Consider the following 60,948-nt stretch of genomic DNA (forward strand, 5'->3'; position numbering starts at 1 on the left):
AAAGGTCACAGGTTCTATGCCCGGTCAGGGCACATGCCCGGGTTGTGGGCTCGGTCCCCAGTCGAGCCCAGTCGAGCTGCAGGAGGCAGCAGATCAATGTTTCTCTTTCACTGATGTTTCCATTTCTCTATCCCTCTCTCTTCCCCTCTCTCTAAAATTAATTTTTTTAAAAAATGAAGGATTTGGGGTGGGTGGTGAAGAGAAGAAGAGAAAATAAAAGAAAGAGAGAGAGAGAGGGAGGGGACAAAAGGGGAGGGAAGAGAGAGGGGGGAAGAAAAAGGCAGAGGAAAGAGTTTGGTTTCATATATAATTCCTTTTGAAATTTACTCCACATAAGTAGTATAAGAATCCACAGATTGCCAGAAAACTCTGAACAACTTAATAGTTTCTATGACTGAACACAAGTTTTCTTAAAGTTAATGCAAACTTTGGGCCAATATGTAAAAGATGTAGTTATAGGAGGCTCCCTTTCAGCTAATCGATTAACCAGGGCTCTCTAGACCCTTTAGACACCACTGAACACGCGCCACCCTGGGAGCAAACTCCAGGGTTGGCTCCCCTCTCAGGGCCTTCCCTGATCTGGTTCTGAGCTCTCAGACTTGCTCGCTTGACTGGGGAAAATAAGAGACTAATTTTACCAGGTTGTTGGTGTCACTAACAACCCAGAATATTCAGACATATGCTCCGAGACCACTGATTCCTCTAGACAATAAGAGTTTACACAAAAATGATGTACTGTGGAAAACACCTGCTGAATAAATAAATAAATGTAAACAACTATATTTCCTTGAGAACATCCTAAATCTTAACTGTGCCAATTTACATTGTCAGTGTCTGATTGGTGATACTTAATTCTGTGCCTCTCAGGCATTTGTTTCAAGAACATTTGGAGAGCTAGGATTACAGAAAATGCATTTGAGAATCCCTGACTTGATCAGCTCCCCTTTCTAGACAATTTTGCATTTTACTGGAACCACCCTTGGGGGAGTCTCTTACAGTAGAAGTTTCAGGCAACAAGGCAAGAGAATGATGAAGGAGAAGGGATGATTCCCCGAAAAAGGCCAGATCCTCTCAACTCCCACCATTCCCTGCTGTTGGGCCGCAGGGGGGGAGCCAATCCCTCCAGCTCCATGTGGACTCTTCCTTGGGCTGCGTGTTCCTTTTTCCAAAGACATCCACAGAGAAGCCTTCATCTCCATCATCAGCAGGAAGTCCACAGTCTTCATATTATTAACAAGAAATAAGGACAGTAGGAAACCTGGGTCTTAAACATACTCCTAAATCATAAGCATGCAATAAAATCTCTGTCAGCAGTGTGTTCTGGGGGGAAACAAAAGGAATTCAAAGCCACATATGCAGTTGTAACCCACCCCACCGTTCTCTTAACATTGTTTCTATAAATGATGAATTGTAAATTCACATGTAGCTAAGGATAAGCAGCCTGTTTGCTTCAAGGATTCTAGGAACCAACCTCAAAGGAAGCAGATTCCAGCCTTCAGGCATTTCCACTCCAGGAGATTTGCTCACCTTTGACTGTAAAACTAGAAAAAAGGAAAACCGGACCATCACTTGACCAGCTCCGAGATGGTTACACAGCAGACTGTGCTGATTCACACGCAGCACCGTCAACGGAAACCCCACAGCCCCTCCCCGCTCTCTGTGTTCGGCCTTCCCCTTCAATGCTCGTGAAACCCCTGCCTGCACTGAGACGTTAAGATGGTCTTTGTGACATTAGCCCCCAGCTTCTCAGGCTGCAGCTCTTGAGTAAAGCGTCTTGCCTTGCACAGGCCCCTCATCTGTAGGTTACTGGCTTTCCAGTGCTAGGCAGCTGAACCTGGGCTTGGTATCACCATCATCCCGGAAAGCTCAAAAGGGGAATGATTTTGTAAAACAACAAAATGTGGGTAAAGGAGAGAACTAAAGTATCTTGTCCCACACGAGCAAGTGGTTTTGTTCTTTTTTATGTGTGTGTGGTTTTTTTACTGATTGATTTTGAGAGACAGAGAGGAACATCAATTTGTCATTCCACTTATTTATGCCTTTATTAGTTGATTCTTGTATGTGCCCTGACCAGGGATCAAACCACAACCTTGACGTATCAGGACGATCCTCTAACCAACTTGTTATTGGTGGGGTGCTCTCCCTGGCCCCACCTGGTGCCAGTGGAAATGGGGCTCTTGGAGTCCCACGGGAATAAGAACTTCCTGAGGCCCCACAGGAGGGTGAGGTATCATGGAAAGCTTTATTTCTGTGGAATTAAACCCCTGAGTTCCCAAGGTCCTGTCTCCCTCCATCCTGCCAAGTAAAAAGTCCCACTTTGTCTTCAGCAGGACTAAGATCAAAGCCAGTGGCCAGAGTTTCCATTCCATGTTTACGCACAGTCCTGTCCAGCATCTGGCCAGCCTAGCTTGTGTTCCCAGCTACAGTCCATTGTGTGAAGGGTTCTCATAGCCACGGGCCATGTGGCTTCTTGGGTCCCATGGTGGCCTGGCATGGGTCACGGAGCAAGTGAGTGCAAGGAAGCAGGAGGGAAGCCAGAACAAGAGAGAATTCCTTTGTCTGGGAATGTTTTCCCAGATTTTCATGGGCTTGCATTGGGGTCCTCCTAGCCAATTATTTTTGTTTCCAGGTTAGTCTGACAGGCACACACCTTCCATGTGTCACCCCAACCTCACTGTGCATGCGCCCTCTTTCCCTTTGTTGAATCTCTTCCCCTAGTGATTTGCAGAGAATGGTCTGGTGGTTCCCTGGAGAGTGTGAAGTTGCAGCCTCCTGGTGAAGCTACCCTTTGCTTTCTTCCTACTATTAATATTAACTAGTTATGACAGCAACAAACTGAGCTACCAGGCCAAGGGCCAAGAATCTTCTAACTTGAAAGTCTCTCCTCTCTCGCAGGAGGAGGCAGCTGCCCTGCTCTTCCCTGAAGCCACTGTGGCCAACTTGTCCCAGAGGAGCTGGCCTTTTCTGTAGATCCAAACAAATCTGCGGGCACTGTGGTCTCTTCCTGCTGTTTGCTCTCAGGCAAACTGCCATTGATTTACAAATGCCCACTTCCCACACAAAGAACAGCTTCTGGAGGAGAACAGCCAGGGGAAAATTAAACCTTGGGATGTGCCAAGAACTGAAAACATTCCTCTTTGTGTTAATAGATTAGAATGTAAATGACAAAGAGTGCCAGCAAATACGAGGCTACCACTTCCACCCTAGGGAAACAGTCAACCCTGCAGGCAGAATTGTGTGGGACTGGAGGGGGTCTGGAGGGGTTCTCTGAACAGAAGTTTCTGGGGGCTTTCAGATCAGAGGCACAGCTCCCAGGGACCGGAAGCAAAAGAACAGTAGGAGACTCCAACTGGGTGTTCAACCTTGAAAAACCCAAGACCAAGACTAAAGCCAGAGCCACAAAGCCAGGATCCAAAATACAGGAGCAGGAGGAGCCTGGCACTTTTCATAAATTATCAAACATAATTATCTTATCAACCATCCAAGGTTACTGTCACTGGGCTCCGGGAGATAAGTGACTTGCTAAATTAACACAGCTACGAGGGACAGCGCCTGCATTTGAGGGGGCCTCGGCCTTTCCCCTGTTAAAAAACAAACTGAGGCATATTAAAATTTTTAAGAGTTTATTTGAGCAAAAATCAATTCTAATCAGGCAGTGCCAAACTGGAAGTGGTTAGGGGCGCTCCTTAGACAGGAGTCAAGAGAAAGATTTATATAGAAAAGGTGCAGAAACAAAGAAATAATTCGATTGGCTACAGTGTAAAGCCTAGTTGGCTGTTTGTGCTTGTTTTTCCTTAGTGCTTGGTTGGCTTACGTAGTAGACCACCACAGCATTAGGCCTCCTTGTTGAATTAATTTAACACCCCTGTGGAACTGTCTCTCTGTGGTCCAGAACCATTGCTAGAACAGTCACTTCTACCTCCTACCCTTTGGCACCTTTCCTTCCAGAGCTTCTTGCATGTACATTCATAGATGTGTATCTGTGAAAACATACTGTACTGTATATGGAAGTAACTCTCACCTAAATGGTGTCCTATATTCCTCTGTAGCTCTCTTTTTTCATTCAACAATACATTTTAGAGATTGTTCTCTGATAGATCACCCAGGGCTACCTCATTCGTTCTAACCCAGGGATGCATTCAACAGACTGGCTGTGCCACAACTATGTTGACATTGTCAGGTTTAAGTTGTGACTGGCTTTTTTTGTGTATCAGTCTTGCCATGACATGTGGTGATAGACCCAGAAGCATTTAAGCATCCAAGATAGGACAGCCTCTGAGAATTATCTGAGGAAGTGTCTCTGGAGAGACAGATGCAAAGCCTGTGACTAAAGCTGAGGCTCTGGAAGTTCTGTCTGAAGATCCCTGATCCTGCTTTTCCACAGTGGCCACAAATCAAATTTGTTGGAAACTGAGAAGTTACTGCTAAAGCAAGACGCAGCCCATCTTCCAGTTTAAGGAGGAGATTGTAAATACAAACACATTTAAAAGTGGAGTAAAACCTTTCCTTTAATAACCAAAAAAATTAGCCTTAAAAGATTATTTCATGCACCCAAAATCCAAACCAGGTTGAAATGAAAAGTTAATATTGATAAAGAATGTGGATTTCAGCTCTACGAACCATACAAAGAGGATTTGAAATGCAGTCACTGCTACTCATTTTATGTATTTATAACATTTTTCTTCTTTTGAAGCAAATGAGAAAATAGATTAGTTCTATATCTGACCCATAAAGATACAGGGAGACATTGGGTAAGGAAATCCATTGATGTGGACAAATGGAATCTTCCACACCAGAAGGAGAGAAAATTAATTTTATTCACCATCCTTACAACGCAGTTAATCCTGAATTGCATGAAGCTTCAAAATACTACATTTTATTCTGCCCAGTTTGCCACCAGCTGTGCCTGGGGAGCTTCTACACATCCTTCCTGACTCTGCCCAGCATCTTCTGCAGGGCTGCCCCTTCCTCCCAAACCAATTTCAACATCGGCATCGCATTACATGCATATTTATATATCATAACATTTCTTGAGTAGGCTTTTTAAGAGGAAATACTATAGTGTGTGCATTTTGCTCCCCCAACACATAACAGTTTCTGGCACCTAGCAGGTTCTCAATAAAAATGTATTGACCTGAAGATCTTTAAGGGAAGAGAGTACTCTCGTCATTCAGTAATCTCCAAAGGTTTATAAAAAATGGACAGGAGGGGAAAGCAATAATTCACTAACTCAATTCATCAGTTCACTTGGTCCTACTTAAGGCATTAACTCCATGAGGTAAAGATTTTCTTTCCTTCTTAAATTCGAGTATACTTCCTAGAACCTTCAGTATCTGAGAGTTTGTATTAAGGATTCTTGGTTAATTAAATGGTAGATTTTAGAATCAAAGAACTCAGCAAGGGGGTCTGCAATTAATTACAGCCATAGAATCCAATACAGCATTTTTCACCTTTTCTAATACATGTTTCCTTTTGATAAATAAAAGCTCTCAGGTCTCACTCTTGGAGACCATTGTGCCTCCAGGGGCTGGGGTAAGGAAATGCCCAGGCCTGGTAAGGAGCTCTTGGCTGTCTCAAGAGCTGAGCTGAGGTTCAGAAGACTAGAAACTATTTCCAGCATTTCCATTATGAAAGTTCATGACCTTAGGTGTACTTACCAACCCTTTTGTGCCTCAGTTTCCCTATATACAAAATGAGAATAATAAACATATCCTACTTATCTAGACTGTCAACTCCTACCAATCTTTTAACAATGCCAAGCATCACCTCAGCAGCGGCGGCTCCCTGACACTCCCTCAGCACATGATTCCGTTGAGAGCAACACTGGACACTGCTGTGGTGGACTGCACATTCTAAAACTGACCACAGCAATATCTCTGTTTCTACATGCTCCCCCATCAGGAAGTGAAGTCTATTTCTCCTCCCCTTGACCTTGAGCAAGTCTTTGTGACAGCTTCCACAAACAGAATGCATGAAAGCCGTGCTGCAGAAGATCTGAGGCTAGGTTATAAAAGTGACAATGGCTTATGCTTTGTGCCCTCTTCAAAGTCCTGCACTCTCTGAGCCTTGAGCCACCATGTAAGAATCCATCTACCTTGAAGCCACCAGCAGGAGAGGCTATGTGGAGAAATCAAACAGACACAGAGAAATCCTGAAGGTCCTCCACTGCTCCAGACGCTCCAGCCTCCAACCTTCTCAGCACAGGGGCCACACATATGACTGAATAAGCTTTTTCGATGACCACAGCCTGAGCCACCACCTGATTGCACCTCACAGAGACTCTGACCCAGAACTGACCCACAGAATGTTCCTGAACTTCTGATGGGCGGAAACTATGAGATAATAAACTATTCTTATTCTAAGCCACTAACTTTTGAGCTGCATTGTTATATAACAGCAAATAACCAGAACAATTCCGTCCCCCAGAAAACCTGTATGTCTACAGCACACCTATCATTATAAGCAATTGAGCTTATATTCTGTCATCCCATGTTTGGTAGCAAGGTTCTCTAGGTCTAGAACCATATATTATTATACCCAGTAGCTTGGGTGAAGGCCTAGATAGAATATATGAGTTGCTTAATATGTTTGGAAGGATGGATGGATGAATGATGGAAGGAGAGATAGGGAGATAAGTGAATACTTCTCAGAGGTGCTGTCAGATCATAAAATTGATGAATATAAAATATTTTTAACAATGCCTTAAGTAAAGATTTCCTGTTCTTAAATGGTATCTGTTATTCATCTTAAAGCATGTATATGTTTAGAGAGGTTTAAGATCACAGACATTTTCTGGATGACAAATTCAGTAACTTTCGCTCATTTCACTCTGATTCAGCTAAGCTTTACTTTCATTGTCTGCCTCTCCATTAGTTATAAGGCCTGTGGGAGCCAGGGCCATGCTTATTTTGTTTACCACTTTATAGTCAGAGCCTAGCACGATGCCTGCCATATACGTTTCTTTATTCAAAGTGGAGGAAGAAAAGGAGACAGGAAAGTATATCAAAATTCAACAAAGGTCTCTTTAACTTTGTAACTCTTTATACAGTTAGGGAGACTAGGTATACTAGTCCCCCTAACGGTATAATTGTCACCTTTTTTAAATATTCAAACGTTTTAGTTCATAATTTTAGGTTGAATCCAGAGTACATTTGGTAAAAAAGAGAAATCTGAGCCCAATACTTTGTCAGCATCATTCTCAAAGCTTCGTCAAGCAGCTACTGCCTCAACTGTGAGCTGTGCAGTTACGAAGAGAACCCCTGCCTTCTAGGGGTTTTCATCTGAACAGAATCTCAAAAAAGTGTATGGATCACTGAGCTCTCCCCACAGTGCCATGAGCAGAAAAAAATGGTCACGAAGCAGTCGTTTGATGCAGTGGCTGACGTCCTCGAGAGACTGCTTCACAGGTGGAAAAATAATACAGTTCTGAAGGGTTAAGCAGTCTGCCTAAGGTTCCTTACTGCTGGTAATAACAATAGCTGCCACTTATTGAGCCCTTAGAAACTTGAGCACTTTGATGAATTAAATCATTTTATTCGCATAGCAACTCTAAGAGGTAATATTATTAACATCCCCCCTTTTAAAGATGAGGATTCTGATGAGCAGAGAAGCAATTTGCCCAAGTCTCAGAGCCAGCAAAGTGAGGGAGCTGGAGCTTAAACCGGCTGTTCTTAACCAATCATGCCAAACCTGTGGCCACCATCACATGTGACAGAGGCAGAGTGCAAGCCACCTTCTCCCAGCTGCAGACACCACGGTCAGGCGGGGAGACAAGGGAGGTGGTGGTTACTCTCAGAGTAACCCTAAAATTCCTCTCAGGGAAGATTAGGTTTGTAAAACAAGCTTCATGGGTAGATTTGTTGAGGACTTGAAGCCCTGTAGGCGAAGTCTATACAAGAAATCAACAAGAAAGTAAGAAGTGTGATAGGCAGGGGAAGAGAAAGGAAAGGGGGCCCAACAACATAGCAAGAAGCTGAAACTGGAACAGAAAATATTGCCCATTCACCCAGAGGTGGAAGCAACTAATGGGCTCCAAAAAACAGGACTTCTAACCATTCATAAAAACGCCATTAGTGATGATCATTCAACATCTCCAGCGTTTCCATTCTGGGTACACGGTTGAGGTGGACTTCCCAGGCCCCTGTAATTGAGTGGAGCCACATGACTAGTTCTCCCTAAAAAACAACAAAAACGACAGGATTCATTTCCCATACAACACATTTAATTGCCTGCAGAGTTTCTTCCCCTCTGCCACGGTGATCCAAAATATTTTAAAGGTTCAGACCTCCAGCCTGACTCACGATGATGCATAAAGTGTTGAGCTATAGTTATGGCTTTTCCAACATTCTATTATGAAAATTCTCAAACATTTAGAAATTGAAAGAAGTTTACAGTGAACATCTTTGTACCCGACACCTAGATCCTACACTTAACATCTTGCTGTACTTGCTTTATCACATATCTCTCTGCCCTTTCATCCCTCTACCCACTCATCAATCCATTTCACTTTTGGATTCACTTCAGTAAGCTGCAGACATCAGTATACATCAGCCCTGAATACTACAGCATGCATATCTCTAAGTGAGCCCAATAGTTGCGGCTTTTTGGCAAAATGTGCAAACGGTGAAGTTTACAAATCTTCCACGCCCGTTGGAGGAGTTACATTTGTTGGTTGCAGCCACTGATATTTGGGGCTGTTTGTTACCGCAGCACAGCCTAGCCTTCTTGGCTAATTCATTTCATTGTATGTTGTGCTGCCCTGCGATGTCACAGCCCAGGTGCCCCTAAATCTCTCAGTCAGTCTAACACACATGCGGCTTGGAGTTGGTAGACTGTGGGGAAAGGTCAGGGAGGTCGGCAGGACAGTGAGGTGGCGGTAAAATGGGGAGGTACACAGAGGAACCAAATGCAGAGTGGAGATTAAGAACGCTAAACAAGCAGACCCGAAGTGAGACGCAGTTTGGAGTCATGCAGCATCTCTCCCTGTGCAAGGCCACCGGGGAGTACCGGAAAGAGACCCTGGCTGTCCCATTCTACCTACGAAGGGGATGTGAGCCCCTTTGACTTGACCCCATGGGCACAGTGGATTAACCCTCCCTGCTTGAACCCTTTCTCCATTTGGCCTCCAGGGCCACCTTCTCTCCTGATTTTCCCCTTTCTTTCCTGGTGGCTCGTTCTGCGTCTCTGGTCTCCCCTCATCTCTGAAGGCTGGAGTGCCCCACAGTTCAGCCTCTGAGTCTCTTCTCTTTTTCTTAATACTCACCTAGGATATTTTTCCCATTGCTTTTCAGAGAGAGTGGAAGGGAGGGAGGGACAGAGACAGAGACACGTCGATGTAAGAGAGACACATTGATTCTTTTCCTCCCCCACGGGCCCAGCCAGGGCCTGAGCCTGCAACCGAGGTCCGTGTCCTTGGCCGGAGTCAAACCCAGGACCCTTCAGTCCACGGCCAATGCTCTAACCAGTGAGCAAATTGGCTAAGGCTCTTTTCTTTTTATTTTTTTAAATCTGTTCTTATTTATTTGTTACTCTTAGAAAAGCTCGTTTTTGACTGGACTCAGACTTAGAGGTAGGAGCTCCTGGCAACCCTTTTCTGGCATTTTTCTCTGGCCGAAAGGTTAGCATACTCTGCAGCCTCTTTCCTATTCTTCTTCATACGTTGTCTCCTCAGAGCAATAAGTCATTTGGGTTGCGGGACACGTGGAGTGACAAGACGCTGCATCGTGGGTGCTTTTTCACCTTCTTTGTTGAGGGGCTCTCTTTCAGCATATCGGCGGACATCATCTTCTTTAGAGAGACTGAAAGCTTTGTGGCTTCGGCTAGGTCTTCGGGGCCCCGGGAGATGAGGCACAACAGTATCAGTGAGACCACCCCTCTATCCACCGTGGCCAAGTTGATGACACGCAGACTGGCACCCACAACGCAGCCTCACGCAGATCGGCGCTTCTCCGGTCCTCCTTGGTCTGCAACAGGAGTGTCCCTTACTCGGCAGCAGGCGGACACAGCCGGCGGTCAAGACACCCTGCTTCGCGGGGAAACCTTGTTGGTCGTTCCCCCCACGGATTCGTACCAAATAACCCTCCCGCTGTCCCAGAGTGTCAGCAGCAACTTGTGGGGCACACACGTCTCATAAAAGCCACCAAGCCGCGTTCGTCCACGTCGGCGACTTTCGGGCAGCCGTGGCTGGGAAAGAGAGCTTCATCTTCATCCTGAAGTGCCGCTGCCTCCGGGGCGCCGGGAAAGAGGGCTCTTTCCTCTCTGTGCCCATCCCCCTGCAAATCACATCCAGTTCCACGGGTTCACATGTAATTAATAGGATAGAAAAAGTCCCAAATGCACATCTTTAGTGTGGACTTCTCTCCTGAACTTCCGACTTCAAGATCCGACAGCCAACTTAACATCTCTGCTTATAAGTCCAGCAGGCCCCTCAAATGTAACATGTCCAGAACAGAACTCCGATGCCCCCCAGAAACTGTTCCTCCTGCTGTCTTCCCCATCCAGCCCGTGGCAACTTCCTTCGTCTCTCCTGTTGCTCAGGCCAAAACTCTTGTAGCCCTCTTAAGTCAATCTGCGTGTGTGCGTGGGCGTCTCTACCTGTATTATGTCAAGGAATGTCCTGGATGTGAGGGCAGCCTGGCTGTGACATCTGTTACCCAGCTGACCCCCAGGGTGAACTCAGCTGACGTAACTGGCTGGGAGGGTGCTCTCTTTCTTCCTTACTGCTCCGGGTGCGTTTCTCCAGGAGCTGCCCACTCAGCCACAGAGGATGGCCCTCCCAGGGGAGAACTGTCCTCTGGTCAAGGATGCAGTCCCCCACTAGAACCTCCAAACACACCCCCAAGGTCCACTCGGAGGACAGCATAGGGTAGCCAAGCTTCCAAGACTCCAGACACTCCAACTGAGGTGCTGCATGTGGCAGTCTCTTTCTGGAGGAAGGGGGGGGGAGGGAGGGAGGGAGGGAGGGAGGGAGGGAGGGAGGGAGGGAGGGAGGGAGGGAGGGAGGGAGGGAGGGAGGGAGGGAGATGTTCTTTACCCTCAAAATATACCCAGAATCTGATGAGTTCTCTCCACTTTACCACAACCGCCCTGGTCTGAGCTACCACCACCTTTCCCCTGGATTCTATCAAGAGGCCCAACAGGCCTCCCTGGCTGTAGCTTTGACCTCCCAGAGTCTGTTCTCAACGTAGCAGCCAGAGTGATCCAGTTACACGTAAGTCAGAACACATCATGCTTCTGCTCACAGCTTTTTAAGATTTCCCATTCGCATAGTAAAAAGTCCTTAGCATGCTACAAAATTCCACTTGTTTTGGTCTCCCCTTATTTCCTAATTTCATCTCCTTCTAAACTCCCTCTCATTCTCTGCTCTTCAATCACCCCGGCCCCTTGTTTATCTTGAATATACCAGGAACCCTCCGGCCTGATTTAAATCAAAGGAGAGCTCTGCTAACCTAATGGGAAGATGTAGTCAGTCACAAGCTTGCTCAGAAGATCAGGGATATCAACAAGGAAAAGACTGATTTTTTCTCTCTCCAGTCTTCCTGACTTCAATGCAATGGCACAAGGAGAGCTGTCACATCTCTAAGCGTTGTGTCCTGCCATGACAGTGTCCAAAGGAGAGCTCTATTCTCAGGTGCCTCCCTCTTGTCAGGGAGGCAAGACTTTTCCAAAGGGTACCAGCAAAGCTCCTCTAACGTGTCACAGGCCAGAACACGTCTGCTGGCAAAGGGGGACGTGATAACTGCACCCCGCCAGAGCTGGACACGTTATAGCAACAACAAAATGGACATTCTGGGAGCAACTAGACACCACTGACAGGCCATGAGATCCAGAAAGATGAGCACTGAACTCAACCCTTGCTCTGCCATTAACTTTGTGACATTTCCAAGTAATGCCCATTCAGAACAATTCTCTTATCTGCAAAATGAGGAGGCCGGGCTAGGTGTTGCCTTTTGGTTTAAATGTTATCTTATTCTGTGGACTTCCATGTGTCATTGTAAAGATCTGAGTCTTCCTGTGTGCCATTCCTCACATATGTACATATCTCCTGAAATGATGGGAACACTGGGATGTCTTTGATCATCTATTTTAAAGAGAGAAGAAAAACTTTAACGAGAACATTTTGTACTGCTCATTCCCTGCTAGCCCTTAAAAATAAAGGATCTTTTTCCACTGCTACTGACATTTAAAAACAGCCTTTCATATTCAATAATTAGGTCTCAAAATCATTCAGCATAAAAGTATGGCTTCCCAACAATTATTCCAGTGAGGAAATTAGAATGACCTCTTATATCTGTGTTGCAAACAGTAATTCATAACCTTTATCTTATTAGTCAATTTAAAAACAAGAAAATAAAAACAATACTCTCTTTGACACCAGGACCTCTGTCATTACCAGAACACAGAATTGAAAACCATACGAGTAGGCTTTGCCCTCTGTTCTATGAAGGTCATTGGTGCTTAGAAGCAGGAAAACAAATGTTGAGCTTCAAAACCTCCAGTGGGTGTCTCAGGAACACAGATCTATCTGTGCAAGAAGAGAATGAAAAAAATACAGAGAAAACTAAACCACCTGCTCCCTGCCCCGCATTGGCATGCCCAGTACCTAGCACATGCTAGTGTTCAAAGGATACGTACTGAATGAGTAAAGGGACAAGTGAATCCATTGTTTTTGCCCTTTTGACATATCTTGGAATCAACACAAAGCAGCCATCTTACTGCTTCAATCGCCCTGCCTTTGGCAACAACTCACCTTGACTATTATAATTTGTCAGCCCATCTTTTCTGATTCTCGTGTTCCTGAGAGAGTAGCTGCAAAAACACAATTCAGCCCTCTCCCCTGGCACAGAGATATTTTTTCCACTCCCTCCTAACAGAACGGAAGGGGCGTTGATTCAGGTGAGCACCTTCTCAGTGCCTTGGCTTTCATGGGGCATGTCAACCTTGCCCCCAGCCACTGTCTGCTAGGGCGACTGGTTCCACATGTAATTGCTGACACGAATGCACATGCTGAGAGCATTTGCCTGGAAGTGTAACAGTCACCACGCTGCTGCCTTTTGGTATTTATTAAAGTTCAATTTAGAGGGAAAAATGGCTTGGGGGCGGGGCGTGGGATCTGCCCTTTTCTCCCTTCCACCCAGGCATTGTGAGGTGCACTCCTGAACGGAGCTAGACACGCCGCAGTGTGTGAGCCAGGGCCGTCTCTGCCCCCTTTCCTTTCTCCGCCGGCCCCTGTGCAGAGGCCCTCGCTGGCTTGGGCTCGGGGGTGCCGCCGCCAGTCAACGCTGAGAAACACAGCAGGAGACACCTCAGTGGAGCCTCAGCCTCTGCACTGAGGAGGCTGCTGCCTTGCACAGCAGGGAGGCTCCCAGAAGGACTATTATTTTTGCTGTAGTATCAAAACGAGTTTTCCATCTCCTTAGGGGTGGTTATGTCTTTAATTTCATGAACTCTGAGCAGTCTAGCCAATCAAATGTCCCTTTTCATGTGGTTTCGAGAACACTCACAGGGCAATTTGAGGCCCATCTGTTGGAAGAGCAACAGATTGTAGGGTCTGCATTTTCGCTTTGGCTTCATTCCTGGCTCATTTTTCTATCTCCACCAGCAATGTTTCTTCTTGTTTCTCACTTATTTCTCTTTATGGTGTTTTGAATGTGCTTTAAATCATTTTATGGACCAAGGAGGAGAGGCACAAATTTATTAATTTGTTCATGCAAATTGACCTAAAACTCAATCTTACCAAATTATAAGAGGTATTTTCAATGCGATCCACCTTTCAAAACCTTAGTGAGATGCAGTAACACAGACAAGATGTTCTGAGAGTTTCCCCGTAAGTGGCATCTTACAAGAACTTCAACCCATGACGCTCCAAAGGTGTGTGAGTGATTCTGTGTTTAAGAGCTGTGCAGATGGACAACTAATGGCAGGAAGGGATGTCATGGGTGATTATTGGTCCAGAACTAGAAGGATGACCACCAAAGGAAAATATTGAGTATTTAATACTTTTTTGTCAAAGACCAGCCCTAGAATGTGTGGAAAGACTTCACAAGTTTGACTAAAGGAATGTTGGTGGAACGGAATGTGACACCAGGCCAAACAGGCCCCTTTGGATTCCCATAACAATTCTACACAACCTTGAACCACCACCATGGTGGATTGGGTCATCCAGTTGTCACCTGTATTGATTAGGAAGCTTCACTTTTACCCAAAATGAAGAAAGTTTAAGGTTGAAAATGAAAAATAAGAAGAGTTGATATCGTATCAGTTTCTGTAAAGACAAATACAGCCTGCAAATTTTTTAAAGGCTAAAACTTTAAATTCTCCAGGCTGTTAGATGATGGGAGGGTGGAATTTACAACAGATGTAATTCAATTCTTGCATTAGATGTTACTAAAATGACATCGCTTGATATTAAAAGTTCTTATATAATAAAAAACCTTCACTGCCAGCATCAGAAATAAAACCCAGGTCCTGAAAAATTCAGATTGCTCCTTCTATCCCAGCCTCATTTCAAATCAAAATATGTATCTCTTTTATTCATAAAATGATGCACATACTTATGAATAAAAGCCCCAAGCTGGGCATTTTTAAATGAGTTATCTAACCTCCGAAAGCAAATAAGCTCATTTCCTTTCACATCTCTTCACTCCCAGCAATAACCTGACTGAATTTTAACCTGATTCTGTATGGGGAGGGAGCACTATCTGCCCTGCTGAGTATTGCAAGAATCCATATGCATGTTTTCTTCTTTTCTAAAAGCCTACCTCTTAATATGATTTTTTATTAATTTCCTTGAGCGGATTTCCACGATCAGATGTGCTTGTCCTGCATCACAAAGGACCTATGTTTTAGTGGTTACTGGTCATTATATCAGTGAAGAGGGGAACATCCTCTGTGCGACTCAATGATTTAATAATTATTAATGAGACATTATGCCTTTGTACGTTCCTGACAGATGATTAAGTGCACTATAAATGTTTAACATTGCTCTCTGAGGTCTGGAAATGGGATGCCAGCTGCCCACTCATGCTTCACACAATCAGAAAAGACAAATTAGATTACAGCACTATGGCAGCATTATTGATTCTTTTTGTAATATTTACAAATTGCAGGTAAAATGTAATATGAGAAAAAGCATGTGTGATGATGGCAGGTCCATTTACTTGAAAGTTTTTTCCCTGCACTCATTTGGAAGCGATTTATCTTGTAGGCTGCGGTGTTGATATAACTCTTAGGTCAGCTTCTTGAGCTGTGCTTCCTTCCACCAGGCTCCAGGCAGCGGGAGGAGCCTCTTTCTCACCCTGAGACTCAGGGCCCATTTGGGCCAAATCTTGGACACAGGAACTTTGGCCCAGAAACCTGTTTGCATGTCAGAATCACCCAGAATTTTTTTAAATACAGGTTCTCTGGCCTCCCCTTAACTCAACTAAACCAGAATGTCTTGAGATAGTTACAGCACTGCTATTTTATTATTAACTTCAAATGTTTCTAAATACAATCATGGTTTGAGAACTTTTCTTGTTATATACCATCTACTGTGCCAGATTTACAACATGGACTCAAAATTCTTTGATACATCTCCCATCAAGAGATGGGGTCTAGGGCCCTCTTCTGGAATCTGGGCTTCATGATAACTCAATGGATAGATTTTAAGGCAAAAGTCAAACTATGTTTATTTCCAGGTCCAGTCCTTAACATCTGGCAGCTTCCACTTCCTTTCTGTCTCTTGAGACCTCGTTTTTGGAGCCCAGCTACCATGCTATGAGGAAGCCCAAGCAACCTGTGGGGAGGCCCATATGGAGAGAAACTGAGAACATGAATGAGCTACCTTGGAAGCGGCTCCTCCAGCCCCAGCTCTCATCACATAGAACAGAGCCCTGCTGTCCCTGCCAAGCCCTGGCCAGACTTCAGATTCATGGGCAAAATAAATAATCATTGTTATTTTAATCCATTCAATTGTGCTGGTTTGTCAGGCAATAAATAACTGAAACATCTGCTCACCCAAATGGTGTCATGGAAAGAGATTTACTCTTTTAAAAGTTAAATTACAAGCATTAATGGGCTTAGTGCCTCAAAAATTGCAGGATTTCACCTTCACTTTGGCCAAAATAATGAAACCTCCCTCCCTTCTTAACCCAGGATGTAGTTCCTCTACAAAGCCTCCCCAGTCTGTGCCAATTCTCTGAAACTTCTCCAATCACTTCAAACTTAATTAGTTTACCAAATTAATTAGTCCCTTGGTCACATAAAATTATGAACTCAAAATATTGAATACCAGTTTTCATTTGGAAGGTAGCTTGATTTGAAAATAATCATAGGCTTTGAAGAGCCAAATTCTGGAGAAGGGAATGAAGGCTTGAATGGAATTGATAAAACTCAGATTGTACATGCAGGGGATACAATGACAGATGAGAAACTATGGTATGAAGGAGGGGGGAGGGGGACTTTTCACATGGGTGGAAGCTAAGTGTCAGCAGCAGACCTTAGACTACGTATTAGTCAGCTCAGGCGGCCACAGCAGAACACTACCTACCAGGTGCTTAAACAGCAAGAATTTATTTTCTCACAGTCTGACAGCTGGAAGTCCAAGAAGAGGGGCCAAGGTTGGTTTCTGGTGAGACCTCTCTCCTTGGCCTGTGGACAGCTGCCTCCTTGCTGTGTCCTTCCCTCTGTGCGCGTGGACAGCGAGACCTCTGGCGTCTCTTCCTATAAGGACACCATTTCTATCACGTTAGGCCCCCATTCTTCTGACCTCATTTAACCTTAATTACCTCCTTACAGGCCCTATCTCCAAATATAGTCACATGGTGGGTTAAGGCATCACCATATAAATTTGGGAAGGACACAGTTTAGTCCCTAACAGAATAGAAAAGCCTTGGCATAAGTGGAGAAGTTCTAGATGGAATTACAGCTTTCCTACATGCCCCACGCTGGGCAGTCATTTTGCCACTGTTGTTACTCAAAGCAATAACAATGATAACCGTTTATTGAGTAAATACTTAAGAGCCTGACATTTCACATTATCACATTTGCTCCTCAAAAGAGTTCTACAAAATAGGCTATATTATCTTCATTCTTCACTGCTCATGAAGCTGAACAAGAGAAAGTTCAATAGCTTATCCACGATTTCACAGCTGGTAAACATCAGAACGAGAATCTGAACACAGGTCTGTGGGCTTCAGAGGCCCTGTCTGCAGTGCTAACCCAAGCTGTGTCTTCTTTCTGTTTTTCCATTGTCCCTTCACGAATGATTAATTGAGCACCCACTGTGATTCAGGTCCTGTGCTGGATCCTAGGGATGCAACTCAAGCTGACCCTGGCCGAAGAAAAAATTATTCTGACATTTGTTAAGACAGTAAGAAAGACCTTATTCCAGAGACTACTGCAATAGGAAACAGGATGGGGCTCAACTCTGAATACAACGAGGACAGGTGGGGACTTATAGCCAAAGAGCAGGCCGAAGGGCAGTGGACTGAAAATTACTACAAGGAAACAGTAAGGGGGAGGGGGGAGTCTTTTTTTTTTTTTTTAATATGTCTTTATTGATTTCAGAGAGAGGAAAGGAGAGGGAAAGAGAGATAGGAAAGAGATAGAAACATCAATGATGAGAGAGTCACTGATCAGCTGCCTCCTGCACGCCCCTGACCGGGGATCGAGCCCACAACCAGGGCACGTGCCCTGACCGGCAATCGAACCACGATCGCCTGGATTCTAGGTCGACGCTCGACCACTGAGCCACACCACGCCAGGCAGGGGTGAGGGGGGGTTCTCACTAGACGGACTCAACAGGGTTCTTGCCGAAGGCAAACTGTGATGATAAAATATTGAGGGTGGGGGTGAGGAATTTGATTAGATATACAGGGTAGGGAATTTTCACTAAACTGAACCAGCAGGATTCTTGCTTAAACTGGACTAAGTGGGCCAAGGACACAGGCCAAGGTCAGGACCTAGTCAGGAAGAGGGCACAGAGCAGCCTGACTGAAGTTACTCAGGGAGAGAGTCTTTGTCACTCTGACTCCATGAAGAGAGGCGCCAGCCCGCAGTGCAGTGCAGCAGACTAAGTCTGGACTTTCACACAGGTCTTTGCCTATATATTCTGGTTTTGAACGGGGCAGAGGAAGGTGCAGGAGGAGCTGTGGGCGCCGTTGTTGAAGCCCAGCCAGGGAAGCCACGGCCAGGAGACAGAGCTTCGCAGAGGGCCGAGAGCTCCCGAGAGTGGTCCACTTACCCTTGGCACTCACTTCAAAAAGTCAGGCGGGCCCCAGCCCCCCTTTGTGAAGCAGGTTATCCCTAGCGGCCTCCTACACGGGTTTCCTCAAAGCAAAGCCAACGGTCATTTCTTTGTAACACAGCTTCTGTTTCCCTTCCCATCCATTTCCTTGGTGCCACTAACCAAATTCCTGATCTGTGCTCAGCCAACCCCAAAGCATGTTATGTTACTGGACCTTCTTGCCTCTCGCTTCAGTTTTTATTTTTAAAGCTGGATTCCTCAGAAGCACAAACAAACAACCTGCCTTGACATTGATTGGGAGCTTCAAGAACTCCAGCAGAATTGACGGCTGGTTTATCCCAGTTCCCATCACCCACCTGGATGTCCTGCAGACTGATTGGAAATGGCCCGGATTGATTCTGAAATTGCTCCCAGGGAGTGGAGGCGCACGGACCACGTCCTGGGGGTTTGAGCACTGGCCGGTGCTGCCAGGAGGAGGCTGCTGACTGAGGGACGGAGCCCTGGGAGCCCCTGCTGCCCACACTCACCCTTCTCTGCTCCCTCCCCAGCCAGCCCCAGGCACTCATGTCTCCCCGTAACCTCTACCCAGAACCCCACCTCCACCTCCAACCTGCCAGGCAGCAAGGGCACAGAAACTCTTATGTATTATTTTTAATTTTTTAAAATATATTTTTATTGATTTCAGAGAGAGGAAGGAAGAAGGAGAGGGAGAGCTAGAAACATCCATGATGAGAGAGTCATTGGCCGGCTGCCTCCTGCACGCCCCCCACAAGGGATCGAGCCTGCAACCCGGGCATGTGCCCTGACCAGGAATCGAACCACGAACTCTGGATCCTAGGTTGACGCTCAACCACTGAGCCACGCCAGCTGGGCTATTTTTTTAATTTTTAATATTTGAAACTGCTTTTTGCCCTACTGTTTCCAAAACATAGTACTGTTGGAAATATATCAATGTACTATATAAAACCAAGAAAATTATAATAATTTGCCACAAAGATTTTCAGAAAAGCATGTAAAACACTGACATAATTATATAGGCCTTAGCTCAGGGGGTTGTATTTCTGTTGCATAGTTATGGACTGCCTCTTCTCTTGTTCTCGTTGGGCAGAACAGCTTGTTCTAAAACCTTTTTAGTTCCGTTTTAAAAATCATAAAATTTATGTCTTGACAAACTTGTATTTTCAAACTCCAAGCTATTTCCAGAAGACAGCTGACATCCAGAGCAGCCACGGCGTGTGTCCTGGGAGATAAGGGATTTAACCGTCTGGGGATGTCAGGCAAAATTCAGCGAGGGAGGGGCACGAGGTGACCTGAAAAAGAAGCAGCAGCGTGGGAGAGAGGCCGCTGGGGGTAAACCCTTTCTCCTGATTCATCCTGGCAAACAGGGTACAGATGTCCGAAACCCTCTTCTTTCCACAGAGAAGTCGTTCAGGAAGTGAGTTTTCTTCTCAAGTCAGAGGATTAAGAAGAAACAAGGGAGGTGCATAGTCAAACTGCTGAATTCTTTTAACAAGTCACATCTGCCAGTGGAAGTGGTAAGTGTTTTGTATTCTCCGTGGCATAGATACACCATGTCTAGCCCCGTCTGTCATACTGCATCAGAACAGATGCGAAAGGACTCACAAACTCAGCGACTCCATAGCCGGTCGTGGCCTGGAGAGGGGGCGGGCAGGAAGCACAGGGCGAAGCTCTGCGTCACTGCACCGAACACAGGCGGGGGTGGAGGCCAGCAGGACGCGCCTGGGAGCCGAGCCTGACCCCGGTCGGCCGCTTACGGCCTCTGTGTGGCCCCGACTTCTACGGTATGGTGGTTGACTTTCTGTGTCAGCCCGCCTTGGCCACAGGTGCCCGATATTTGGTCAAACGTCACTCTAGGTGTGTATGTTTCTGGAAGACTGACGCTTGAATTAGTGGACTGAGTAAAGCAGATTGTCCTCCCACCCCATCCAGTCTGCTGGAGGCCTGAGCAGAAGAGGCTGAGCATGGGGAGTTCGCCCCCGGCCTGCCAGTGGGTTGGGACATAGTTTCCTCCTGCCTTTGCGCTTGGCCTGGCTGGAACTCACACTGCCAGCTCTCCTTTGTCTCCAGCTGCTGACTACAGATCTGAGGACTTGTCAGTTTCCATAATCAGGGGAGCCAACTCCTTACAACAAATCTCTTTCTATAAGATAGATAGATAGATGAGAAAAATAGATTAGATAGATAGATAGATAGATAGATAGATAGATAGATAGATAGATAATAGCTAGATAGATAATAAATAGATGATGATATAGATAGATGATTATTAGATAGATAGATGATTGATAGATGATAGATAGATGATGATGATAGATAGATAGATAGATAGATGATGATAGATGATGATAGATGATAGATGGATAGATAGATGATGATAGATAGATAGATAGATGATAGATAGATAGATAGATAGATAGATAGATAGATAGATAGATAGATAGATGATAGATAGATAGATAGATGATAGATAGATAATCTATTGGTTATGTTTCTCTGGATAACCCTGACTAATACATTTGGTGACCCCGGGATACATAAATCAGGCCCCACCAGGACCAAGGAGTCAAGAGAAAGACACACACACAGAAGGACTAAGACAGACAGAAATAGATGCAAACAGACACAAACAGAGCAGAGAGAGACACACCCAAAGGCAGATAGAGAGAAACACAATAAACAGGAACAGACAGAAAGACAGCAGACACGCAGGCGCACAGACATACATGCAAACAGAGCACAGCACAAACAAAGATAGGAAATGGGTGGGAAAAAACATCGCATCTCATAATGCACTCATGGTTTGCTCACGGAGCTGTATTTCTCAATTTCAGAAGGCACCTCTGAAGGGAAAACATGCCCCTCATATGCCGACCACCCCTCTGTGCAGTCAGAATCTGCTGTCAAAGACACCTGCCAGCAGCCTCCCCGAACACAGCGCCCAGGGCAAAGGATCAGCTCCAGCACTTCACAGATGCTCAGATGCTAACCTGCAGCCACACCCCGGGCCTGACACTTGGTCTCACCTCATCTCAACACGACTGCCCACTAGTAGTATCACATCTGACCCCACCTGGACCAGTTAAATCAGAATCTCTAGGGCTGGAGCATTGTAATTTTTTGCAAGCTCCTCAGGGGAACCAGGAAGCAAAGCTATCTGCCCATATGCCTGGGTTGCAGAGTTTATACTTGAGAGCAATGCAAGTGGTCAGGTTCAGTGACATTTGTCACCTGGACACACGACAGTTACCACTTACAACTCAGGAGGTCTATTTTCTGTGCCACTTTCAAAGCTCTGAAGAGCATGGACTACCCACAATAGCACATTGTCTCCCTTTGGTGCCAGGCTAAGTGCTCTCCAAACATTGCCTCATTTAACCTCACAACAGGCTGTCATGCAGATGCCAGGTTCGTTTTTTCCGGTGATGAAACTAAGGTCAGAGACATCCAACAGTTTGCCGGGATCAAATAGCCAGTGCACGGCAGAGGCAGGGTTTGTAACCAGATCTGCTCCGCTGCGCAGGAAGCACACTGAGGGGAGGCTTTTGGTGTTAGTCCCTCCTGCTCCTGGCGGTCTCCCCACAGATGGTTCTGGAATGAAAACCAGCATTGCCTCCGTGCAGAGTGCAGGCCACACGCGGGAAGGCACCCGGGGCCTCCATCTGGGTGACTATGTTCTGACCACGCCAACTGTGCAATACATGTCACTGCCTTCAGCCCGGGCTGAGAAAAGACAATTAAAGCACCAGCCCACCAAGGAAGAGAGGGCGAGAGCTTAAGCTTCTTCATTGAGTTTAATTAAGCTCACCGAAGAAGTAGATCACAAGGGATCCTGCAGAATTTTCTCTGGTTTTATTTATATTTTTCTTAATTCCAATTTAACCAAAAATATTTTCCTCAGACCTACTCCACCAGTGTAGGGCTCTCTCCATCTGTTGCAAAACACTGCCATCCAGTGGTGCCGCTTCACACTGTCTCATAAACCATGAAAAAAATTACTGTTGTTTATGCCTTAATTATGAACACTTTCCAGGACATGGCCCTCCTTTCCAGATGTCTGTTCCGCACTTAAAACCATATATATTATTTTCCTTCATAGCTACAAATGACAAATTGGTTTGAAGTTACCCTAAGGCTTTCCAACATATGTCTAGGACACAAATGGAGCCTACAAATCAGGACTTGAAGTTGGGCAGCCAGGTGGCGGGTGCTTAGGTGTGGAGCCAAGAGGCCAAGGTGCCCAGCACAGTAGTAACCACACCTGTTTAGCTGAGCCCTCTTGGAAGCTATACAGCCAACCCAGAAGAGTATGAACCCTAGGAATCAATGTAAAATTAGCTGTGTATGACTACTACATAGAAAATGACCTCTCTTATTAAGAGAAATCAAAGAATATCTAAGTAAGTGTTAGGCTGTACTATGGATTGGGATTTTAATTTTCAAAATGGGGGTAAAATCTGCCCCCAAAGGGGTAAAAATTGATTCTTGGGGGAAGAAAAATCATACTGTTTTTATGTGTAAGGCTCAGATATACAATATATCTGTGGCATTAAAACTTCATGGGTGTAGGGAGTAGTGGGTGTGGGAAAATCTAAAAAATACTCTAGGGAGAATATCAGGGGAAAAGGGTTGAGAAGCACTGGATTAGTAGATTCAAAATTGTAAATATGTCTCAAACCAATTTATATATTCAATGCACTTCTAATCAAAACCCTAATAGGGTGCGTGTTTGTGCACCCATGTGTGCACGTGTGTGTGTGTGTGTGTGTGTGTAAATTGACAACTGGTCATAAATGTATATTGAAAGAAAAGGAAGGATGGGAGGTTGCTCTACCATATCTCAAGACTTATGACAGTGATGCAGTCATTAAGACAGTGTGGCCCAGGGTAGACAGAGACCAGTGGGACAGACTGGAGAGCCCAGAAACAGATTCCTGCACATCTGCACACGTGGTTTTCAGAAGAGTGGAGAGAAGGCAGTCTTCTCAACAAATAGTACTGGATTTCCACATGAGAGAAATGAAAAGTGACCTTCACTTCATCATCTCTGGGGGATGACACATATAAATGCGAAACGCAAGCAAAGCTTCTGAGGCAGTGGCTCTTATAGTGTCATCCCCAGACCAGCAGTGTCAACAACACCTGGGAACTTGTAGAAATGCAAATTCTCCAGCCCCACCTAGACGTGCTGGGTCAGAAAGCCTGGCAAGGGACCCAGCAGTCTGCTCTGACCACCCTCCAGTGATCGTGATGCACACTAAAGCTTGAGAGACACTAACTTAGGGGAACATCTGCATGATCGAGCGAAGACAAGGCTTCCCAAACAAAACATAACCATAAGGGACAAGGTGGATAAATAAAACTGTAGAATTTCTGTTCATCAAATGTTGCCATGAAGAAAGAAGGCAAACCACACAGTAGCAAAAGAGTGTGCAGCACATGATCCACAACGGCTCACATCCAGACTGTGAAGAGCGCTCACACGTCAATGAGAAAGGCGGCCAAGAGGAACATGGGCAAGACGCCTGAACAGGCACCCTTAGGAGGTGATATCCAAATGGCCAATCCACATGATGAGGCACCAGTGTCTTTAGAAATTAGAGATATAAATTAAAATTACGAACGCAGCATAACTGCAGACCCATCAGAGCTCCAATGAGAAGGACTGGTACCGTCCCAGTGCTGGTGAGACGGTGGAGCGGGAGCCAGCAAACTTTTCCTGGAAAGGGCCAGACGGTACTTTTTTTTAATGTATTGCTTTTTTAGAGATAAAAAGGGAGAGAGAGAGAGAGAGAGGAGAGAGAGAGAGAGATTTGTTGTTCCACTTATTTATGCTTTCACTGGTTGGTTCTTCTATGTACCCTGACCAGGGGTGGAACCAGCAACCTTGGTGTATTAGGAGGATACTCTAACCAACGGAGCTACCTGGCCAGCATCCAGATAGTAAATCCTAGAGGCTTTGTGGTCAAGAGACAAAACCAAGGGTATTATGTACACAGGAACTTTTATAACAAGAGAAAACTCTCGTTCTCCCCACCCCACCCTGCCGTGTTTAACTGGAGTGGACTGTACCAGGTGGTAGGCAGCCTTTGCCCCCAGCCGTGGCTGGCAAGAGACAGGTCTAAGGGGCCTGGTGGGCAGGGAACTGGGGGCCACCATGGTCAGTTTCCCTCTCTGCCCCAGGGACAATCCGATCCCAACTCTCCCTTCTCTCCTTCTAGGGAGCTTATTTCAGTCTGGACAAAGGAGAAGCCGACTGAGATTTCAACTCTTGGTGCCCCAGCGGGTGGTGACAGCCGTGCCCCAGGATGTCAGTGGTGACCAGCACAGGCCTGGGCAGCAGTGATGTGTGGCTGAGGGCAGGGGAACAACAATCGTGGAGGGGGACAGTACAGCTCAGTCTCCACCACTCCACACTTGACCATAGTTTGCTGACCCTTGAGTGCTGCAGATAAAAATATCAGTACTACTTGGGGAAATTGTTGGCATTATCTATTAAAACACAAATACAGAGCACACTTAGCAATCCTCCTCCTAAATATATGCTTAGACATCCATGCACGTGTGCACCCGGAGACACGGAGGCGAATGCTCCCGGGAGCACTGCTCGTAAGAGCCAAACTCGAAAATGACCATCGAGTGTCCACCAGCAATAGGATGGAAAAATGAATGTTAATATATTCACCGTAATGAAATTCTTTATGGTAATGAACAAATTACCAGCCCCTGCACCAGGGATGAATCTGATCAAGAGAATGCTGGGAGGAAATACTGTATGACTTCATTACTGTATGTATGTTTGCAGATAAAACTATAAAGAAAAGCAAAGGATGTAACAGCATAAAAGTCTGGAAGCAGACACCAGGATGCTCCTGAAACTCTGGCAATATCGTATTTCGTCTTGGGTGGGAGTAGCACTGGGGTTTGTACTGTAACAAACCAGGGGTTGGTAAACCACACCCATGACCTAAACCTAATCTACCACCTGTTTTTTGTAAATAAAGCTTTATTGAAACACAGTCCCACATCAGGTTACATATCGTCTGTGTCTGCTTTTACAGTAACAACAACAGACTTGAGCAGTTGCAACAGAGACCATATGGCCCACAAAGCCTAATATATTGACCATCTGGCCTTTGACACAAAAAGTTTGCCAACCCCTGTATTAAATCATTGAGTGGTACATTTCTATTTCATATATACACACATATATAATATACATATACATAGATATGTACATGCATACATACATTTCTATTTTGTATCTATATATATATGTATGTTGTTTTTACATTCATGCCTGTGGTATTTCACAATTTGAACTATATATACATATATACGAACAACTAAATAACATGTTTAGCTCTGCCTCCTTCTTGGCAATAGACATTCAATGCACAAAACAGCAATCAAATCAATTGCCTTTAAGAAAATAAGCACCTTTTCTTTAATTAAACATTTTAATTATATAGGCATAATAAACTGCACTTGCCTTCCGAGGTGATTCAGTCTCAGCTTCCACATTTGCTAGGGAATGGCTAATTGACTTCCACTCTACACACTTTGATGATGGACTTCTTAAAGATGTTTTAGAAACTGCAGGATGATACTTGAGGGAGCTTTCAACAAGTGCCTTGCCCAGTGTTGTCACTTCTCTGAGTTGTTCTTGGAAGACTGAACCCAGGTACCTACAAACACAACAAAATTCCATGAAGAGTTTTCAGCGATGCCCTGTTCTCGTGAACAAGGCACATCGGCCCCGCCTCACTCAGTAATGTGGGAGAGGCAGCTTTTCTGACACACTGAGTTTCTCTCTCTGCATTTAGTAATTCATCCATTCAACAAATGTTTACTTAGAGCTCATCATGCCAAAACTTTTTATTTTCACCATTTTAGTGCCAATATTTCCGAAATATTTTATATCTTCCCTACCTTTTACATAAAGAATGCTAAACATAATTTAATCTTTCTTTATGACTCAGCCTCATTGTGGAGCCAAGCTATAAACTGTTGGCTTTCAGATGCACAGTTTAACTGAGAAGCCCTTTTCTAGAATTCTAACTTACAAAATAGATAAAGAGTCCCGCCCACTTGGTATCTGTGGGACAACGCAAAACCCTGAGACTCCAGGAGTCATCATTAGAAACCACTGGTGCCATGTAGTGACACTCCCAAGGGCTGCTGAGAGAGAGAAGGCGGCTCCTGTACTCAGTGATCCTAAATTACGGTCCAAAATCGCTGTCATTTCTAGAATTTGAATGTGCTCTATGGTATTCTTCTCAATGTTGGCACTTCCTGCTGCTTAGCAGTGCGGCTCCCAGTCTGCTCTCTCCTCACCCACCCAGCCCCAACTCCTGGGGTTTCTGTACACTGGAAAATCTGTCACCAGTCTCCATCTGAGAGTGGGTAACTCAAGAGTGCAGAGACCCGGAGGGCTCAAGAGGCTCTTTCTTGAATAAGGGCATGGGCTTTACATTCTAGTCCTTGGGTGATCCATTTTGACAGTCAAAGATATTTTTCTAATTTCAAAATTGCCAAATGTCTTTTAGAAGCGAAGTGACCTCTATCTATAAGAAAGTTCTCTACCATGGACATGAGAATGAAGAAGCATTGTAAATGGTGATTCACTTTCTCAACTGAGGAACTATTTCTGGAATCTCTCAGTCTAAGAACCATTATCTACCAGTAACTTTCAATGCACATATTTGGATTGACTCCTATACCCTTAAAAGAACTTTTATAAAATACATATTCATAAGTACTGGCACAGAAAATATGCTTCACCCCACACACACATAAACACAAAATCCGTGCTCCTCACTTAACTCCAATGGTCCTGGAGTTCCCTGAATGAAAGAAGTGGTCTCCAGAAATAAACTGTTAAATCCACTCTGAGATGATACGTACATCCCTGGCATTTTAGAGCCCTGCTAGTAGCAGCCGTTTTAGCAAACTGACATTGGCTGATATTATCACAACACTGGGTAAAAGAATGCACTAAATGCATTTATTGGAGAAAGCCTAAGACATGCACACAGGCAAGCAAACCGTAAAGGCACATGACTCAGTTATATCGAATGACCAGTTACAGAAACAAAGTCAGTTCAGTAACTTAATTCTGACTAGATATTCCTCCAGGGGCCGTAAGCAGTCTTCAAATTAAACTTCAAGTTTATTTCACATCACAAAAACATTTGTCTATAAAGAAACTGTGGGGGTTGAAGAAATCACAGTTTTAATGGAACTGAATGTAGTATCTGATTTCACATAAAGATCTGAAACGTGGTAAGTATCTTAAAGGACAGCTCTACTCACCAGATTTGTGAGGCTTGAGTCTCTCGTGCCAATCCCTGCCCATCATGGTGTTCCAAGTGCTTTGCATGGTGCCAGCACAGTAGGCACTCAATGGATTTTGCAGAATGAATCACTGAACGTGATTCCTCTACTGCTGGATACGGCAAGAGCAAATAGCTCTATGTCTGGCTCTTCACTTGTTCCAGAAAAGGCACTAACAAGAATCCAGGACAGCCAATGGGCTTACACAAACATCCAGTTCATAAGATCTATTAAATGTAATACATCTTCTTTTTTCTTGAGAACTACCAAGTTAAGCTTGTACTTTATTTATGACAATGCCAAAGTAAGAGCTAAACTGCACAGTTTGTAATAGGCCCTCAAATATAGTGAAAGGACCAGAATACAAGTTTGTCTTGAAAACTGATCTGGCAAAAGAGCTTCCAGTTCAATTTACTACCATCAGGTTATTCACAAGTAATACGAGTGTCCAGGGCCATTAGGCACCCAGAAATGTATTCAGATCACTATTGCTTTATTTCATGTGATTATTAGGACCAGAAAGAATGACTGGGTTATTCCAAATTACAAAACCCATTGAAAACTAGCCAAAACCATGCTGGATTTGTGATGAGCTAGTAGAGACTTATTTTAACACAAGTCACTCATGAGAAGAAAGATACTTTTTGGTATCAGATCTCAGGAGCCTCCTCATTATAAGTGATATAGGTGTAAGTATCTCTTCCCAACACACTTCTTATGACTTATAAGGATATTATTTGTTAAGACATATAAATCTTTCCCAATTTATTGATAATTTCAGCATCAGGTAATAGATCCAAAGAGCAAACTGACAATATTGAAGCAGTAGGATAGAATTCCAGAAGGAATTGCTCTGGGTAAAAGGATAATTTCATGGTTATGAAATTTCCATGATATTGCAATATGTTTTAAAATTTAAAATATGTGGGTAATAAATTAAGTGAAAACAAGACAATTAAAATGTCAATTAAGCTGCATGCTTCTGTCATGAATAATGTTTACCTGTGTACAATGAAGTAAGCATAAATTAATAATTAAGAACAGTAACAAATGTATCAGGAAGGATTAAGGTGAGGTCCTATTTAAGAGAGGGAAAGACTCCTATCATTATAGAAAGTCAAAATTTTTAAGTTAAGATGTAGCAATAAGTAAATTACTGAGAAATACCTATCTATGAGAAGAAAACTTAGAAAGCTGAAAGAACTTGCCACGGAATCAACACTAGAGTGGGAAATTTATGTTTCATTATAAATGTCATGATACTGTTTTTTGTATAAAAAACTATTGTCTGATAACTTTTTAGCACTTAAGCTTCTTGGAAGGTTCATAATCAAAGACTCTGAGACACACAAACATTTATATGACATATTTATCCCACTCTGAAAGCTGTTAAAAATAGTGTGATTTAATATATTGTTTCAGTCACAGAAATCCAAATTCTTAAGGCCTTCAATACTTTGCAGAACTTGGATAGTGATGGGTGTGTTTTCTTAGACATTTGTTTAAGAGCAGATTGTGAACTAAAAATGTTAAAACAACCTCCATAATCACTTAATGGCAAACTTCACGTTCCTGAGTGACTTCTTGGCCAGAAGTTACTTTATGAGCTAAAAACAGTGAGCTAAGTCTACAGGTTTAGCCCATATTTCTCTTTGTGTGTGTATGTGTATGAATCAATTTTTCATTGTGACTTTTTTAATCACTTTTTTTATTTTTCAATTACAGTTGACATACAATATTATATTAGTTTCAGGTGTACACCCCAGTGATTAGACATTGTATAACTTATTAAGTGATCATCCCAATAAATCTTGTACCCATCTGACACCATAAATAGTTATTAGAATATCACTGACTATATTCCCTTTGCTATACTTTACATCCCCATGACTAATTTGTAACAACTTAACCCCTTTACCATTTTACCCATCACCCCAATACCCCTCCCATCTGGCAACCATCAAAATGTTCTCTGTATCTATGAGTCCGTCTCTGTTCTGCTTGTTTATTATTTTTTTTTTTTAGATTCAATTGTAGATCGATATATATTTATTACCATTTCATTGTTCATATTTTTTATATGCTTTTTTTTCTTCTTCTTAAAGAAGACCCTTTGACATTTCATGTAATAGTGGTTTGGTGGTGATGAACTCCTTTAGCCTTTTCTTGCCTGGGAAGCTCCTTGTATGTCCTTTGATTCTAAATGCTAGCTTTGCTGGGTAGAGTAATCTTGGTTGTAGGTCCTTGCTTTTCATCACTTTGAGTATTTCTTCCCACTCCCTTCTGGCCTGCAAGGTTTCTGTTGAGAAATCAGCTGACAGTCGTATGGGAGGCCCCTTGGTAACTAACTGCTTTTCTCTTGCTGCTTTTAAGATTCTCTCTTTGCCTTTAACCTTTTTCATTTTCATTATAATGTATTTGGTGTGGGCCTCTTGGTTCATCTTGTTTGGGACTCTCTGCACTTCCTGGACTTGTATATCTATTTCTTTCTCAAGCTTAGGGAAGTTTTCTGTCATTATTTTTTCAAATAGGTTTTCAATATCTTGCTCTCTCTCTTCTTCCAGCACCCCCATGAAGCAAATGTTGATACACTTGAAGTTGTCCCAGAGGCACCTTACACTATTCCCATTTCTTTGGATTCTTTGTTCTTTTTGCTGTTCTGATTGGTTGTTTTTTGCTTTCTTATTTACAAATCACTGATTTGATTCTTGGCTTCATCTACTCTGCTGTTGATTCTCTATAAATTATTCTTGACTTCAGTTGGTGTAGCCTTAATTTCTCACTGGTTCTTTTTTTATGGTTTGCATGTCCTTTTTCATGTTGTTGAAGTTCTCACTAAGTTCCTTGAAGTCCTCAACAAGTTCCTTGGGCATCCTTTTAACCAGTGATTTGAACTCTGTATCTGGTAGTTAGCTTGCCACCATTTTATTTTGTTCTTTTTCTGGATATTTCTTCTGTTCTTTCATTTAGGACTTGTTTCTTTGTCTCTGCATTTTGCCTGCTTCCCTATATTTGTTTCTATGGATTAAGTAGAGCTGTTACAATCTGCCAGACTTGGTACAGTGACCGTGTGTAGTAGGTGTCCTGTAGGGCACAGTGGCACTGCCTCCCCAGTCACCTGAGCCGGGCACTCCAGGGGTGCCCCTGTGTGAGCTATGTTCACTTTCCTGTTGTAGTTGAGTCTTGATTGCTGTTGCCATGTTACTGGGAGGGATTGACTTCCCAGGCCTTTTGGCTGTGAGGATCAGCTGAGACTACAGCAGAGGGTCTGAGTTTGTGAAGGAGTTGACTATACAGAGCAGGACTTGCTTCAGTGGGGCTTTGGTGCTCACTGAGTCTACCCATTGAGTGTGTTATTTGTAAGTGGCAGGGTTGTAATACAGCATGGCCTGAACCTGGGGGACTGGCTCTGGGGCTTCCCAGGAGGTGTGAGTTCAGCCTCACCTGTGCCCTGCCTGGGGCCACATGGCATGAGCTACAGAGCAATCTGCAGATGGCTGCTACTCATGCTGCACTTAGAGATGCCCAGGAGAGGCCAACTGGGAACCAAGGCAAGCTGCTGCTAGTGCCAAGTCTGGAGAAATTTAGCAAGAGGTATGGCATACACAGGCCAAATGTTGCTTGTTTGAGAGATTTTAGGAAAGTCTTAAGGATGAGGCAAAGTGGCCATCTGTATGGAAAAGCTACTGGAAACTGCTTGGGTGTGCCAACAAGTTGGGTGGGGAATCACCAGAGCAGGCAAACTATATGAGCCAGGTTGATGAAGACTCAGAGATGGTGCTTGCCTGCCTGTTTTGTTAGGGGAGAGCTTAGAAGAGGAAAAATGGCCTCTGCCAGCATTTTTGTCTGGCTGAAAGCTGCCCCCTCAGCTCTCATCTTGACACCAGACAATTCAGTTTCTCTCCTTATGTCTCTGGTTCCTTTCAAGCTGCTGGCCCAGCGCCGGAGCTCAGAGTAAGTGAGTCCAAGTAAGTCTGTGTGTGGGCCTTTTAAGAGGAACTGCCTGGGACTCCAGCATTCCTTGTCTCCCTCAGCCTCAATCACCACTGGTTTTTACAGGCAGAAGCTATGGGAACTTCTCTTCCTGGCCCTGAAACCCTGGGCTGGGAAGCCTGGCGTGGGGCTGGAACCACTCACTCCTCAGGCGGGACTTCCACAGCCAAGATATCCCTCCCGATTTTAAACCACCACACTTGGGTGTGGGACCAGCCCATTCCATGTCTCCACCCCTCCTACCAGTCTTGATTCAGTTTCTTCTTTATATCCTTAGTTGCAAGATTTCTGTTCAACAAGATTTCAGGCTGTTCTGAATGATGGTTGTTCTGTAATTTAGTTGTAATTTTGACGTGGTTGTGGGACAATTCAAGTACTGGATTTACCTACAGTACCACTTTGACCAGAAGTCATCATTGTGACTTTTTAAACATGTTTTTTAGCTGAATGTGTGTTAAGAATTGATGTGCATTCGATTGAAGAAAAGGAGATTGTATTCCTTTTATTGAGAATTTTCATGTTGAAAAAAAAGAATAGCTTATCATAGAAAAACCCTACACCCCAGGGAAAATTATGATTTTAAGGATTACAAGCCTGTCATCTATAAGTTATGAGCTAGAGGCAGCATCTGAAGTTTTGATTAATCTGTTCATTATTCAGTTGACCCTACTTGCTAGCCTTGACAGCAAGTAGAAAGATCTGCAGTTTAAATGCTACTTCAAGTAGGAAATATGGAAGTAGATTCTCAGCAAGACTCTTTGACAGGTTTCAAGTAGATGGTGAAGGCTGTGGAGAGGTGATCTAATACAACAGGTCCTTGGTGCTTTATAGTTTAAATTATGTGCCTCTAAGAGGCTTCATTCTTCCCTTGCCCTTTGGAGAATTTCAAGACAATGGGTCTGAGCTCTGGGCTGTACTGTGTGACTCACATGTATGTACATCAGGCATGCCAAGGATTAAAGAGGGCCTGAGAGCATGTTGGTTCATTCAGCATGTCCCACTGAGTACTGACCATGTGTCAGGCATCACACTGCATGCTGGAAGACTAATATAATAAGATGTTCTCTTGGCACCAAGACCTCGGAGCTCAATAAGCACATTTTTTGAGCTCTCTGACTATTTTCACCCTTCATAAGGCTTTCTTTGCAGACATAAAACAGCACACCATGCCTTGTTTTTGGTGTGCTGTTCTATGTCTGCAAAGAAAGCCTTATGCAGGGTGAAAGTCAAATAAACTGATGAACAAAACAGATCCAGTGACATAGAAGCGTGGAACAGACTGAGGGATCTCAGAGGGAAGGCGGGGGGGGGGGGGGGGGGCAGGGTGGTGGTGAGAGATTAACCAAAGAACTTATATATGCATGACCCATGGACACAAACAATAGTGTGGTAAAGGCCTGGGGCAGGGAGTGGGTGCTGGGTAGAAGGCGTCAATGTGGGGGGGAAGGGGACATTTGTAATTCTTTCAACAATAAAGATAATTTTTTTTTTAAAAAAATAGCACACCAAAGGAACATCTTATTGACATCGGCCAGCTTTTATTAAGGTTTTTGTATGTGACAGGACTGTTCTAAGCGTGCGATGTATTCTTATCCATTTTAGTCTCTTGATAACCCCACAGGTAGGTACTAACATCATCCCCACTTTACATATAAGGAAACAAAGCACACAAATTTAAGTGACTGGACTCAAAGACTTAGCAGGTATTGGGGATGTCAGTTGTTTATCCCTCTCGTGCAGACATTAGGCAAACCAAATAAAAGGCAGAAGAGAATAAGACACATTCCTGTTTCAGAGTTACGAAAGGGAATTTCCCAAGATAAAGGGGAGAGACACCTCCAGTGCAGCGACCTAGATACGCACTGAACTAGCACACCATGTCAGAGTCCCGGCTTTCCTTTGTACTCCTTACTCTGGCTCCAGGAAGTCTTAGGCTTGTGAATCCATAAACAGCAACTTGCAAAATAAACTCATGACAATGAAGCACTAAGTATAAGACTTGTTGTTATCAGGTTAAGCAGGAAAGACTTAAAGAGGCAAAGGAAAATAGATAACTGTGCACATTTTTCATTTTTCCAGTACTTTTAGCTCCAACAAAATGTAGATGAGATTGATGCTGTAGACGCGTTGGCGACATCTGCTACCTGGCACATAAGGCATGGGCATGAAGGAAGACACAACGTGAGTCAACTAGAAGATACAGGTGAATCACAGAAGGACCACGATGCCTACTTAGAACTGAGCTGCTTGTCCATGGAAGCTTCTGGGGCCTCCACCTGTCCGGGTCTTCAGGCACAGAGCTGGATGTGGGATAGCGGCTAGAAAAATAGGGAGAGTAACTTCCCCACTACCAATATGTGGTTGTTTAAGAAGAAAGCACTTCCAACCAACAAAGAAGAACCAACTTGCCATTGAAAAATCAATAAATTAAATGACCCTACATTTTTTCCCTTCCCTCTCCTTACTGCAGTGCCCAAGAGACAGGCACAAGAGACAGGAAAAGCAAAGAAAGCAAACGCTTCATTCCGCCCTTTGAAGCCTTGGGGGGAAACACCTCACCTGCTCCAAAGGAAACAGGAGGATTTTAATTGAATGTGAGATTGACATGTTCAATAGACTAGGGTTTTTAATAGCTAAAGGTGACAGAAAAGTTATAGAATCACACTGAAATATCATTAAGGGAACCACAACACAGCAGGTACAGGGATCTTACAGTGCAGGGTAAGAATTAAAAAGTCGAACTACAATATTTGCACCCCAATGAGCCTGAGATCCATCAATCAAACCAATTACAGGCTGACTAGGTATGTGAGGGGGGAAAAATCATCAAATAATATAGAAATAATCTCAAGATGTGTCTTAAAGTATCCCAGTCCAAAAAAGTTAGACACTTTTGTAAAATCCTAGGCTACATAAATCAAATTTGAGGCTAACTCAATGGTTAATTATAAACATCTTAATACCATTAATGTATACTTGATAAAAACATGCAATTTGTTAATATGATTAACAAATACATGATATAAAATACGTCCAGCATGTACTGGGCAATCAATGCCTATGGGACAGATAAGATGGCCAATAAATTTCATGATTGCAAAGAAAAAAATTATTTCTATTTGGATTTCTATTTGTGCCTGAATCCTGGGCCAACCTTGCCACTGGGCCATCATTAGTACTTCTTTTGGTCTATCCCTGTTCATATTTTTCATGAATAGTGATTAAGAAAACTTTTATCCTTGACTGGTGTGACTCAGTTGGTTGGCTGTCCGCCCCATGCACCAAAAGGTGGCTGGTTCAATTCCTGGTCAGGGCACATGACCATCCCCAGAAGAAAGGCCTTCGCAGTTCTCCCTGAGCCTCTACTCTGAGTTGCGGGCTTGATCCCTCGTAGGGGGCACGCAGGAGGCAGCGGATTGATGTTATACTCTCACATCGATGTCTCTCTCTCTCTCTTCCTCTCTCTAAAAATCAATAAAAAAATTTCAAAAAAAGAAATGAATTTTATGAACAAATAGACTACTGTATTCAATTATCAAAAGGAAATGTACCTTCCTGTTTCTTTTTGCCTTAAATAATATTCTAACCAGAAGTGCCAGTCAAGGCAAGGCTCAGGCTTCATAGGACAAGGCATAGAGATCCCACTGCTACCAAACCTCATTCCCTTTCTTGATACTGAGGGCACCGGGCCTCTTTGTTTTAGTGGAATTACTTTCTTGCCTAAAATCAGGTATGTGATAGCTGTTTCACTGCCTCCTTCCAATGTGTGTGGAATACGTAAGAACACGTATGCAGTTTCCTGCGACCAGCAAGCCTGATGTTTGTGTCAGAGGGCACCCAGCTGCATCCTCTGCATGCCCCATCCTCAGGAGAAAGGCCTATGCAGTTCTCCCTGAGCCTCTACTCTGGGGGCTGGTACCCCAAGATTCCCCCAGCCCTGGCACTCTATGACATCCTCTGCCTTTCGTGCCCCAGATCAGGTCCTCAGGTCCCGTTTAGGAATTCAACTCAGACCTTCTGGCAAATAGGATGAGCTGGTCTCTGCGCATCTTTACATAAGCCCAAGCGAGGAACCCTCTGGAAGTTAGCGGCAGGTTGTTCTCCGTCAGGGGCTGGAGAATCAAGCTAGCTACTCATAAATTCACATTTTAGTATAATGTTCAGTTAAGGTGTATGAAGATACTGCTTTTGGCCTTTGATAACCATGTATCTTTCTCTGTCTTCTAGAAATGGATGTGCAGCATCTGTTTGCAGCATTGGGCTCCAGCAATTATAACCCCAGGCCGGGGCTAACACATTCTCTTTCCTCTGATACAGAAAAGCGATTGACTTGGACATATTCCTCCCAATTAGTCACAGGAGTGTGGTTAGTATTTCAGCCCAAATTTTCTGTATAAAATACAGAAATTCTTTAATGAGAGGCTTTGATGAATGCTGTTTAATTACACTTACTCAAAAGTGATTTACATGAATGTATGAGAGATTCATTTCCCTTGTCCCTCATTTTCTCACCTTGAAATTCAGGTCCCAGCTCAAGGGCTGCTCCACTGTTACTGGTTTTAACTGGCTGTCCCTGTTCCTACCTCGCTCTCCTATATATAATTTGCTCCACGTGCATGAATAATGACAGTTGTCATTTAATGAAAGCTAAGCATTAAGCTAAATGGGCTTAACATCTGCAAACTCACTGAATCCTCACACAATTCCATGAGATGGGTATTGTTACTAATCCCTTCCACAGATAAAAAAAATTCAGGATAAAATGGGGTAACATTTGCCTAAAGCAGCATGGCCAGTAAATGGCAGGGCTGGGATTCAGGCTTACGTCCGTCTTACTAAACCCAAGCCCTTAAACACTAAATTTTATTTTTCTCTTGGAATCAAAACATTTAGCATTTTATAGTTTCCAAACTATGTGTGTAAAGGGTAAAATATATATGTAATTTATAAATATATAAAATGTATGTAATTTTTACATTATATGTTATATATTTATGTATGCTGTATATTATTTTATATATTACTTAAGCACATGCATTATATATTACTATGTATTATACATATGTGATGCTGTTCCAGACCAAATTTATTACTCCCAAGAAGCTCACCGCCCCACTGTCCCTCTATGAACACATTAGTCTATGTGACATAATTCAATTCATCAGTAAACCTTCCCAGTTTTCTCCTCTAAATATACCCTTGATTCATTCTTTTCTTTCCATTCGCCCTGTCATTAATTTATTGCAATCACTTTACTGGATGCCTAGCACGTGGTAGGAAGCCAAGGGCAACACCCCTGCCCCGAGTAGCTCACAGGGTGCCAGGAAAGACCCTCGGGAGGTTACACTCCCTCCAGGGTGCAAGGCGGTCAGCGGGAATCACACCGGCACACAGGAGCCCTGGGGGTGAGCGGCCCTGCACCGGGGCTGCAGCCTCGGGAGTGGGTGCTGCTGGAGGGTGAGGAGGGGGCTGACCGCTGCACAAGACCGAGCGAAGGCTGGGAAGGACAGAAGGACGCACCGCGCCTGGGAGGCCACCGGGAGCCTGGACAGGTACCATGAAGCCCCTGCTTTCTTCCCAGATTTCCTAAATGGCCACCAGCTGCTCTCAGCTCGCCCCCACCCAAGTACACCTGAGAAGTCTTCCAAAAGCATGACTTTGATCCCTCCCTCCCCTCCCCGCCCTTCTCAGGAGCCGATTTTGTCATAAACTATGGAATTATGGCCAGACTGCAGGCTCTGCGTAGGGGCCTTGCGTACGGCCGGCCTGCAGGTTCCTTTTCTTCGCAGCCGATCTTGCCTTCTGAGTCCGCTCGCCTGCTGCCAGGAGGCCCGACCCCCCGTTTAGTCCGTCATTCCCATCTGTCCGTGGTTTCTCAAGTAGGGATCCGTTTCTACCTTTACTCACTCAAGACATATTCGTGGATCATCTACTATATGTAGATTCAGGCTTATATCCGTCTTACTCAAAACTAAGCCCTTAAACACTAAATTTTATTTTTCTCTTGGAATCAAAACATTTAGCATTTTATATTTTCCAAACCCTGTGTAATTCCTCTCAAACTAAATGTCCCCACCAACATCCCCACACTTCTTTTCGTGTTCCTGTAGTCTGCAGAACACATCCCAGGCTGACGCTTCAGAAGCCTCCTTTCCTCCTCTCTCTTAACCCCCACACGCAGCTGGTTACCCCGTTACATTCATTCTTCCTCAGGAATGTAGCTAACTCACTGCAAGCCCCGTAGCCTCAGAAGGCCTCTCCTGAGCCACTGCGGCAGCCACCCGCTGGGCCACCCGGCCTCTGTTCTGCCGCTGCTGTCAGGGAGGCTCATCAGCAGGGACCCAAACGTTTACCACTTAACTCCAGGGGCTGCTGGCCCGGGAAGCCCGCAGAGAAACGAAGGCGCCTTTGGCTCCCACAAGTGTGAGCAAGTGGCTTTGGCTTATTCAGCACCTGGCCAACCGCCTGGCACATGGCCCTTGATCAGTCAATACTAGCTTGAAGGAACGAGTGAAGGAATGGAAAGTTCCGAGGGTGGGTGGTCTCTAGCGATCAATGAAATAACATTCCTTCCTTCAAGAAGGCAAGATCGGCTGAGAAGGAAAGTTTAATACAAGTAGGTAGTTCGATAAATTGCATAAAATTAGTTGGTGAAGCGTCAGCCTCCTCGCAGTTTTCAATGCAGTAAAATATCTCGGTGGAGGATTGAGGTAGAGCAGTTGCTTCCCTAGATTCATCCTCCCAAAGTGATCTATGTTCAAAAATGTTTAAAGAAATAAGTTGACACAGTGGTTGTTAAAGTTACTATGAGAGGACTTTGTGAACCCCAACACCACCCTGGGAAAGTACGGGGTGAGTAAGCATGGGGTCAGGGGGAGATCTTGGAACACGCTTGTGTAAAATTTTTTTAAAAATCAGTACAAAGGGCATGTTAAGAGCTAAGATGTGAAAATTATCAGCTTCCGGCTGGTAGCCATTCCCCTTATTTATGCCTTCCCACAGATTGCTTAGGAAATGGCAAAAATCCTATTTCAGAAAATTCTCTGCGTGCAACGTGTACCTTGGGTAGGGTCCTGGGAAAGGACACAAGTGGAAAATCTAGTGAAATCTGAATGAAGTCTGTAGCTTAGTTAATAGTAATTTACCAGTCTTGAGGTCTTAATTTTGACAAATGTCTATAGCTGCATGAAGTATTAATGTAATATTAGGGGAAGCTGGGTGAAGGGTACTATCTTTGCAATGGTTTTATAAAACTGCATTAAAAATAAATCCCAATTCTGAACTCTCATTTCCACAACATACCGGGAAAGTAGAAGTCGGTCTGTGATTCAATCATCACTAGTGAGACTGGATGACTCAGGGGGAAGGTAGGGAAAGGAAGTTGGCTTTTTTAAGTTCTCACCCTCGCGCACCCCTAACTATATTCAGTCGTCACTCCCCAAGCCTGGCCCCGTCCCTGGCCTCTCTCCCCTGCACAGCTGCTCTTGTGGCCCTGTTACTATTTAATGACACATTGGGCTTGGCTTTGCCAGGCCTTTCTCTGACCTCAGTTCGTTGAGTAGCTGACTTTTTCTCCATGTAAATACCTCCCGCCCTGAGTAGCACGCTGCCCTGCCCCCCACCCATCTCTCTCTGTTATTGCGTCGTGGTGTTTTACCGTCTTCCCACATCAAATCATCTTGTTCACTCACTAGTTGACCTCATTAATATCTGCCTCTTCCTCTCCAGGCAGTAAGCTCCCTGGAAACAAGGCCCTTGCTTGTTTTGTTCACTGCTGGTCCCCAGGGCCCAAAGCAGCACCTGGCACAGAATAGATATTCTTTTAAGTAATGAGTGAGTACACTTCTTGAGAGAAAGGTTTCTGTTATGTGCTTCTGGACCCTGTCCGGCTCCTGGAACCACTGCAATAACAGTGACTCAGAGAACGGTGGCGATGCTCCCTGAAATGATGTCTCACTCCCATATCCATCAGCTCCCTGAAGAAGACATTCCCTAAGCACCTGCCTTCTGCTTGGAACAGTGCAAAACACAGAGAATCATAACCTGGTCCCAGAACCCAAGCCACAGGAAGGGGCGACACCCCACTTATTTGCAGTAAGGTAGCACTTTTTGAGTTCCCACGCACCATAGAGCGGTCAGCCTCACAGAAAACAGCATTCGAAAGTTCCCAGAGGCCTAAGGCAGTGACTGGACAGTCAGTTATTTCTTCCTCAAACTCTAAGGGGCCTGTGAAATGGATCCGATGTCTTTTCCCAGTGAAGGGGTTTTTTTAAATTTTGTATGAAAGGAACTGCTCACAAATCTGCTTTTAATTTTACAAATACTTGTCTATGGTTTAAGGATCTCAAATAAGATTGAAAGAATGGTAAGGGTAAGGCATGGTCCATATTAAATTTAAATGTCTCTGGTAGGGAGGGCAAGGCAGCGTGTCCGTCCCCGGCTCCGCCTGGGCACAGTGGACATCGAAGGAAAGCCCCGTCCCAGCGCCATCTGCCCTCAGAGCAGGGCGTGGGCCAGTCATGTGCTTCCTGGGTCAGTGCAGAGTTTACCATAACGGTTGGCATTTCTGTCTTCTCCTCGTAAGCTCTGCAAGCCCCGTGGAAGTGAGCTGCGTTGATCCTGTCCACCATTCTATTCCCAGCACTTAGCACGCGCCTGTCACATACTCCTAGGATAAATATTCTCAGAGTAATTGCTAAATAAGTGAATAGGGATGGACCTGGAGAATATTATGCTGAGTGAAATAAGCCAGGCAGAGAAAGACAAACATCACATGATCTTGCTTATACATGGAATCTAAAGAACTTAATAAACTGATGAACAGAATAGATTCAATGACATGGAAGCATAGATGAGACTGACGGATGTCAGAGGGAGGGAGGAGGGCGGGTGGGTGGAGGGGGAGAGAGTAACCAAAGAATTTATATGCATCTATGCACAACCCAAGGACACGGACAATGGTGGGGAGAGGGACTGGGGAGGGGGAAGGAAAGGGGGGTAACGGGTCAATGGGGAGAAAAAGAGACATCTGTAATATTTTGATCAATTAAAAAATAAATAATAAATAAATAAATAAAGTTATGAAGACTTAAACATATACTGATAGATACTAAGATGGGCTCTAACAGAGAGATAATAGGATTTTCAGTGGCACCTGATTCATTGCCACCTCCCCAAACCTTCCCAACCTCACAGACACTTGCTGTAATAACAATTTAATGATACTCATTTGTTTACCAGACCTGGTCTTGGAAATTCACTGTTAAAATAACTCCCACCCCCAATTTTGAGAGTTGAGCCAAAGTTATCATTTCTCATTCCTCTTCTAAAAATCCAGAAAAACTGACATCAGTAGCCTTATATATGACTCTTGAAAGGGATCAATACCTAAAATAAATCATTTCCACGCACTTCAGGGACCTGCTTTCCCAATTTAAACACCTTGAACATACCCAACTTGTGGGTTCTAAGGGCTTATGGAAATGACTGACAAACCTCACTATTTGCTGGAAAAGGTTACACTCTAGAGAAAAGGGACCACCTTCTGTTACTACTACCAAAGCATTCCCAGGCCCACAAATTTAAGTTACAGCAGAAAGGAAATAATAATTTTGAGCACTTTCTATATGGAAGTGTTGCACCTAAGAGTAGTGGATGTGAATTTCAAAGTCACACCCATTACTTGGGTGTGTAATCACATGAATACAGATGCATGTATAGAGATACAGAAGTAGGTATGTATTGTGTGTTCTTTGCTCTTTTGTGTGATGGTCAGTCAGGTGTGGCCAAAAGAAGAGACACGGGAGAGACTTGGGAAAACAAAATTATTATACTCAAGGGTTATAGAAACAGGAGGCACACCATGCCATAGGAAAGCACCAACATCTGATAGGAGGCAGAAGGAACAGGACTAAGGGAGAGCCAAGGTCACAGCCGTTATTGGAGTTCCATCAGAAAAAGTCAACAGTTTAAATTAGATTGGCTAATTTAAATAACTTAGGTGGGCTCTCAACTATTGGAGTGGTCCCTAGTTGCCTAGTACCTGGCCCTGGAATGATTAAGGAAGAGGAATATTGCCTCCTGGGGTGCACAGGCTAGAAAGAGAGAATATGGCCCGGATTGGCATAGGTTCAAAACCTGGGAGGTTCCCAGGGTAAAACCTGAAACTGACCCAAATACAAAGAGCAAGGAGAGCCTGAAGAAAAAGACAGAACACTCCAGACTGGCAGGTGGCAGGTTTACTAAGTAGGGGAACTGATTTACAGGACTTGCCTGAGGTGGTAGAAAAGTGAGTAGATCTCTGCACCCACCCACCAGAATCTTAGAAGTTTATATAGAGGCCTTAATGGGGTTCAGTCACTTACACCACCCAGATGGTCTCACAACACATTGCTCCCTCAAGGCTTCATCCTTGAAAATGCCTCCCACGGTGGAAATGTTGGACAGATCACATATCCCAAGGGCAGTGGAGGGGCTGAGGAGCCTCAAATTGCCTGGGCCCAGCTCCAGGGTCAACAGGTAGGTCAAGTCCTCTTAAACACCACCTCCAGCAATTGATTAATTTGCATATCAAAGGCATGTTCCTGGCTGAGTCTGCCTATCTCTAAGAATGGGCTAGTCCTTGGTAGAAATGTTTTTGGTCTTTTTTACAAAATATCGTGATATACAAAATATCTAAAATATAAACAATACAATGTGTATAAGTATACACATATTTATTTAAACTGATAGCTATTTAAACAGATGTGTGTGTGCGTGTGTGTGTGTGTGTGTGTGTGTGTGTGTGTGTGCAGCTATGGGGGGATGGGCAGTTTACCTTCGTGACTCGTCTTTCAGCCTGCCTAACCATCAGCAGTCTAGGCACATCATGATTTGTTTGTCTTGGTTTTCCAGCCTAATTCAACGTGATTTCTCAGTCAGTTCATTCGTATTCTGCTTAAACTGCCCCCAAGTTTCTCCCCCTCCCTTCTTCCCTGTGATCCTGTCTAAGCCCCATCAGCTCTTGCTCTGCCTCTCCAAGTAAAAAAATGAATGCAGGTTTCATGGCCCCCTCTCCTTGTTCAGCCCAAATTGGTTACTGCCAAGGGGGACTGGAGCAAATTTTTAAAGGAAAATATCAACTTCTATATGAACTATCCCAATTTTTTTTAACAGTGGTAACTTTTTAAAAATTAAACACTCTATACACCCTTCTCCCCCCACCTGCCCACACAAGTGGGTGAATAAAATAAGAGGCCTACTAGCTAGCCCAACTGCAATTTCCGTTCTGCACTCCTAGAGTGTCCAGAGGTGAGCTTCGGGGATTTATAAACCGTTTGCAAAACTGCAGCCAACCCATTAATACTGCAGTGAAATAAGGCATAGCAATGTGGATTTTTAATGGTTCAGAATAGAATAATTTATGGTGGGATTAATGGAATGGAAAGAAGAATATGAGTGAAACACAAGAGAAAGGGTGTTGCTATGAGAAATGCTATATTTATGTGACGTTGTGTACCAAGTGCGATGGAAAGTATATTGCTTACTAAGGAGTTTGGACAAACAAGTTTGGGAACTATATATATATGTGTGTGTGTATATATATATATATATATATATATATATATATGTTTATGTGTGCGTATGTTTGTGTGTGTGTGTGTGTGTGTGTATATATATGTATGAAACTTAGGTTTTATTCCATTTCCCAAATTGTCCCTGGTCCACAAAGGCCAAGGGCATAAAGCTGAGACCCTAAGGCCCTCCTCTGGGGTTACTCGAACTCTTCACAGACGCCCAGCTCTGGCACAAGTGAACCGGGCGCGGGCGCGGGCCTCCAACCCACCAGGGGGCGCTGCACAGAACCCGGTCGCCAAGGATAGCACGGCCCACGCGCCCGGAAGCATTTTCACCCGGGACGCATTCTCGGTGCGCAGGCCGCCGGCGTTTCCTGTGACGTATTTCCCGTTGGCCGAGCCGCTCACGTGCGGCCGGAGCGGAAGTACGGTCCCCGGCAGAGTTGAGAAGTCGGCCGTGGCGCGGCTCTTAAGGCATTTCGTCAACATGTCTCACCTGCCGATGAAACTCCTGCGCAAGAAGATCGAGAAGCGCAACCTCAAGCTGCGGCAGAGAAACCTAAAGCTGCAGGGTGAGATGCGCTGAACTTCGCGGAGCCCCGGCTGCTGTGGGCGCCCGCGCGTGGGCCGTGGCGCGCTCGGGCCCGGGGGGCGGGCGGAGCGGCGCCCGTGGAGTGTCGCCGAGGCTCGGGTGTCGCCGCCGCGTCGCTGGAGCACGTGTGCTTGTTGAGAGCGACGAGGCCGCCCGGGGCAGCCCCGAGTCGTCGCGGCTCGCAGGTGGCCTCACACCCGCCGGTTCTGACCGTCGGGGGTTCTGTGCGGAGTTAGAGCCGGAGCCTCTGGAGCCTCCTTCCAGGCGCCAGGCGTTCTTCCTGCGGAACCGGCCTTCCCCTCCCCTCCTCCCCACTCTCTCCCTCACCGCTTTCGGGTCCCCGCTCGTCCCCACCTCTCACCTGTTTCCGACCAGACACGTGGGACTTTATCTCCGTGCACCTGCTTTTACATCATCTACTTAATGTCTGTATTTCTTCAAAAGAAGCCCATGTTAGCCTGTCGCAAAGCTCTCCTTCCCCTGTCGGCGTCCGCGCGCGCTCTGCTCCCGTGGCACTTGCATGTTCACAACTCCAGGAGCGTGTCTCATGCACGCGTCCAACGCGGTCTCGCCAGCCCTACCTTCCATCGCTTACAACTTTATACATTCTTTAAGAGCTTCTACGCATTTGCGTCTTTCACAAAGACACGTAAAAAGGGTTTTGCGTGAGTGTCGCCTTGCTTACCTGCCCCATTTGCAGCCCTCCCTTTCCGACGGGGAGCCGGAGGTCTTGAGGTGGTTCTGATTAAGCTCTTTGGGTCCAGTACAATAAGATGTAAACCCACACAGGCAGTTTTTTGAGGTCTAATGCCTTAGCGCAGTTGGTTTTCGGCAGAGATTAGTTGCTTGGAAGAAATCCTGGAGGAGCAAGAAGGTTTATGGGTTTTAGAAATAATGTTTTTGGAATTTCCTTCTATTTCCCTTTTTTAATAGACTAATACAGCATTTCTTCAAACTACTTTTTGGTAGTTAAAGGTAGCAATTAAAATAAAAGATGATGTTATGTTTTTCTACACATAAACGTGGAAACTTTTGTGAAGACATTCTCACATATTTGTATATATGTAAGTATGGGGACACAGTGGTTTCATCAACAATTTTCAGTTCACGAACATCTAGGGAAGTTCAGGGTAAGTGTTTTGAAGTTGTATTTATGTAAGAAGTAGTAGTGTGAGTAAGATAAAAGTTGTTTTTAATGTACCTGTTAACAGATATCTATATTAAAATGTATATTTTGTAACTACCATTGTGTCACCCCAGCTGTTTAAATATTTAACCTCATGAACTTTTCCTGCCCTGGACTTTTAACTCTTAAGGACAGAGATGGTGGTTTTCCTTAAAGGAAATTTACTTGTCCTGTAGTGCAGCACCATGAAGTTGCAAGTGGTCTTAATAATGGACAGCAGATCCTCGAATAGCATTTTGTTCACTGTTGTCTGTTGTAACATTAATGAGATGCCATAGGAACTTAGCTCTCATTTATGTCAATTAGCCCATGTTAAAATTGGTTTCATTATACATGGTTTTGCTGCAGTTCCAAGAACCTATCAGTGACATTAAGTGAGGACTTACTGTATATGAAAGGGAAGTAAAGGCTAAATCATTTTAGTTCTCATTTGGATTCCAGTGGAAGTTCTCATTTGGGATTCCAGTGTTTGTAAATCAACTTGCCCTTCTTTGTTACAATGTGTTCTGTTTTAAACAGGGACCTGGGATGTGAGCCTATCAGAAGCTCAAAATGGACATGTGTCTGAAGAAACTGTAGGAAGTGGAAAAGTTAAAAAAGCCCTAAAACAGTCTATGAACGGAGGCTTGTCAGAAGCCCAAAATGGAGATACATCTAAAGAAACAGTGGGAGGTGGAAAGGTTAAAAAATCCCTGAAGCAGTCTATGAATAAGGGTGTGTCAGAAGCTCAACATGGAGATATATCTGAAGAAAAAGTAGAAAATGTAAAAGTTAAAAAATCCCCCAAGAAATCTACGGTACTAAGCAACGGGGGAGCGGCGCAGTCTCCCGGTTCAGAACGGAAGAAGGCGAAGAAGAGGAGGAAGTTGGTGGGTGGTGCTGGGCCCGGTGAGTTCTTCGTTTTCTTTGAATTTAAGGCATTTGAACTGTTTCACAGTTACCATCCTTCCTTTTCTTCCTTTCTCTATTATTATGCCCACATGACATGCAAGAACCCTCTGTACTCACCAGCGTACCAGAAGCGTGCTGGTAGCTAAAGGAAACATTGCCAGGAGAGCTTATATTTTAACTTCTCTCAAAATATTGAGCAGCCTGTCCTGCCTCTACACTCCCTAACAACCTTGAATAAAACCTCACACTTAAAGAGGAATCTCTTGAGACATCTAGAAATTTGCTCTTCTGTTAGCTGGTAAACAGAACATACTGTGGCATAGTATTTTAGGTTTGCAAACAGAACTGTGGAATTACTGATACTATAAAGAAATCCAGCTGGAAGTAGAATCTGCCTTCTCAGGCCTTTGCATTAATGATTCTGTTCATTTACCTCTTTTTTGCCCTATTCCTTTTTCCTACCATTAATTCCTCACTTTTGAAAAAAGAGTTAGTGATAATTTGGATGTACAAAGTGTCTAAAATAGCAGTTAGGAAACACCTGAATAAATGGAACATTAATTTCCAGGTGAGTATAACGGGCAGGATAGTATTCAGGGGGAAGTGAGGTTTTCTTCTGGAAGAGTATTGAATTTGAATGAGCTCCAGTGAAAGAATAGGCATTTTAATTGAGATGTGGGTAAGTAGAACTTCAAGGGAGGGTAGAACAGGTGTCAGAAAACGATTTGGCCTTCTGCCTATTTTTGTAAGTAAAGCTTTACTGGGCCTGCAATACCCATTTGTTTACTTGGTCTTTATGGTGACAAAAACCATGTGCCCTGCAATACCTCAAATGTTTACTCTCTGGCCCTTTAAGAAAAAGTTTTGCCAATACCTGGGTTAGAATTTCCTATTTATCTGTCTTGTTTGACATAAAGCTTTCATTTAGAAAGGAGCTTTGAACTTTTTCAAACATACCCAGGTGTCTTCTTGCTGCCTACAGACTAGGGCATTTGTAGGTTATGAGAAATCACTTAAACCAGAAGTGAACAAGATAGAGAAAAGCGTGAAGAAAAGACATTACAGTTTTTCAAGTATGCCTAAGAAAGTGATCTATTCCTCTTCTCAGGCATTGACTTGCAGGGCTGGGAGTTTTAACCCTATTAGTAAACTTTAAGAACTATTTTAAGGAAATTAGAAGTAATGAGGCATGAAGACCAGCAAGTGATATTCGTGGCTTTTGAGCAGAGTTGACCATTCCCCACAGTGAGGTAGCAAAGTCTAAGGAAGAGGCCAGTCCTGGGCTACAGCATCCTCAGCTCTGGTCTCGGTCAGTTCTGTTCTAACTGGCATCACTAACTCCCATAAACTGATAAAAGCCCAGCATGGTAGTTAAGCCATTTGACCCAGAGAAACGTTGAAGAACATGGTGAAAGTTGTGAAAGTAAAAAGGCAGAAGGCCTTGCCTTTCCGTCCCTCTCACACTGAAGGACAGGCTCGTTTCTGTCGCCAGCTAAGTGGATCGTTGCCCCTACTTTGTAGTCTGTCTTTAGTAACATGGAGAACCTTTGGTATTTCTGCTGGTCATAATACAAAATTAGCTCTTATAGAAAACTTATATTTAATGGCATGGGAGGAAAATTAGTGCTTGTCATGAATTTTTTTAAAAATATTAATGACATGCCCCCTCCCCTTTTATTTTTTTAATTCTCACCAAGGATATTTTTTCCATTGCTTTTCAAAGAGAGCGGAGGGGAGGGGGGAGAGAGAGAGAGACATCGATGTGGAAGAGACACATCTATTGGTTGCCTCCCACACATTCCCAGACCAGGGATCAAGCCTACGTGCCCTTGGCCGAAATCAAACCTGGGACCCTTCGGTCCACAGGCTGATGCTCTGACCACTGAGCCAAACTGGCTAGGGCGATTCCCCCCCCTTTCCCCCCAGTGAAGTATATAGAACTTGGTATAATTAGAATAATTAAATTGTTTAGTTAGACTTTTTAAAAGTTTGTTACTGCCAGGCCAGCATGTTTCAGTGGTTGAGTGTCAACCTAGGATCCAGAAGTTTGCAGTTCGATTCCTGGTTGGGGCACGTACCCGCGTTGCGGACTTGATCCCCAATAGGCATGCAGGAGGCAGCTGATCAATGACTCTCTCGTCATTGATGTCTCTATCTCTCTCTCCCCCTCTCCCTTCCTTGCTCTGAAAAATCAATAAAAATATTTTTTAAAAAAGAAATTGGTTATTTACGATGGTATAATGCATTAAGAATCCTAAAAATAAAATTTTGTTAGCAAATCTGCATGTCCCCCTGGGCTTTTAAATATAACCAAATCTTTAATTATGAGAGAGACATTCTTAGCAAATTAAAACTGGAAATATGTTAAGCTTTTGAAAATAGGCCTCTTTGCATCACACATCTTTTATTTTGTGATCTCATTTGGTATTTTTATTTAAAGAAAAAAAATGGGGGGTTTTGTTCTTTAAAATCAAAGATACCAAAAAAGCAAAACCTGAAGACAAAGTGGAACCAGAGGAAGGTGCCCAGGCTCCTGAAGAAACAGAAGACAGTGTGGAAAAGCCAGACGATGGAGAAGAGGACAGCGAAGTGCCCAGCCTACCCCTGGGACTGACAGGTAACGTCTAGCGAGTTTCCCAGATAGGTCTTAAAAATGCCATACCTCTCTGAATTATAAGATTGAAAGGTTCAGTTGTGACTGTCACCTGGAAGAAGTAAGTATTGACAAATGTTTAATACCTTAAATGCCGCTTTATCTTCTACATTTTGTGCCTTAGTTTTTGTTGTTTCTTTCTTTGGTTTTTCCTTTATTCTTGACAGTATTTTAATAATGCACACAGCTTCTGGGGTCCTTTGTTCCTTTGGTTTATCACTTTCTAAAGCTCATTTCTTGTTGTAGTGGGAACATCATTGGCCCAGAAGTCTGGAGACCAGAGGTTTAATACTGGCTTAGTTACTAAGAAGTGGGAGGAAGGAATTTACATTTTTATCGAAAAACTTCTGCCAGGTTAACTTCCTTTGGCCCTTGCTTCTTTATCAGTAAACTCAAGAGTTTAGACTAGAATTAGGTGCTCCTAATCAAAAATGACTAAGAGTTACTGAGTGCTTTGGTTTGGGTTTTCTTTTAAAAGACAGGCCCAACCCCAGACCTACACAATCAGAATTGCAAAGATGGCAATAATTCTCATCTGGAGCAATTTTGTCTCCCAGGTAGGGTGACTAGCTCATCCTGGTTTGCCCAGAACTTGACCAGGTTTAGCTTTGAAAGTCCAGCATCTCATAAACCTCCTTTGTGCCAGGCATATAGTGAGGGTTGGCCACCAACAAACATTTTTGGTTTTCAGAACTGGGGAGAGGCTACTGGCATCTCGTGGGGAGAGGTCAGAGATGCTGCAGAACATCCTGCAGTGTATAGGACAGCCCCTCACAATAGAATTGTCCACCCCAAGGTGTCAGTAGTGCCAAGGTTGGCAATACCTGGGATATAGTCGGGGGGTGTTGGAGTAGGGAGCTCCTGAGGGGGTGATGCTTTCCCTGCTGAAGAACTACACACACCTGATGTGTAGGTCCAGTCTAGCAGTCTAGCTAGATCTGACTCGGTTGTCTTTGGGAGTGAGATTGACTACTCTTATGATTTCCTTCACACTTGGTCTTTATTATCCTGAATGTTTACTTTTTATTTCAGATTTCTTAAACATTTTATTTCTCTGCACTCCTGTGCCCACCCCCACCCTAGCATTTTCATTTCATACAGGCCCCTTGATTGTACTTCTCTCGCTCCGTTATTAATTTAAGTATGGGCTCTGGCCCACCAGCAGTGGAGACATTTCCAAAGAGTGGGGTCTTTTTTGTAATATTACATAGGAATGGTGGGGAGTTAGTCTTAGAGAATGAAGCTCTTCTAAGCTTGACTCCAACCCAGTAGTGCTTTAAGTAAGCAAAACTAATTTAGGCAACTCCAGCTGCATTAACCATTAAAAATTATAAGTTTGCTAATAATAAACTATTTTCCATTTAGGAGCTTTTGAGGATACTTCATTTACATCTTTATCTAATCTTGTCAATGAGAACACTCTGAAGGCAATAAAAGAAATGGGCTTTACAAACATGACTGAAATCCAGCATAAAAGCATCAGACCACTTCTGGAAGGCAGGTATGATTAACATTGATGTTTGGCCATTGGCATCTGTGTTTTTATTGCTGGTAGTTTGGAAAGGAAATACCAGTGTGTTCTATGATTTTGCACTGTGTTGGTTTACATATCCAGCCTGCATTAAAGGCTTTAAGTTATTTCCTGATGTTTGAAGAAAAGTGTTCACTTCAGTTTCACAGCATGATTCTTATTTCCAAGTTAGGTATTTTACTCAGGTGGTTGATTTCAGTGATAGAGAAGGTAGGAACGTTTGTCTTCCTTGACCCTGTTCTAGCCTTAGAGCCTAAAGCATATGTCATCCTGCTTGTAGCTGCCCAGTAAGTACTTGATCATCAAGTGAGAACACTGTCTCTCCTCCTTTCTCTTTTTAACATTTAGGGATCTTCTGGCAGCTGCAAAAACTGGCAGTGGCAAAACCCTGGCCTTTCTCATCCCTGCAGTTGAACTCATTGTTAAGTTAAAGTTTATGCCCAGGAATGGTGAGTCTTTGATCTGATTGTTTCTGCCATTGTCTCACTAGAAGTTGATAACAGCAGTTATGAACTTACGGCAATAATTAGTTTGACTTTTTCTATATGTCATTTGCTTTTTAGGAACAGGAGTTCTTATTCTCTCCCCTACTAGGGAACTGGCCATGCAGACGTTCGGTGTTCTTAAAGAGCTGATGACACACCACGTTCACACTTATGGATTGATCATGGGTGGCAGCAACAGGTCTGCAGAAGCACAGAAGCTTGCTAATGGGATCAACATCATTGTGGCCACACCAGGCCGTCTTCTGGACCATATGCAGGTAAGAGAGCACTATTGTGGTGTACTGTCTCGTTGTCTTGTATGAAACAGACTTGACAGCTAACAGTATTTCTTTGTCTTTTGTCTTGTTAGAATACCCCAGGGTTTATGTATAAAAACCTACAGTGTCTGGTTATTGATGAGGCTGATCGTATCCTGGACGTTGGGTTTGAAGAGGAATTAAAGCAAATTATTAAACTTCTGCCAAGTAAGTAGGTAGCATCTGCATGTGGTTGTCAAAGTAGTTGTTAAAGCAGGTCAGAGCTGTTCCTATATGAAAACTATTAGTAGCAGAATTTTAATGTAGCCAAGTGAAGTAGCTGTGCCAATTAACTTTAGAGGTAATTTTCAATATAAGGGTAAAACTTTCTAGTACCTTAATACGGTGGTTTTGCCGTGTTAGAGGATTAATGCAAGTCAGACAGTCCAAACGTATGCTTGTTCCAATCTGCCCCCACCACCCCATCTTATGTTTTCTTCATCTAACATCTCTCAGCCTTCTAGCCAGACTTGTTGTCTTCTGTGTGATGTTTGAGTTGTACATACCTTGATTAGAGTACTTGCAATGTTATAAACTGCTTGTATCTGTAATGCCATTATTCCATTTATGTACATATTTTGTACATATTTTAAATACTCAGTTTGATAAATTTTTCCATTCCACATGTGAAACCATCATCACGTCAGTATAGTGAACATCTCCGTAACCCCCAGAAGTGTCTTCGTGCACCGTTGTCCTCCCTCTCAGCCTCAGTCGGAGTGACCCTCACCTACGTCCAACAGTTGCACGCAGACCTCTCTTCCAGGCAACTATTGACTTGCTTCCTGTCACTGTAGGTGAGGGTGCATTTTCCAGACATTTGTGAAGTTGCTACACACATTCATCTTCAACTCTTTTTTTATTGTCACGTATTTTCTCTTACTGTTTTTTTACTATTTTTTTGTTAATCTTCACCTGAGGATATTTTTTCCATTGATTTTTAGAGAGAGGGAGAGAGGGTGGAAGGAGAGAGAGAAATATCAGTGTGAGAAAGACATATCGATTGGTTGCCTCCCACACACACTCTGACCGGGGATCAAACCTGCAACCCAGGCATGTGCCCTTGACCAGGAATTGAGCCAGCAACTCTTCGTACTCGAGCTGATGCTCTAACCACTGAGCAACACTGGCCAGGGCCACATATTTTCTTTTCTCCTGGGTAACTACTGAGGAGTAGAGTGGCTAGCTAGTATATTTAACTTGTACCATCTTACGTTCCCATCAGCAGCAAACAAGAGTTCCAGTTTTACCTTATGAAGTCTTGAAATTAACTCCTAACTTTGTTCTTTTTCAAACTTGTTCTGACTATTCTAGTCCTTTGCATTTCTATGTAAATTTTAGAATTAGTTTGTCAGTTTCTACTCCCTAAAACAATCTGGTTGGTTGGGATTTTATTGAATATAGATCTTTGGTGGAAGACCATATTGTGTCAGTTCAACCCACAAATAAGGTATATTTCCATGTGTTAGCTCCTTAATTTCTCTAAGCTGTGTTTGAGTTTTCAGAGTAAGGTTTTTTTCACATCTTTTGTCAGATTTATGTCTTAAGTATTTCATTAAAATTTCAGTTTCAGATTGTTTATATATTGTATACATAAACAGTTGACTTTTGTATATCCATCTTATGTCTGGCAAGGTAATTGTTTGTGTTCAGCTAGATTGTTCAATATGACTCTTTAGATTTTCCACATAGGCAATCATGTCATCTACAAATAAAAAAAGTAAATTAAATTCTTCACTTAGTATTTTTCTTGCCTGATTGCACTGGTGAGAACCTCAATACTGAATAGAAGTAGGGAGACAAGTATCTACCTTGTTCCTGATATTAGAGGGGAAAGCATTCAGTCTTTCAGCATGAAGTAGGATGTTAGCTGTAGGTTTTTTTGTAGATGCCCCTTATCAGATTGAGGATGATCCCTGTGTTCCTAGTTTGCTGAGATTTTTAAAATCAGAAATAGATGTTAAGTTTTGTCAAAAGCTTTTTCTGTGTCTGTTGAAATGATCAGAGATTTTTTTTTTCTTTAGTTTGTTAATGTGGTGAGTTGTATTAGTTAATTTTCCAGTGTTAAAGCCACCCACCCTACATTCATGGAATAAACCCTACTTGGTCATCATGCCTTATCCTTTTTATATATGGCTGGATTCACTTGGCTAAAGTTTTGTTTAGAAATTCTGTATTTATGCTCATGAGTCATTGGTTTGTTACTGGGGTAATGGCTGGCTTCAAAGAATAAGTGAGGAAGTAAATTCTCTTCAGTGTCCTGGAGAACTAGTGAAGAATCGGTGTAATATTTCTTCCTTAAATGTCTGATAGAACTTAACACTGGAGACCGTTGGGGATGGAGTTTTCTTTATATATAAGTACAATTTCTTTAATAGATACAGGCTATTCAAGTTTTCTGTTTCTTCTTGAGTGAGCTTTAGCAGTTTGTCTTTCAAGGAAACTTCATTTTATCCAAGTTGTCAAATTTATGAACATAAAGTTGTTCATGGTGTCCCCTTAATATCTTTGGTCTTATCGCGTCTCTTATTCTTGATAGTTCTACTTGGGAGCATTCGTAGTTGTGAAGCAGCTCTAAGAATTCCCTGAAGGATTCAGGTTATTTTTACGTGTGTCTGTTTCAGTACGCAGACAGACTATGCTCTTTTCTGCCACACAAACTCGAAAAGTTGAGGACCTGGCGAGGATTTCTCTGAAAAAGGAGCCGTTGTATGTTGGTGTTGATGATGATAAAACTAACGCAACAGTGGATGGTCTTGAGCAGGTATGATTGTCAGTACCTTAAGTTTCAAGGGGTGGTGGTTTTTTGTTTGGTGTTTCCTTGTTATTGGAGTGTCCTCCAGAAAGCGGGTGGATTGTTGAACCTTTAATTCAAATACAGTGAACTTGAGTTTGGGGTCTCTGGCTCTCCTGGTATAAAGTATCTTGAACTCCTTGAATAATTTAATTAGCTCTCTTTCTGTCTTAATACCACTTGCCACATAGGAAGCGTCATTAACCACTACTGTTTATTGATGCGGTAAAATAAACTTTAATAATCTTTTACTCTGAGAGGTGAGTTAGAAAGTGGAGAGACTGGTTTCAGGCATGTAGCTGTGGAAAGTTGGAAATGAGGTGACAAAGATCCAAACTCACTTTATTAAAAGTAGAACTTGAGGATCCAGACTTTCCGTGAATAAAATATTTTCTGTAACAATTTAGCTTAAAAACCTTTCATTGTTCTTTAGTTTTTAAAAATACATTCACCCAGCTTTGTTACCTTGTTTCGGACTGTGTACTTAAGCTGTGGTTATTTGAGATCTTGCTGTTAAAGACCTTTCAAAAAATGAATCATTGATATACCTGGAGAGTTACGGTTAGAAGAGGTGTTAATATTATGGTTGCAAGAGCTATTGATAACCAGTAATCTCAGAAATATGAAAAGAATTTAGTGTCCAGTGGTTACAGCATGTTAAAGGAATCTAAAGAGCTTAAATTCTAATTGCTGTGGAAGAAATGCTTTGTTATGATGGCAGTGATTTTACTGTAGGTAAAGCAGGACAGTGTGTGCAGATTTTACCTGTGTTCTTTGTCACATTATTGGCTCACACAGCTGAAAATGTTTAGTTACTGTATCTGTTCATTCAAACTACTTCTAGGGATATGTTGTTTGTCCTTCCGAAAAGAGATTCCTCCTGCTCTTTACATTCCTTAAGAAGAACCGAAAGAAGAAACTAATGGTCTTCTTCTCATCCTGTATGTCCGTGAAATACCACTATGAGTTGCTGAACTACATTGACTTACCTGTCATGGCCATTCATGTAAGTGATTATGAAAAGTTCATTAAAAACAGGTTGTGCTTATCAAGGTGTGTAGACTGTGGGGTTCACATATAGGTCAGTCAACACTGAGTGATTGGTCCTGTGTGGAGGGAGCTTTGCTGGGTGTTGAGGGGTGACATGCCATCCACTTGGCAAAACGGGGCGGAGGCCAGGGAGTGGACTTGAGCTAAAGCAGGTTCGCAGCTCCACAGTCTGGGGGTTCTCCATCTAGACCTCCCAGAAACAGCCTCAGGGTTCTAGCTCTAATGGATGTTTTGATTTGATTCTAGGGAAGGCAGAAGCAGAATAAGCGTACCACCACGTTCTTCCAGTTCTGCAATGCGGACACAGGGATATTGCTGTGCACGGACGTGGCGGCTAGAGGGCTGGACATTCCTGAAGTCGACTGGATTGTTCAGTATGACCCTCCAGATGACCCCAAGGTAGCTGCTTCCTCTGGTATCTGAGTGGCTGTGCAGTGAGGAGCGCACTTACTCCAGCCTCCCTGGGACAGGCTGCATCTCACATTCGGAAGTTTATTCCGCAGTTATGCAGGTCACGTTTTGCTGCACGGTGACTTTGCAGTATTTCTCTGGCACTGATAGTATTTAGGGCTTTTGCAGGACCCAGCAGGGGCTTAAGTTAGAAATGATAAATGCTTAGAATGATTTGTTAAGAGCAGTAGGTGTCAGAGGAAATAAAATTTGCTTTCAGAGATAAGACTGTAGTATATGTAGTAAAATAAGTTTATTATTTTCAACAAACAATAGATTATGTAAATTGTCAGTCAGCATTTAAACATGCTAAAAAGCCATTTTGAAGACAAAGCATACTTACTGGTCATTTTATTTGATCATAGAGTTAAAATGAGTATCATGTCCAGCTTTCCTTTGGCTTTGGTCATCGCCTGTTATCTCTGGGGTTGGGGAATGAGAAGGAATGGTGGACTCGCTTTGGCGAACAGCCCTGGGGGAGGGGCACCACCTTACAAAGATATGCTGGCATGCTTCTGCCCACCACCACGCATGTCCTGTAAATGCAGGCTGCCACGGTGCCTGTGCAGGTCAGCGCGAATTCAGGTGTTCTCTCTCCACCTAAGGAATATATCCACCGTGTCGGGAGAACAGCCAGAGGCCTGAACGGGAGGGGGCATGCCCTGCTCATCCTGCGCCCTGAAGAATTGGGTTTCCTCCGTTACTTGAAGCAGTCCAAGGTAAAGACCTTTGCTTGCAAAATCTGAAGTTGGGAACTGACTCCTCTTGGTAGGAATTGTTGGCCAGTGCAGATGGCCTTGAGCACTGTTTCTAGAAGTGTCCGAGGAGTCCTAAGTCATTGCAGTGCTTTTATAACAGTTGTTACAGAGGTTAAACAAGTGAGATTTTGTGGGGGAAATGGGAACAGGAAGAGTTATGCAGTGCACCTGTGTCCTGGTCTCCTCTCCTATTCCCTGCAGCCAGTTTGAAACCACCTCCGCTCCTGTTAGGCCCCCTCACACCTGCCCATCTCTGCCTCCGGCTCCCCTTCCTGCAGTCAGCCTTGTCCATGTCATCTTCTCCTCGAGTCTTTCCCACTTACCTCGCCTGAAGCAGCGGGATCCTCGTTCACTCCTCCCTCTCCCTCTCCCCTCCCTCATTTGTCCACCGGTTTACCTTTGGCCTCTCCCTTGCATTTAGCTCTAACTTCAACCCTAAACCTGCGCTCCTACCACCGCCTCCAGCCTGGCTACTGCCTGGTACCTTCCTTCAGTCTGCCATCTTGAACAGTGGTTTATATTTTCTCCTTTTGTTTTCCACTCACCCTGTTGTCCACCCGCCCTCATCTGACACTGGCTTCATTCCATCCCCCCAAACCTGAATTCAGTAGAATTGTAAGTAGCCTCTTTGTTGCTGGGTCTGGTGACTACCGAGCAGGCCTCTCTCCCCAGACACTTGCCTCCTTGTCGGCTGCCCAGCACAGTCTTGCTGGGTGGATTTTCTTCCATCAGCAGCTAGGCGCAGCCCAGAAATTGCCCTGCAGACAGCACTTCCTCTCCGGAAGGCCCTTCCTGGTTCTTTAGGTTGCCCTGGTTTCAGCGAGCTGCTGTCTCTCCTGGGAGCCTGCCCTGACCTCCTCCTCCCTCCCTGTTCCCACAGCAGGAGTTGCACTGAGTTGTCTCATCAGTTGTCTGGCTCCCCTGGACTGCAGGCTCTCTGAGGGCAGGGTCCACGCTTGGCAGCGCTTTCCTCCAGCACCCAGCACAGCTCTGCACTCTCCCAGTTATCTGATAAGTGGTGGCTGCTGAGAAATCCGTCCTGTAGGAGTTTGTGGTCGTCGTGACCTCTGGTGTCACAGACTCCAGGCAGAGGCAGTATTGAGTAGGGCAGCTCTCCACGTGGAGAGGGAGCTAGTGGTGCCTGTCACTGGAAGCTCAGGCTGTGCCCTCACCGTGGAGCCTGTTTAGAGCAGAGGGTGTCACTGACTCGTGCCTTCGATACTGTCAGCTTCTCGCTTTGTCATCATCTACACCTGGGAATTGATCCATCCAGCTTACTGATCTGCATGCATCTGTTTTCCAGGTTCCATTAAGTGAATTTGAGTTTTCCTGGTCCAAAATTTCTGACATTCAGTCTCAGGTATGCTTTTTTTTTTTGCAGCCTCAGCCTCCTTCTAGCATTGCCTCTGTGGTGGTCCATTGGCGGTCGTTGTCCTCCTAGTGTCCCTTTTTATTACTAACAAGTGTGGGCTGTGTGGTCATCCAGGTGTCTTGCTGTGCTGGTTACCACACTCTGCTCTATCATTTCAGGCCAGGCCACGTGGGGGCTTTGTAATTATTCTTACTGCAGCACGATTTTGCAAATACCGCAAAGCTTGGAGCAAGGGTGTTGGGACAGATGTTTTCATAGGGTGATTTTTTTAATATATATGAAATCTGTTTTATTAAAACCAGTGTTTCTTTCCATTTCAGCTTGAGAAACTAATTGAAAAGAACTACTTCCTTCATAAGTCAGCCCAGGAAGCATATAAATCATACATTCGAGCTTATGATTCCCACTCTCTGAAACAGATCTTTAACGTGAACAACTTAAATTTGCCTCAGGTTGCTCTGTCGTTTGGTTTCAAGGTGCCTCCTTTTGTTGATCTGAGTATCCTTTTCTTTGTCATTAGGAATTCATGCAGGAATTACAGGACAAAAGCTTGGCCAGGGCTTGTGGTCTTAGCACTGGGCGGGCGTACATTCTGGCTGGGAATGGAGGAATGGAGCCCCTCCATTCCCTGCTTGTCAGGCAGGGATTAGTGATGGAGTAAGGGTGACAGAAGCAAGACAGGTTATGACTTGGGCCTTAAAAAAGTCATAGGAGTTTGGGAGAGCTAGGGGGAGCTTTGCGGTCTGGAGAGAGGCACGGGGGGATTGCAGGGCTCAGGCAGCTTTGTGAGGTCTGTGGAGGAGCAGGACGCCCTGAAGCCAAAGAGAAAAGACAGAGCCTTTCAGAGCTGCTGTCCTCTCAGAGCCGTTACAGGATTTTATACAAGGAAGTTGCAGAATCAGCAAAAGAAAATAAAACTTAAGTGCTACTCAAGATAAAAGGCAAAGGGACTATCCCCAGTTGTTCCTGTTACAGTTTATAACGTGCTTTATTATCACTTTTCAACAGAAGAAACTGAAGCAGCTAAAGCGAGGCCTGTTCATTGGCGCTCTGGCATTAACTCCCAAAGGAGAAAACCAGATTGGGGTTGTGCCCCATCATAGGCATTGAGTAAGTGCCTGCATGTTGACTCACATGGGGAGAAGAACCCTCCACTTACCTAAGTGTTTCTGTGTTGGCCCGAGCACAGGTGACAGGCATTCGTGTTGACATAGGGACTATGTTTTATGTTCCTGTAAACTTGCTGATTCACCTCTTCAGTTCTTATAAGTAATTGTCTGGAGTTTCATTGCGAGGAGAAAATACTGACCCATTTCCTGCTGCTTTTAGTCCACGATCCCATGAACACTCCTAGTTTCCTGGAAATGTGTTGAGTAGGCTCCTGTTCACAGGTTTCCGTGAATCAGGGAGGGTTGGAGGGACAACACTGCCTGCTGCCTGGTGTCCGTGTTGATGTTAGATTGGAGTTTTATCTTTGTGTTGCTTGATGTCCTTAACATGGACCTTTAGACGTGAACAGCAACGACGGCAAGCTGAAGAAGAGAGGCGGCGGCGGCGGATTCGGCTACCAGAAACCCAAGAAAGTCGAGAAGGCCAAGATCTTCAAGCACATTAGCAAGAAGCCTTCCGACCGCAGGCAGTTCTCTCACTGAAGACGCCAGCCTGCCTTCTTCTCGAGCTTAGTCCTGAGATGAATTGTTTTCCTTGCTCTAACAGGAGTTTTTTAATGCAGGGTTGGGGCCGATCTAACAAGAATATAAACTGACTTGGGTTGCAAGCACCGAGCACTGGTATTTCCAGCAAGTCTCGTTTTGGGTTATAAAACGAGTTCAGTTTTTCTTAATTTCCCAAGGACAACACAAAGGGATCTTTCAGTCCTTCTTGTGATTATACAATATTTTAAGGTTAAGGTTTTTCCCCTCTCATTTGTCATTTAATTCTTTTTTGTACCTTTCCTGGTGTCCAAAGATTTTTGCATCGTGGATTGCTATAGCAGCCTGCTAAAAAAGGCAGGTGACCTGGTACACTGGGCAGGAGGTGGTGTGATGGTGACAATGTAGAAGACTGCCTCAGTTCATTTTGTTTGTATGTTTTTGTTGTTTCTTGGACCTTAATGGTAGTTCTTGACCTCTCCTGTAAATGCTGCCATGTAAGAGGGCAGAGAGCTTTTGGAAATACCTGCGAAGCACCTTCAACTAAAGGTGGCATCGATTTTTATATCTGCCTGGTTTTAAAACTGAGCCTTTCCCCATTTTATTGTTTTAAGAGCAAGAAGTATGAGTTAGATTTGAATAAAATGCCGCAGCAGTTCTATTGGGGTTGGGGGAGAGCGGAGATTTCTGAGCCTCGTTTACACCTATGTAGGTATAATAGTCTGCTGTTCTCCATGTGGTAATTCAGCAAAGTCCTTGAAAAAAAGGACAATGTGGTGACGTGCCTCATTCAAACTTGTTCTAGGTTGTTTGGGGTTTAGTGAGCCTTCCAACTCTGTGGAGCCCTTAGCAGGCAGAACATCTTTTTTGAGAAAAAAATGCCTCTTCTAGATCCATGAAACAGGAACAGAAGTCAGAGAGCAGAGTTTAGTCATGTGGTTTTTTGTTGTGGGAGCTCTTGATCTGTGTTTTATGTTTTATTTTAGTGTGTTTCGTAACTACAAATGGTTATTACATTTTATAGCAACTTAAAACTAGGGTTGCTAGCATCATTTTGCTCTTGTGTCCGTTAATATTTATAGACTTGTTAAATACAAGTACACTGAGAACATCAGGTGGAGAGGAAACCGTCGGGTGAAGAGCGTCCCAGAGGGAGAGGAAGAAGTGATGTTCCACGGCTGGCCCTGTCACCATCACCACAGCAGCCTGTCCTGGGTTCAGACCCTGATTGCTGGGCTCATGACATTTAACAACTGTTTCTCTACCTAGTAGCTTGTTTTTCTTTTTTGTTTCAGAAATAATCATGTTTCAAAAACACAAAAGCAAAGGGAAAAATAATCACTGAACAGAAGTAGACTGCATTATTTTGGTGTATAACCTTCCAGTGTTTTGTATACATACATACTTTTAATTTTTTATCAGAAGTGAAATCCTCCACCCACTATTTGTGACCAGCTTGCTTCATAATGTTATTTTATTTTCCCATCTCATTAAATAATTACATCAATTTTGTGTTTCATATGCACTGTTGGCCTGGATCTGGGTTCTAGATACCTGCTTGTCCCAGACTGGCTCTCTTTGTCTCTGCGCGTCTAAGAGAAGGTGGAAAGATTGTTTCTACCATAATAAACAGCTTACTTCAGGTGCTTGCAGAGATCTCAGATTCTGCTGGCAGGATGGTCCAGAATAGGGGTGTCCACGCACCCAGACTTGACCCAGCTGGCCAGAGTTCAGATGTGAGGGAGCCAGTGCTAGAAACAGATACGAGGTCAGAGCAGCACCAGCTGCTGGTGGCTTGTGCAGCTGTTGACAGGGTTGAGTGGCGTTAGCCGGGAAGGTTAGGGAGCATGACTAGCAGACAGGCTGACCACTACATGTGAAAGAAACCTGTTCCTCTGGGCTGCAAACGGTCAGTCATTGCTCTCTCTGGAGTTTATTTTCGTCTTAACAGGCCAGGTTATTGTAAGTCAAGACCCAAAAAAGGATCTCATTTATTCAACAGTATGTGGGGGTTAAATGACTGCTCTGGAACCAGATGCATGGATTTAAATTCCAGCTGTGCCTCCCACTTTTCTGGGCCTGTTAATGA

At 44.0% G+C, this 60,948-nt stretch overlaps 1 protein-coding gene across 1 annotated transcript; it reads left to right on the plus strand.

Moving 5' to 3' along the window:
- Nucleotides 1-43,504: 43,504 nt before the first annotated feature.
- Nucleotides 43,505-60,366, plus strand: DDX18 (DEAD-box helicase 18). The gene is made up of 14 exons (XM_081142277.1): nucleotides 43,505-43,700; nucleotides 45,426-45,794; nucleotides 48,274-48,414; nucleotides 49,816-49,951; nucleotides 50,330-50,430; nucleotides 50,545-50,744; nucleotides 50,837-50,951; nucleotides 53,408-53,547; nucleotides 54,422-54,583; nucleotides 54,874-55,026; nucleotides 55,683-55,796; nucleotides 57,139-57,195; nucleotides 57,528-57,705; nucleotides 58,717-60,366. The coding sequence occupies exons 1-14, from the start codon at nucleotides 43,616-43,618 to the stop codon at nucleotides 58,857-58,859; spliced, it is 2,094 nt and encodes a 697-aa protein (XP_080998403.1). The 5' UTR covers nucleotides 43,505-43,615; the 3' UTR covers nucleotides 58,860-60,366.
- The last annotated feature ends 582 nt before the right edge of the window (nucleotides 60,367-60,948 follow it).

The sequence above is a fragment of the Miniopterus schreibersii genome (genome assembly GCF_964146895.1).
Source record: "Miniopterus schreibersii genome assembly, chromosome: 7".
Lineage (NCBI taxonomy): Eukaryota > Metazoa > Chordata > Mammalia > Chiroptera > Miniopteridae > Miniopterus > Miniopterus schreibersii.

Coding starts and splice junctions, on each gene's coding strand:
- DDX18 (XM_081142277.1), top strand. CDS start 43,616: ATGTCTCACCTGCCGATGAAACTCCTGCGCAAGAAGATCGAGAAGCGC. Junction 45,795..48,273: donor GGTGGGTGGTGCTGGGCCCG/GTGAGTTCTTCG, acceptor TTAAAATCAAAG/ATACCAAAAAAGCAAAACCT. Junction 57,706..58,716: donor GCCTCCTTTTGTTGATCTGA/GTATCCTTTTCT, acceptor ATGGACCTTTAG/ACGTGAACAGCAACGACGGC.